The 72,089-nt window shown below is 37.8% G+C and overlaps 1 protein-coding gene across 3 annotated transcripts; it reads left to right on the forward strand.

The window, feature by feature from the left end:
• The first annotated feature begins 28,322 nt into the window (after window positions 1–28,322).
• Window positions 28,323–38,572, forward strand: SLITRK4 (SLIT and NTRK like family member 4). Of its 3 annotated transcripts, none has more exons than XM_045839447.1 (2): window positions 28,323–28,398; window positions 32,979–38,572. In XM_045839447.1, exon 2 carries the CDS (start codon window positions 33,029–33,031, stop codon window positions 35,543–35,545), a length of 2,517 nt encoding a protein of 838 aa, XP_045695403.1. In that variant the 5' UTR covers window positions 28,323–28,398; window positions 32,979–33,028; the 3' UTR covers window positions 35,546–38,572. The 3 variants fall into 3 exon arrangements, with proteins under 3 accessions (XP_045695403.1, XP_045695402.1, XP_045695401.1); XM_045839446.1 differs by lacking the exon at window positions 28,323–28,398 and adding an exon at window positions 29,107–29,227; XM_045839445.1 differs by lacking the exon at window positions 28,323–28,398 and adding an exon at window positions 29,402–29,728.
• The last annotated feature ends 33,517 nt before the right edge of the window (window positions 38,573–72,089 follow it).

Raw genomic sequence — 72,089 nt, forward strand, 5'->3', positions numbered from 1 at the left:
TTTTTTATTTTTTATTTTTCATTTTAGTAAAAAACACACACTAAAACTTTATCCTCTTAACAATTTTTAATTATAAACTCATTGTTGTGTAACAGATAGCTAGAAACTTTTAATCTTGAAAAACAGAAACCCATCAAATAGCTCTCCATTCCTTCTTACCCTAGCTCTGAAAAGCAATCATTTTACTTTTTGTTTCCAAGGTTCTGACTACTCTGGATACACTGTATACATGGGATCACACAGTATTTGTCCTTTTGCAACTGGTTTATATCACTCATCATGATTATCCTCAAGGTTCATCCATGTTGTAGCATGTGACAGGATTTCCTTTTTTTTTAAAGCTGAATATTATTCCATTGTATGCATATAACATACATAAGGTCATTTGAGCTACTTCTACCTCTTGAGTATTGTGAGTAATGTTGTAATGAACATGGGTATGCAAATATACATTTGAGATCTTGATTTCAATTCTTTTGGGTAGATATCCAGATGTGGCATTGTTGGATCATATGGTGATTCTATTTTAATTTTTTGAGGAGCCTTCATATTGTCCAGAGTGTCTGCATCATTTTACATTCCCACCAGTAGTGCACATGGCTTTACTTTTCCCACCATCCTCACTAATATTTGTTATTTTCTGTTTTTTTTTAATAGCAGCCATCCTAATGTGCATGAGGTGACATTTCATTGTAGTTTTGATTTGCATCTGTATAGTGATTATGAAACTTAGCTTTTCACATGCTTGTTGACCATTTCTATATCTTGTTGTTTTGTTGTTGTTGAGTTGTGGGAATTATTTATATATTCTGGAAATTTACCACTAATCAGACACAGGGTTTGGAATTATTTTTTTCTCATTTTATAGGTTGCCTTTTGTTGTTTTCTTTATTGTGCAGAAGTTTTTATGGGGAGGGTTGGGTGGGTGGGCTGGATTGGGAGTAAAAGGGAGAAAACTGTACTTGAACAATGATTAAAAAAAGGAAGTTTTTAAGTGTGAAGAAGTCCCATTTATCTATTTTTCCTTTTGTCACCCAAGCTTTTGGTATCAATATCATGAAGATATTCCCCTTTGTTTTTTAGGAATGTTGTAGTTTTAGGTTTATGTTTATTTCTGTAATTCATGTTGAGTTAATTTTTGTATATGGTATAATGTAAGGGTCTACCTTCACTCTTTTGCATGTGGATATCCACTTTTGAAACATTTGTTGAAGACACTGTCTTTTTCCTATTGTGTGGTCCTAGCATACTTCTTGAAGATTATTTGATTATGTATGTGAGGTTTTCTAGGTTTTCTATTCTGTTCTACTGTTCTAGGTGTCTGTCTTTATGCTAGAACCACACTGTTTTGATTATTGTAGCTTTGTAATATGTTTTTAAATCAGGAACTGTGAGGCCTACAAATTTGTTCTTATTTTTCAAGATTGTTTTGGCAATTCTTTAAGCCCCTTGGGATTCCATGTGAATTTTAGGACGTTTTCTATTTCTTCAAGGGGATCAGAACAATATAATATGAAAACCTGGGTTTGATATATAGCAATGTTTTCTTAATCTCCTGTTTCATCCTAATAAAGGAAGTGGGTTACTTTATGCAATGACTGAACTTTCATTACTCACATTCCTTACTTCAACTTCTCTCTGATCAAAACACATTCATCTCTCATTTTAAAAGATACTCATCACTCAGCATTCATACCGGCATGGGCCTGTTACAGCAACTTAATCACCCATTTGTAGCCATGGAATTTCCTTGCACTAGCTTACATTCTAAATACATGGCCCATTTTATTTTCTATTTATGCCCTTTATTCTGATTAGCTGGCTATTGGTATTCCTCAGGCTGGTCTCTGTATGTTATCTTCTATGCTCCTAGCCAATCACTAATCTCCCACTAACAAAATAACCAATCATGAGCCTGCCAAAACTGCCTTAATGGGGGTTATGCCTCAACAGTCTCAGTGTCATCCTAGGGCACCAGATAAATACTTTTCCTCTGTGGTAGTGTCAGTGTTGGCCCCTACCAAATACAATGTCTGGAAGAGTCACTGCAGCTTAATAAAATAAGACTCACAATTTAAATGTGATAATGTATTTAATGTAACATATTTAAATTGTAATAATGCCTACTGTGGGCGATGAGATCAGTACCTGACAAAGGTCCTGATTGACAATAAAGATTCCCCATAAAAAGGTTGAATACATAGAAGCAGAGAATAGAAGGATAAAAAAGGTGGTAGAAATGTATGTTGCCCAAAAGGTACAAAGTTGCAGTTATGTAGGATGAATAAGCTTAGAGATCTAATATGCAACATGGTTACTATTGTTGATAATCCTGTATTGTATACTGGAAATTCGCCGAGACAAGATTTCCAGTACTCTCATCACACACACAAACACACACACACACACACACACACACACACACAATGATAACTATGTGAGTTGATATGTTAATTAGCTTGACTGTAGTAATAATTTTTCTATATATATGTATAAGTTTATCAAATCTTCAGGTTGTACACCTTAATTATGCACAATTTTATTGTTAATTTAATTTTTAAGATAATAATAGATTCTGAACATCAGAACTGCATCAAATGTTTAAGAATGTAAATAGATTTTAAAGTGAGGCCCCAAATAAAAGAACAGGAGAAATCTCCATAAAAAAAGAGCTAAAGGAAATGGAGGGAAGCATTTTATCAGATACAGAGTTCAAAGCAATGGTTATAAGGATGTCCAACGGCATGAAAAATGACATAGAAACCATAAAAAGGACTCATCAGAAATAAAGAATACAATATCTGAAATGAAGAATGCACTGGAAGGAAGAAACAGTAGATTGGATGAAGCAGAGGACCAAATCAGCAATTTGGAAGACAAGGTAGGAAAAAATACCCAGAATATTTAATTTTTAAGATAATAATAGATTGCAAAAAAAGAAAAAAAATTAAATGAGGATAGTTTAATGGACCTTTGGGACAACATGAAGTGAAACAACATTTTCATCATAGGGGTACCAGGAGAAAAAGGTGAACAAGGGATCAACAACCTATTTGAAGAACTAATGACCAAAAACTTTTCTAACATGGTGAAGGAAAAAGACATGCAAGTCCAGAAAGCACAAAGATATCCAAACAAGGTGAATCAAAAGAGACCCCCACCAAGACACATCATAATTAGAATGGCAAAGGTTAAAGACAAAGAGAAAATCTAAAAAAAAAACAGCAAGGAAAAGACCGTTAGTAACCTAAAAGGGAGCTCCCATAAGACTGTCGGCTGATCTCTCAACAAAATCATTTCAAGCAAGAAGGGATTGGATGAAGTATTCAAAGAGATAAAAAACAGGGACCTACAACCAAGACCCAGGAAGTCTATCATTTAATATTGAGGGAGAAATAAAGAGCTTCCCAGATGAGAAAAAGCTAAGGACGTTTGTTATCACCGAACCAGTATAAAAAGAAGTGCTAAAGGGCCTGCTTAAAAGAAAAGAACAAGAGGAAGAGAGAGAAAGGAAGGGGTGGGGGAGGAGAAGGAGGAGGAAAATAAAGAACATAGCTAAAATAATAAAATGGCAATAAATACACATCCTTCAAAAAGAATAAACTACCTTGTAATAAATTTAACTAAGGATGTAAAAGACCTGTACTCAGAAAATTATGAGACACTGAAGAAATAAACTAAAGAAAATACAAATAAGTGGAAGCATATACTGCATTAATAAATAGGAAGAATTAACATAATTGAAATGTCCATATTACCCAAAGCAATATATAAATTAAATGCAATTTTGGTGGCGATTTAAAATATATTTTATTGATTATGCTATTATAGTTGTCCCATTTTTTTCTCCCCTTTATTCCCCCCCGCCGTGCATCTCCCTTCCCACCAGCATCCCCCCTCCCTTTCATGTCCATGGGTCATACATATAAGTTCTTTGGCTTCTCCATTCCCTATACAATTCTTCACTTCCTCCTGTCTATTTTGTACCTACCAATTATGCTTTTTATTCCCTGTACTTTCCCCCCATTCTCTCCCCTCCCTTTCCTCTCCATTTTGGTGATTTTGTTCCTGTTCTACTCATTTGCTTAGTTTGATTTTGGTTTTGGGTGGTTGTTGTTGTTGTTGTTGTTTTTGGTTCAGTTGTTGATAGTTGTGAGTTTGTTGTCATTTTACTGTTCATAGTTTTGATCATCTTCTTTTTCTTAGATAAATCCCTTTAACATTTCATATAATAAGGGCTTGGTGGTAATGAACTCCTTTAACTTGACCTTATCTGAGAAGCACTTTATCTACCCTTCCATTCTAAATGATAGCTTTGCTGGATAGAGTCATCTTGGATGTAGGTCCTTGCCTTTCATGACTTGGAATACTTCTTTCCAGCCCCTTCTTGCCTGTAAGGTCTCTTTTGAGAAATCAGCTGACAGTCTGATGGGAACTGCTTTGTAGGTAACTGTCTTTTTCTCTTGCTGCTTTTAAGATTCTCTCCTTCCCTTTAATCTTAGGAAATGTAATTATGATGTGCCTTGGTGTGTGCTTCCTTGGGCCCAACTTCTTTGGGACTCTCTGGGCTTCTTGGACTTCCTGGAAGTCTATTTCCTTTTCCAGATTGGGGAAGTTCTCCTCTACTATGTATTCAAGTAAGTTTTCCATTTCTTGCTCTTCTTCTCCTCCTTCTGGCACCTCTATGATTGTCATGTTAGAACATATAAAGTTGTCCCAGAGGTTCCTAAGCCTCTCCTCATTTGTCTGAATTCTTGTTTCTTCATTCTGTTCCAGTTGAATGTTTATTTCTTCCTTATGCTCCAAATTGTTGATTTCAGTCCTGGTTTCCTTCCCTTCCTTTTTGGTTCCCTGAATATTTTGCTTTATTTCCCTTTGCATAGCCTTCACTTTTTCCTCTATTTTGCACCATACTTAGTCATTTCTGTAAGCATCCTGATTACCAGTGGTTTGATCTCTGCATCTAATAAGTTGGTTATCTTTTTGTTGGTTAGTTCTATTTTGGGAGCTTTGATCTGTTCTTTCATTTGGGCCATATTTCTTTGTCTCAGCACACCTGTTATGTTGCAAGGGGCAGAGCTTTAGGTATTCACCAAAGCAGGGCAACCCAGGTCACTGTGTTGTGCACCTATAGGTGGGGGCGAGGTCCAAGAGGGAACAATGCTGCTTGCTTGGCTCTCATCCTGCTTTCACTCACTTCCCCTGCTACTCACAAGCAAATTGGGCCCTTCTGGTGCTGATTCGCAGGTGGGTGGGTTTGTGTACATTCTAGGATCCTGTGGGTCTTTTCAGTGAACTAACTCTCTTGTGAGGCTGGCAGTTCCTCCTGCTGCAGCAACAACCACAGATTTTTACAGCCACAGTTTTTTTAAAGATTTTATTTATTCATTTTTAGACAGAGGGGAAGGGAGAGAGAAAGACAAGGAGAGAAACATCAATGTGTGGTTGCTTCTCATGTGATTCCCAGGGGCCTGGTCCGAAACCCAGGCATGTGTCTTGACTGGGAATCAAACTGGTGACCCTTTGGTTCTCAGGCCAGTGCTCAAACCACTGAGCCACACCAGTCAGGGCTTTACAGGTCAGAGGTTTTGAGGCTTTATTTGTCCGTGCTGGAACCTTGGTTGCACGGTCTGTCTTGCTCCTTAGTTGTTCTTCTCAGTTATCTGCATGCAAATGTGTGACTGCCTGATCCCCCAGCTGTCACTTTGCCACCCAACCTCTCTGTCCCAACTGCCTGTCTCTGCCCCTCCTACCAGTATGAATGAATGTTTCTTCTTTAACTCCTTGCTTGTTACACTTCCACACAGTTCGAAATTCTGGCAGTTCTGGTTATTTTTTGTTTTTAAATTGTTGTTGTCCTTCTTTTGGTTGTGTGAGGAGGCAAACTGTATCTACCTGTGCCTCCATCTTGGCCGGAAGTCAACACAATTCTTGTGAAGAGACCAATGGCATATTTCACAGAACTAGAACAGATATTCTAAAAATTTATATGGAATGACAAAAGACCTCAAATTGCCAAGGCAGTCTTGATTTTGCCACATTACCTGATATCATACAATACTACAAAGCCACAGTAATCAACATAGCATGGTACCAGCATAAACCCAGATGCATAGGTCAATGGAACAGAATAGAAAGCCCAGAAATAAGCCCACACCTTTATAGTCAATTAATATTTGACAAAGGAGGCAATAACATACAATGGAGTAATGATAGTCTATGTAATACATAGTGTTAGGAAAATTGGACAGATCACCTTACACCACATGCAAGAATGAACTCAAAATGGATTAAAGACTTAAATGTTAGGCTCAAAACCATGAAAATCATAAAAGAAAACATAGGCAGTACCATCTCAGACATTTCTCATAACTATATTTTTTTCTTATGTATTGTTCTGGGCAAGGGAGACTAAAGAAAAAATAAACAAATGAGACTATATCAAACAAAAAATTTTGCACAGCAAAGGAAACCACCAACAAAATTAAAAATCAATCCTTGAATGGAGGAACATATTCACCAATGATAAATCTGATAAGGTGTTAATTTCCAAAATTTATAAAGAACTTAGAAAACTCAACACCAAACAAACAAACAAACAATTCAATTAAAAAATGGACCAAGGACCTAAATAGACAGTTCTCCAAAGAGTGCATGCAGATTGTCAATAGACATATAAAAAGATGGTCAACATCACTAATCATAAGAAAAGCGCAAATTATACACACAATGAAATATCACCTCAAACATGTCAGAATGGCTATCATCAATAAATCAACAAACAAGTGCTGGAGAGGATGCAGAGAAAAGGGAACCTTGGTGCACTGTTGGTGGGAATGCAGACAGGTGCAGCCACTGTGGAAAACAGTGTGGAGTTTCCTCAAAATATAAAAAATGGAAATGCCTTAATAGTCAGCTATTTCACTTCAGGGAATTTATCCAAAGAAGCCCAAAGCTCTAATTTGAAACAATGCCTGCTTGAAACAATATATGCAACAATATATGCTCTGTGTTTATTGGAGCGTTATTTACAACAGCCAAGAGTTAGAAGCATCCCAATGCCCATCAGTGGATAAGTGGATAAAAAAAAGTTTGGTACATTTACACAATGGAATACAACTCATCTCTAAAGAAGAAGGAAATGCTATCCTTTGGGACAGGTTGTGTGGACCTGGAGAGCATTATGCTAAATGAAAAAAGACAGGTATCATTTGATTTCACTCATATGTGAAATCTAATGATCAAAATAAACTAACAAGAAAAATAAAGACAGACTCGTAGATGGAGAGCTAGTTGACCGGTGTCAGGGATGGTGTTGGGGTGCTGGATGGAGGGGTGGAAGGACTGTGCAAAAAAGAAAAAAAATAAGATAAAATACTCATGGATACCAAAAACAATGTGGTTGTTGTCAGGGGGAAAGGAGGTGAGGAGAGTTGGAGGTGATGGAAGGAGATTTGACTTGGGGTGGTGAACTCAGCATAAAAGGTACAGATGATGTTTTGTGGAACTGTGCTTCTGAAACCTGTATAATTTTGTTAACCAATGTCATCCCAATAATTCAATAAAAGGAAAGAAAAATAATTTTGAACAACAAATTAAAAAGTTACTGAGATAAAGATCTATGGATTTGAATTTAAAAGTCTCTGAAGTGCATATGTAGACATGTTGTGGTAAGCAGATGCAAGGAAACTAGCATGCCTTGATAAATTATAATGTGGTAGGTGGTTTACATATATGATTCCCCTTAATTATCACCATAGGCCTTTGGTATATTGATAGATGCTATTATTATACTATGCAATATGTGAAGCTATTGAACCCCAAAATAGCCATACAGTGATAAATGAAATGGCCAAGATCAAAACCTGGTTTTGCGTGACTCCAGAATAGTTTCTTTTCCATTACATGATAGCTTTAAGGGAAAAGATATTGTGACACCCATATAGCTGAAAGATGACTGAGGAATTCAATATGTGGAGGTCAAAAATGAAGCTTATGTTGAACTTTTTGAATATTTGTTTCTTTAAGCTATATGCTAAAGGTTTCCAACATCACTTTTATTATAAATATATGCATATATAAATCAACATGAATATACATTTATGGGTCTGTTACTCAAACCACTCTACATTTTTTAAACACTGTATATATTTTGTCACTCTAGCTAAATATTACTTTTTAAGGAGAAGGTCCATGCTTCATACACAGTTGACTTGGTTTTTGCCCTATGTAGAAATGTATGCAAGTCACACTAATCTAATGTTTTTAAGGGGATTGAAAAAAAAGTAAGTGCTTACTATCTATTGTACCCTTCTCAACTTGGGACAGATCTTGGACTCTTACAGTTTCATTAATTCATTGAGAAAACCTTAGCTGACTAGCTGTTATATGCAATTAACTGTGCTAGGTACAATAGGAAGTATATAAAGAAAAATGACCCACACAAAACAAAACTTAAAAAAATACATGACCTCTGGTATTTATACTCTCTGACCTATTGATCTTGCTTGATAATTTCCTAGCTGTCCTAGACTCATCAAATTTATAACAGGTAACTTGTTAGAGAGGTTAAATACTAGTCATTAATTCTCACAAAGGTTATGAGGCTCACACCAGTACCGTGCTCTAAGAGTATAGGAATCTAACTTCAACTCATTTGTGGTTATTATTACTATAAGAACATTTTAATTTCTCAGCAAATTACCAGTGGTAGCAGTTTTACCCTTTAACATTAAGCAGCAGTTAAGAAATTATAGTAGGTACTCTGGCAATCTGTTTTAATACTAATTAGTTAATAAAGTAATTAGCAAAATAAGAAATATATTACTACTATGCTGTATTATAATGTAGCTGAAATTACATATGCAGATAGATGCATAATGTGGAATTTCTAAAAATTCCATTTAGAAAATTTAGCAGTATATTTAAGTATTTGGCATTCACAGGCAAACAGCTGTGATGGAGGAAGCTGTATTTAAATAGTCAAAATTGAAGGTGCCAGCAAATTTCAAACAGAACACGTGAAAATGAACTTTTTATAAACTTTATTTTCCTTCTTGGCATGGATTATCACCACACACCAAAATTGAGGTGTTAGGCTTATTTTACCATCTAAGTATATTTAAAAAGTTATGTGGTGCACTCTTTTTTAAGTGCACAACTGTCTGATAATGTTTACTGAGGTCTTCTTGCACCTGTACCAGAAACTATTAGCATGGGTGGTCATAACATTGTGTACATATTGGATTACACTTTGAACATAGCTTTACCTAAGAACTGAGCATAGTTACTAAAAGATAATATGCTTTTCTACATGTTTATGTATATAAATCTTTGGTCAAAATCTGCTTTTTACTACAAAAAAACTGTAAGACAGACTTTAAGTCCATTATAGCACTGCTATGTCTATACCACTGAAGTGAGAGCTTGCCGATATTAAGTCAACTGTAAAACAAACAACACAGTAAATCTATGAAGACAATTTTCTTTTCTTTTTTGAAAACACATAGTAACAAGTCATAACAGAACAAATATTAATTCAACCAAATCCACTATAGTACGATGAAGCAAATCTCTTCTGCTCACCAACAGATATTAAATTGAAGGAAGCATAGTTACTATTTGCCTTTAAAAAGGATGCATTCATCATTAAAAATTATTGGAAGCCTTTTTTTTTACATGGTCTTCTACAAAAGTATATCACATAGACTGAGTTTTGGAACCTAACAACCTATATCAGGCAATAAAACAAAATTAAAAATACAAAAATGGAATCAAACCATCAAACCAAGACATAGAGAGAGTGAAAGAAACACAAATAAAATGCCATTCAGTGGCATTTTAGCAAAGTACATTATTAGGTAGATTATAAAACATGGGATGAAGTTTTATGACTGAATGGAGCTAGAAGAATAAAAGACTGGCTCTTCTTTAAGCAATCTGGGAAAACTGTAGAAATTGTGGAACTTCAAGAATATGCAATGAGATTAGATAATCTAAAACATTTAATGTACAAGAGCCTAGATAAGGGAAAAACAGAAATAAAGAAAGAAATAAAATCTGCTGCAAATACAATATTTGTGCTTTATTTTTAGAACTGATTATTGTGAAAAAACTTCACTGAATTAAGTTGTAATTTTAAAGTGCCTAAATAAACAGGTAAATACAAATAAATATACAGTAATAAGTCATGGTCTTAACTTTGCTATCTTACATATAACATTTGGTAATTTTTTCAACTGCTGTTGCCTTGATGGCTACCATAAGCTTGAAATAGATGATACAAGAAAAGCACAGACATAAAATAAAAAAACTGTAAGCCAAAAATATGTTTTTAAAATGCTGAAATATAAAGATTCCTCAACCGCTATCTATGACATTTTAATTGCATTCAATATTGTATAATGTTAGCTGATTAAAAATTATTTAAAGAAAAGATGATTAAAGTACTTTGAATTTACCACCAGAAATGTACAGTAATTTGCATGGGATTACAATAGGATTTATTTTAAGGGATGACATAAATCATTTAAAATTCTGATGCTGTGATCACTGTAATTTACTGATAAGTATGAGAAGTTATCTAGGAAACAGTGGTTTAAGCCTGCATTGTCAGATGGCTTCATTTAGTATGGATAGGAGGTAAATACAAGAAGGGATTAAGACAATAGTCCCAGGACAAGTCTCCAATTTGATGGGAGGGATATTAGGTATGATAGACTCAGAAAGATAATGAAGTACTTACACTGTTTTGAGGAAGCACAATTGGTCAAAAAGCTGAAAAGCTCAATTATGGGCTTTGTTGAGGGGATGGCATTTGGGATCCAGCTTGAAGTATTTTCCCAGGACTTCCTGGGCATAGACAGGACTAGGTAAGCCTTCCAGGCAAAGGGAATAATAGAGGCAAATGCTTACAAGTAGAGCAAAAGAAGATTATAGGAAATGCTCAGGTTTGGCCAAAGAGTAAGGAAAGGTTCAGATAGTGAGTAGTAAAACATGAGAACTGGTAAGGTGTGGAATTTGCTTTTTGGAAATAATGGGCCTGAACAGTAACATTTGTTGCATGCCTATATGCTAGGTATTTTTATATATCAATACATTTCATTGGAAATGACTAATTTGCTACTGGATCTCTTCTTCAGCATTCCTCAGAAGTGATTTCTCAGCTAATTGAATCCTGTAAGAAATAGGCAACTTTAACTCTGCTGCAGTAGTCTGTGCCACTTTTGGACATTCTAATCATAAGATTCTGTCTTAATGTGAGTTCAAATATCTTTTTCTCTACCGTGCATTTACTGTGCATATTTCGACCTTCTGCAAATGTACAGAACTTTAGTCTCTTTTCTATAAGATATTCCTCTAAGTGACTCAAGACAGCTAACCACCATCCAATTTTACAGGTAAAACACCATCAACCCTTTCAGTGGTTTCTCATCTGACATGGTTTTCAAATCTAAAGGGTTCTTCCTGGATACTTTCTATATTTAATAATACTCATGAAACATAGTACTCAGAATATAATATACTACTCCTGTTATAGCATGTCCAATAGAGGATAGAACAAATGATCACCTTCTTTATTATAAACACTGCATTTTCATTAATGAATCCTATTTGTACATGCACTACTGACTCACATTATCCTTACACTCAGTTAATTGTTACAAGGAACTCATATATTACAGCTATGGATTATCTTGACGAGATAGTAGAAGCAAGATCTTGAAAAAAATACACCAGCCTCTTGGATCACACGGCCTCCATGTGGCCTTGAGTAAACCACCTCACCCTCTCTGCACCTAAATTCCCTCTCCTATAAAATAGAAATACTACAATTGCCTTCTTCAAAGGTTTTTATGAGGAGTAGGTGGAATTATACTTAAAAACTACCTAAAACAGTGCGTGACACAAGGATATTCCAATGATTATTAATGAGTAAGAGGCAGAGACATATCAAGCCCATAGATGAAAGTTTATTAACCTAGAGCAATAGGTGAAAACAAAAATCACAATTTACTTGAATACAGAACCAATCTTAAAACATAGTTAATTGACTTTTTTCCCCAAGAAAATCATTCATTCAGGGCAAAGGCCAGAAATAGCAAAGAGAGTAAGACTTCCTGTATTTGGAAACTTTCCAGAAGAGATGAAGGTAGGCAGGAAGCTGCTTGCCTTAGGCAAGATCATAAAAGTAAATTTTAGGTGGCAAAAGGGACATATTTAGAGATTGTGAAAATGATCCTAGAAGAGAGAAAAATTTCTACAAACTGAAAATTATAATCAAATTTTCCAAGTTTAATGATGGTGCAAAACTGAATTTACTTTGGGCCAGTGTCTAAACAGTTAAGCTGAACATCCAATGACATCGGTTACAGTGTTGCTGAAATGATTTTGATTTCAGATTACTTCTTAATATCAAATTGGGTTTGGGACAATTTTTTTTGAAGATACAGATACTATACTAATCTAGCAAGAGAGGAAGAAATTATAGAAAAGGGCAATGACTGAAAGATGACTGAGATCTCTATAACTACCATCACATGATTTCCTAAAATTGTAATCTCCACTAGGGTAGGAACTGTTTAGTTCCACTGCTGAAATCCTAGTGCTTAGCATAGTTCCTGGCACAAAGTAAGTGTCCAAAAAATGGTTTGTTGAATGAATAAAACAATGGCATTTTTGTGTGCCACAATTTTTTTCCTTAGTGATTAATAGGAAAACAATTAAGAAGAATATTTGAGGAGGAAAAGAGGGAAACTGCTAAATATTATTCTGCAGCCAGTCTTACAGCGAAGCGGACCCCTAGGGGCTGCAATGTATGGCAGAAATGATAAAGATGAGAGAAACACATGGCAATGTGTGAAACCTGTGTAAAGGAAAAAAAAAAAAAAAGGAATGTTCAGAGAGCTTGTCTGAGCCAAAGGTATTTAACTTGTGGAGGGTCAGTGTAATTCCCCTAAAGCAAGGGTGTCAAACTCTTTTTCACCAGGGGCCACATCAGCCTTGCTGTTGCCTTCCAAGGGCCAAATGTAATTTTAGGACTGTAGAAATGTAAGTATTCCTTAACTAGGGGCAAGGAGCTCTACATTCCCTTGAAAGACAACCATGAGGTTGATGTGGCTCCCAGTGAAAATGAGTTTGATGCTCCTGTCCTGAAGTGATCCATCAGTGAATTGTCAAATCCAGCTGTTGTCCTGTAATCAATAACACATAGCCTTAATTTTTTTTTTACTATACAAATGAAATGTGCACACAATTTTGGAAATCACTACAATTACTTTAAATTTTAATAAAAAAAAGTCTAACCAAAATTAATTCACGCAGGACAATGTGTGCTACCTACCACCTACTGGTATTTCCACTGTGCCATTCTTCAAGATACAGCCAATGTTGCCTCCTATGGCCATAACAAGCAAAAGGTTCTCGAAGGTTAGTATTAGTGACAGTTATAATTTAATAAACTATGATGTTATTGAACAACATGCCAATAAAAGTCACCTGCCACCTAAAATTTTTCCATCTCAGAAGATTAATCCTGATTCCAAGGATAGTTTTGGTTGCTCTTATGTCATGTAAGTAAAAAGGATTATATCTGGAACTGCCTTCTTAGTACTTCCATGGTGTCTCTAAATACTTTTATGATCAACAGAAAAGGTTAATGGAAAATTAATGAAAAAAGGGGAAGGGCAGTGCTGCACACTCAAAGGCTTTGAGAATAAATATTTGGGTCATGATATCATGGGGAAAAATGACTAGTTGAGTCCTGACATAGGGCAAAGGAAACAGAGGAAGGGTTCTGTAATAAGGTAGTTACAATATTATTTACAACTTCATTAATGGAAAAATACTGGAGCAACTATGCTTTCCTTCCTTGCTTGTTGTGTTTGTATATACAGGGTCCAGCAAAAGTAACACCAATGAGTGTGGTTGGTAGGGTATGTGAATGTCTCTCAGGAGATGGACAGCAATTTGAACATTTCTCCTAAAATGTCATATGGTGTGCTCGAGTGTGATATTGTTATGTTACAGAATTATATGCCTATAATTTTGTAATAAAAGATTTGGTATAGATTACCCGCTCATAAAAAGGACATTATTTGTGCCAGGCCACATATATATTATTGCATAGTGCTTATATATTATATATTATAAATATAAAATTTCTATATGTGATATATGAGGTATCTACAGAAGGTATCCAGCCATGTAATATGAAAAATAAAGACATTTATTGAAGAAGATACAAGATACAAGAAACATTGTACATAGGAAAATGACATCTCAGTCCCCTTCAAAGTAGGCACCTTGGGACCTCACACAATTCTGTCAATCACCATCAGCTGCCCCATCGTATTTTCCTGAGTCTCATTGACGGTCTGCAATCCTTTCCCTTACAAAGGTGATTTAGCTTTGGGAAAAGCCAGAATCACAGGGCACCAAATCTGGGCTGTTAGTGGGCTGAGTCACTTGGGTGATTTGATGTTTCGCCAAAAAATTCTGCACGAGATGTGATGCATGGGTGAGCGTGTTGTTGTGATGAAGCTGCCAATCACCAGTTGCCCCTAGCTGCAGCCTTCTGAGTCATTCGAATAGTTTCCACAGAGGAATGCTTAAGCTTCACAGAAAATTTCATCCAGATTCATTCCTCTGCTCGCTCAGTCATTTTGAATGTGACAGTCACATGGTACACATGCTTACTCAATGGCGTCTACCACCCCCACTGACTAGTACAGTGAAGTCATTATTGTTCACGCATGCGCATTCCAGTCCACTCTCCTTGGCTGCCAGGTGACATCGAAGCCGTGCAAACCATTCTCGTTATATTTACAATGGCTGGACTTTTTCCAGACAGACCTTGTATATCACATATGAAAATTTCACCCATACAGCGTTTTCCTTTCCTTCTCTTTTTCCCTTGTTATTTTATATAGAGACTTTGCTGGCAGTTCACTTTGCAAATTAGTCTTTAGATGATATGTTTAGATGGACATAAAAGAGCATTTAGTATCAACTAGAATGGACATTGTGACTGTTGGGACGTTGCTTTGGGGAAAAGGGCAAAGTATCTTTACTTGGAGGAAGGATAGAAATCACAGAGCTTTGTTGTATGAAAATTAAATATGTATAGAAGGATGGATATAGACACTAAGTAACCAAAGTGTGACATCTCAAGTCCAAATACACAGTTCTGTACACTGCTCTGTGATCCTGGCTCTGGGACTCTGCAAAACATATTTTTCCTTTGCTAACTGGCTCCTGGTTAAGCTTTGCCAATTGGAGAGATAGAAGAAGATCACAAGTTCAGAGGAGAGAGAAAGGACCTGACCCTTGCTGATTACTTGCTTATCCTGTCAGTAGTGCCCTAGCAATTGTCTTTTACCCTGGTGGTAGCAGTTGGTTCCAGTTTACAGTTTCTTTCAGCATCTCCAGACCATTTTTCTGTTCTACATGGTGACTATGTTACACTTACCTACCTTAGAGAGTCATAGAAGAACATTTTAGCGCATTAGACTGAGAACCAGGATTTAAAAACTTGTTTATTTTTGTCCATTTTTAGCTTCTATTTTATCATGTAACTTAAGTTAGCTTTCATCTGTTCCTTACATTATAAACTGTGTTATGATGTCTTTTTTTTTGGTTAAGGCTTCTCATTTTTTTTCTTTAATATATTTTATTGGTTATGCTATTAGAGTTGTCCCAATTTTTCCCCTTTGCCCTCCTCTTCCCACTACCACCCTTCCCTCCAAAATCCCCTCTTAGTTCATGTCCATGGGATATGCATATTAGTTCTTTGGCTTCTCCATTTCCTATACTGTTCTTAACTTCCCCCGTCTATTTTGTACCTACCACTTATGCTTCTTATTCCCTGCACCTTTTCCCCCATTCTCCCCCTTCTCCCTCCCAGCTTATAACCTTCCAAATGATCTCCATATCTATGATTCTCATCCTGTTCTGGTTGTTTGCTTAGTGTGTTTTTACTTCTTAGATTCAGTTGTTGATAGTTGGGAGCTGTTGTCATTTTCATGTTCATAGTTTTGACCTTCTTTTTCTTAAATAAGTCCCTTTAACATTTCATGTAATAGCTTAGTGATGATGAATTCCTTTAGCTTTCTTTACCTTCCCTGAGAAGCACTTTATCAGCCCTTCCATTCTACATGATAGCTTTGCTGGATAGAGTAATCTAGGATGTAGGTCCTTGCCTTTCATGACTTTGAATACTTCTTTCCAGTTCCTTGTAGTCTGCAAAGTTTCTTTTGAGAAATCAATTGACAGTCTTATGAGGACGCCTTTGCAGGTAATGGCTTTTCCCTTGCTGCCTTTAAGAGTCTCTCTTTATCTTTAACCTTTGGCATTTTAACTATGATGTGTCTTGGTGTGGCCTTCTTTGGGTCCATCTTCTTTGGGACTCTGTGCTTCCTGGACTTATAAGTCTATTTCCTTTGCAAAATTAGGGAGGTTTTCTTTCAATATTTTTTCGAATAAGTTTTCAATTTCTTGTTTTTCCTTTTCTCCTTCTGGCACCCTTATAATTTGGATGTTCGTACATTTAAAGTTGTCCCAGAAGTTCCTAAGCCTCTCCTCATTTTTTTAAATTCTTGTTTCTTCTTCCTGTTTTGGTTGAATGTTTATTTCTTCCTTCTGTTCTAAATCGTTGATTTGAATTCTGGGTTCCTTCCCTTCACTCTTGGTTCTCTGTATATTTTTCTTTATTTTACTTAGTGTATCCTTCATTTCTTCCTTATTGTGTGGTTCCTTATTCAAGGAGTTTTCTGAGCATCCTGATCACCAGTGTTTTGAACTCTGCATCTGATAGGTCAGCTATCTCCATTTCATTTAGTACTTTTTCTGGGGGTTTGTTCTGTTCTTTCATTTGGACCATATTTCTTTTCTTCCTCAATTTGGCAGTCTCCCTGTGTTTGTTTCTATGTATTATACAGAGCTGCTTTTACTTCCTGTCTTAGTAGTGTGGCCTGTGCAGAGCAGGCACCTATAAATTGTGTGGGGCAGAGCCTTAGGCAATTGCCATGGTGGGGCAGCGCTTCATCACTTGTGACTCTGTGTGGGGGCAGGGAGCTCAGAGAAAGGACAATGCCTCTGCCTGGCTTCTGGACGCCTTCCTGGCACTCACCCAATTTCCGGTCACCTCACCCACCTCCCGTATGTGATTGGTACCTTTCCAGCTGCTGCTCTGGGGTTTATGTACATTCTTAGCCTATGAGGGCCCTTTAAGCAGTGAAAATCCAGAAGTTTCTTCAGCCACCCCAAACTCCACTGGTTTTTAGATTCAGAAGTAATGGAGGTTTTATCTTCCCGGTGCTGGAGCCCTGGGCTGTGCGGTCTGGCCTGGGGCTAAGATCACTTGCTTCCAAGGTATGCCCCCTGATTTTAATCCACCACATGTGAGTGTGGGACCTTCTGTTTTGCTGCCACTACTGCAGCTGCCTCTCTGCACCACACCACGTCTTTGCCCCATCTCTGTGACTCCTCCCCCTCCTAGCCATCTGAATGAATATGGCTTCCTTAAATCCTTGGTTGTTGGACTTCTATACAGCTTGATTTTCTGACAGTTCGTGGTGTCATTTGTTTTTGAGGTCTGATTGTACTTTTTTTTCTTTTCTTTTTTAAAAAAGATTTTATTTATTTTTTGAGAGAGGGGAAAGGAGGGAGAAAGAGGGAGTGAAACATCAGTGTGTGGTTGCTTCTTGTGTGCCCTCTGTTGGGAACCTGGTCCATAAGCCAGGTATGTGACCTGTCTAGGAATCAAACCGGCGACCTTTTGATTCACAGGCTGGTGCTCAGTCCCTTGAACCATACCAGCCAAGGCTGATTGTAATTCTTCCTATGGTTGTGTGAGGAAGCAAAGCATGGCTACCTATGCCTCCATCTTGACTGGAAGTCTATGATATCTTTTTAATAATCTACAAGAGTGTTGTGAGCATTAATAAGAAAATAACTGCAAAGCTTCTTAGCTATGGAAAAAGATAATTTTGAGCTAAGCTTCAATATGGTCAAAGAAATGATTTTCCATATTAAACCTTTGGAAAAATATACAGGCACCAATCCAGATGAATGACTAACAAGCTGAAAATCACTGAAATAATAACACAGCAGCAACAGCAGGGAAAATGTGCTTTTTTCCTTTCCCAAATAGTTTTGTAAAGGAAAAAATTAAACCACAAGTAAATTGAATAGCAAAAGAGGATTTCTGTATAAGATGCTGATCAGCAAATGTTTTGGGATGGTTGCTTTTCTGGATTTCCATCTATCTTTGTTCCTTTTGTAAGACGGGAAGGTAGGTTTGGGGGTTGTTCATACAATAAAACAATGAAACTGAGAAAAGTAAGGCAATCCTGACTAACAAAGTTCTAATGGGATCTCTGCTCAAATTCAAATGCATCAATCATTCCCTCGATAATTGTTTTTTGGTCATGGGCAAAGCCAGAGCACAAATTAAATATTGTGATAGAAAAAAGAATCAGAGCAAACACACAAAAAGGTGTAAAGTCTCTTAATGTCCATGAACAATAATTAGAAGGCATCACTGTCAGGCTGAGGTAGGAGTTTCAAGGCTAAACGGCTCTAAGAAGTAAATATACAGTCTGTTTTGACTTACTCAAACAGTCCAAAAAATATAAAGGAACTCACTTCTCAATCTTGGTAAAATCATTTCAGTAAGATTCCACTCTCTAGAAATATTTTTCAAATGACCCATTTAAATATTGTGGCACATTTGTGTATATCAGTAAAAAAAAAAAGAGTAATAATATAAAACAGGACTAGCTTATATTTACTATTTCATTTCCAGTGGCTCTTATTTTCTGAGAATCAACGGTGTTTTTTTTTTATTGTTGCTGTTTTTTTCTTGATCACTAGATGCATACATATACAGGGCCAGGCAGAAGTAATGCCTGCTTGTGTCTGGTTGGTAGGGTAATAACATGGGTGTAGTAATTTATAGTTGTAATTTGAACATTTCACCTAAAGTGTCATATGAGTGTGATATTGTTATATTACAGAATTACATGCTTATGATTTTGTAATAAAATATTCTGTAATAAAAAGGGACATTATTTGTGCCAGACCCTTTATATACTAAGTAGAGATAATGATTGTTACTATAGTTCACTCTTAGTTCCCTCAAGAAGCCAAGTCCCTAACACATCTATATAGTGTTCACACCTTGAAAACAACATAAGCTCTTTTACTTTTTATGTCACCCTTCTTGAAGCTTTCATAATTTGGGCATCAAATATGAAAAGATTCCTACTGTTTTGGTGTCTTCTTTCATTTGTTTCTTTTGGTTACATTGGCTATTTCAATTTCTGGCCCTTCCAAATGATTTAATTTCTTATTTTATAGAGCATTTCCTGTTAATGTCCTTTCTAAATATGCCTGGCACACGTAAATTTTGACTCTGTCTTCTGGAGGAATACCAAAGTTTTGGACTGTGTCATCTCCAGAAGGACACACAAGTTGTTGACCTTGCCATTTGATGGAAGACAATGTTCTGATTTTCTTAATTTCCTTGAATATGTGCCATGGAAGCCTACCGTTACTGCCTTCAACTACAGTATTTCACAATGTTTAATAAAAGCAAAAAATTTTTGTTAAGTTACAAAATGAGCATCTAGTGATTCAAGGGTGTTTTTATTCAATACAATATAAAATATTGTTTATTATAGCATAGCCTCACCTGTTGTATCAATAAATTCAGAGATCATGGAGGACAGATGCATTGCCTTTCATTTTGGCATTCAAAGCCTGATGTGTAATAGATACTCAATAAAGGTTTAAAATGAACTGCACTTTATGGTTGAGCAGATTATTTGCAGTCAGGCTATGTTAGTTAAACTTCTTATGTCCTTGAATTCATAGAGTTCTTTGAGTCTGAAAGGCAAGGCAGTTTTCTAACCCTAGGACAGAGAGAGTGAAATATGGTATTTTCAATATACATTTTGATGCTTTCAGTGTGCAGCTACCAAATCAACAACTGGGATGGGGATGGGAAGAGGGAGTGGTATTGTTTTCTTTTAGTTTTGGAGATTTTATGTCTATGTTGGTATAAGATGCAACATGGCTCTCTAGGAATTCTTGAGGATTAAGCTTCACATTTTCCAGAAAAGCTGTGAGGGTAAATGTGTATAATAGAATTTACTGTCAGTGCAAGAGAAGGAAAAACGTTTGGTTACCAAAAAAAGTACAGCAGGTTCTTAAATAACGAACATCATTTTGTTTAATGTTGTAATGCTGATGAGAAAAAAAAATCAATTCCCAGCTGGGACCACTCTCAGTGTGGTTTGCGCATTCTTCCCATGGTTGTATGAGTTTTCTTTGGGGACCTTGGTAACCTGCCCCCTCCCAAGGATGTGCATGTGAGGTGAACTAGTGTGTCTTAACAGTGCCAGAATGAGTGTAGGTGCATGTGATGTGCCCTGAAATGAAAGGGCATCCTGTCCAGGGTGGACTACTCTTTGCTCCCTGAACTGGAATAAGCAGGTTGGAAAATAATTATCTTAATTGTTTCTATTAATCTTTTTAAGTGTATGTATAGCTTACATTTATTTCAATGTTTGATATTAGAAGTGTTTTGGGTCTTTATTTAGAAGTTTGGTGATGTATTTGTGACCAGAGATAATGCTTTAGGAACTTAACTCTTTTATATATCAATTAGCCTGTGATAAAATTGATTTTGTTCTATGTTACTTTAAGTCACAGTTTCCAAGAACCCATCGATGATGTTAAATGAGGACTTACTGTATTTAGTTGAAGTGTGCAATGATTTGAATGAGGGGGAAAAAACTACTTGAGAGTTATGTGTAATTTATAAATCATATACATGGCTATGCTAAAATGTCATTTCTCCTTTACCCATTTTTCCCCTCTAGGAAAATCTATTTTTGCCATTAGTCTTAATAAATGATAAAAGCTGAATCTCTAATAAACTGGAGAAAACTTATATAATACTATTTAATAATGAGATGAAATAGAGACCCAAAATATTTACCTTTTGATCTACTTAAATCTACTTAATCAACAATTCTTGCCAGTCCTTTGTTACTATGGAAACAATGTATGGAATTATCTCTTTATAGAATTTCCAACATGTGTACCAAATTTAAATTCTTTTATAGCAAGACATCTCCCCCTCAGAAATTTCTCTTTTATAAAATGCTACAAATTTCTACAAACATTTATTAACAAAATGGAAGTTCTTGTCAATATATGTAATTTCAAATTTAAATGTTAGTGCTAACTTAGAGACATAAATGGCTAACCGACCAACACAAATCTGAATATTCACCAGAATTTAAACTGGACAGTAGTATTTCCTTTACTTCTGACGGGAAGCCTTCTTTACCTATACATGGAGGTATAAGAATGGAAGATCAGGCTCCCAAGACCACTGCCCTCTCACGGGTATGCCCTGTTGCTTGCACATAAGACAGATTTTCAAGAAGTCAGAGTGACTATCAATGAGACCCTTCTACCTTCAAGGCTCAGGAAACTCTCATCTCTTGAAACACAGATAGAGAAGTGAGAGGAGTCATCATTATACAGCCTGTTTGTAATTTTTTTCTCATTGTTCTGAGTACCTGGATCTGATAGATTTGGTTGTTTGCATTCTTTCATCCATAAGGATAATACAATGAAATTTTATACAATAGCTTTAGCTGTAAGAAGCAAAATGACCAACAGCTTTTACTCTGTGAAAAATACATTGGTTAGAGGTCATACCCGGAACATATTTTACAATACAATATTTTTAGTATAGGAAAATACAAATAGAATCCAAATAATATAAGTTAGAGTTCAACATTTCCAAGGATGAATATTGTAAGATAAGTCAATTAGCAGCACCTCTGAAACAAGCCTATACACACTATAACTGTCTGAATAGTTGTTGGATGGTTGAGATTGAGTTAATTTAAGCATAATTTATCACACAAATGTGATCTTAGCTATAATTGATCACATCTTGTCAGATCTGACTTTCTTTTCTCTAAAAACAACATATGCCACTCTTTTGATAAAATAATCTTATGGCTAGAAGAAAGCTAGTTTTTCAAATCATTATGTTTCTAAAAATACCTGTTTTCTGTAGAGAAAATGATAAAATTAGTGCCCCTAAGTCCTTGAACTTTCTTTGCACGTGTTACAAATAAAGCTACAAATAACGATGTACAAACAACACCTACATATACTTTGGTTCCTTTCTTCCCATTTATTTCTCCCTTTTTGCTTTTTTTTTTCAAAAAGATAATCAGTGCTATGCTCCAGAAAATATATTTTTAATATTCTCTCCAGGGCTATTATGAGGAACTTGGTTTAAATAATGATAGTCATCACTTCTTGTGGGTCTGGAGAGCAGAGGATGAGATTCTAAACTAGAATCTCGTCTGGCAAGCAAGATGAAAAAAAAATGATGATCTTTCTAATGGCCAGTTCTTCAGAGGTTGTTCTTGAAATTAATGTTAAAAAAACTGATGAAAATAGAAAAGTAACTAAAAGATACCAGGAAGTATAAGCACCCATGGATTTATTTTAACATACTGTTTTCTAACTTTCAAAATAATTAAAAATAAAGTTTCATCACTTTATTCTACTTGTCATCCTTTGATAGACTATGGTAGGAAAGGAATATATAGTGTAATACTTTTTTTATCTGTGTAGCTTATTTCAGTTATAAATAGGAGATAATAATCCTCTGAACCACAAAGGCAGCATTCTAGATGTTTCATAAACATCTTAGTTAATCTTCATAAAACTCAGGAAGACTGAGTTTGCTATACCCATTTTACAGCTGAGTGAGTCAATCCTCAGCAAAATTAACTGCCCTAAATCATAGAATTACTTAACAGTACAGCAAGAATTTTAACCCAAGTCCATCTGGTTCTGAATTTCATACTCTTTAAAATTCTCATTGGTCATTGGTCTAATTGTATGTTCCTTTCACATCTACAAAACAGTAAAGATTTCAAAAATTCTATAATTGATTTTCTAGATGATTCACTGGAACTTCTACCCTCAGTGAGCTCCCCATTATTTGGTCTATTCAAGCATTGAGTATTCATCTGATGAAGATTTCAGCTTGACTGGGAGTGGTTAAACCATAAGAATTTTAAGGTCTTTTTAAACCCTGAAACATTATGACTACCAAAAATACTATGCACATAAAGATATAGCAGGAATTCTCTGCAATTACAACTTTTCCTATACCATGATGCCTTAGCACAAGACTGAGGACCATTTTCTTATGAAGACCTTATGTGGATAGACATTACTCAATTTGAGTCAGTTTGGGGCAATAGAAGCTTCAATTTTGAACTGGAAAAGAAGATAGTCAATCACAGATACATGACATTGGCTTACACAGATGTTCTGCTTTCCTCTGACTCACTGTTTGGGCCTCAAAGAAGGATAAATTTTATTTTTTGATATAGTAATTGTGATACAGTCACACCATACCTCAGATATTCACATTGGGCCTTTTCTTACTTATGCCCTTGATTTTGACCCACATTTGAATGGTACAAAAATAATCTCTAAAACAAAAATGAGAGGCTGGAAACAAGATCAATTTTGAAGGAAAATTTTAAGTTTAAATTTCTAAGGAAAAAGTATTCTAATAAAAGCATAAAAACATTGGGGAAAAGACCCTCAATATTTTTTTTTGCAAAATGAGAACACATTTACTGGCTAGGGACAGAACTCAGTTCCCAGATAGATATGAGCATGGTAAAAATGGAAAGATTCTCATCAACTTTGTCTTTTGGACAAAGCTCTGGTTGGTGTTATGGAACTTGTAAAGCCCATGGGAATAATTCTTACAGTAGATTGTCTGACTATTAAATCCTTATTTTGTTATTTTATAATCTTTTTTTTTCTGTGAATTTTCTGCTTCTTTCTGGGCCCTAATTTTTGACCGTCAGTGAGAAAGATGAGATTTCTTCAAGTTAGAGAACATCAGGAAGAAATGGGTAAACAGAACAGATACTATTGATCTGCTTCTGTGGCTTGGAAAAAAATGATATTCTAAAGAATATAAGTGGTACTAGTGAACCATATTAACAAGCACTCATTAAAAGCCAAAATTACAAAGATCCTTCAAAATAACATACTTTAAAAAACTTTAATACTCCAGAAAAAAATTCTGAATGGAGTATGCTGTGCAAAATCAACCAGTGCCTGGGGTCCTTAGACCTTAATACATTAACAGCTGACAACTTAGGTTCTGGAAAAAAGGAGAAACAAAAACAAGAACAAAGAATAGGTTACCAGATATAGTATAAAGAGGTAGCCTGGGGAAAATGGAAGGTCACATTAGCTGATATTATCCAATCAGTTAATGAACTAATCTCATCTCTTCCAATTCACTCAGTGCCCTATTGGTTAACAGGTTTTTTTTTTTTGTCTTTAACTCTGGAATAACTGTAGGGATGACCACTACTGCTTTACATGGCTGTATTTGGCAGTAGCAAAGGAAATTGTCTTTAATAAGGGACACTTTAGACATCATCAGAGGTTCAGAATCAACTCAGGTATAAAAATTGAAAGAGCAGAATGGATGAAACAAGCCCACTACTGGCAAAGGGAAAATCAACTGATTTAAGAGACCCTGTTGTGCACAATTAGGTGAACTAATTTTTCTTGTCCTTTATTGGTTTATTCTAGTGTTGAATATTAATACTTTAATATTTGCAAACATTTATATACCAAGTGCTTATCTTTGGTGGAAAAATCCATTATGCTTTCAAAATTTAAAGTGCTTTGATTCCTCTGTGGGCAAGGAAGTGTGCAGTTTTAGGAACACCTCAAAGACTTAGGGTTAAATCTTGACATTCACTTACTCACTGTGTGACCTTGAACAGATCAGTTAACTTCCCTGAACTTTGTGTTTTAAGGGAAATCATCTCTTCCTTGTAATATTGTTCAGAGAACTAAATGAAACAATATTTGGGGGCAACATGGCTAAGAAGCACTCAATAGATAGTACATACTATAGTATGAATTATATTATAGTCTGAAAGCTACCTTTCAGCTTCTAAATTCCATAAAATTTGCAAAAATGAGCAATTATTATGAAATTTCTCAAAGTGTATATGATTTAAAAATGACTACATTGCCAAATAAGCTTGAGAAGTTGTACATGCTCTATCCCTTTTCTCTTGTAAGCCAGAATTCATTTTCAATATAATTGAATTTGCTGAGATTCCCCCAAATAAAAAAAAATCTTTAGCTTCATGAAATCAGGGTCTCCTAAACTCATGTGATCTCAGAAACATCTTTTCTAGAAGATATATTAACATCCTAAGAACTTTTTTGTATTCCATTTAGAGATAGGCCAAGATCATAATTATTTTAAATGCTAAGTATAAATAAATTTTGAAATTAAGATACACGAAATGATCTGTGATACTTGGATGCCAAAATTAAGGCTAATTTGATTTTAAACAGCAGCAAGACAAGGCAGAGTAAATGAGAAATACAATGAAAGTTTTAACTAGGGCCAAGTTTTGTTGGTAGTGCTTGATTGACTAAAACTACCTTTGGAATTAAGGATATCCAGGAGCTTGGTGAAATTCCTGGTGCAGTTGTTTATTTGCCACAGTGTATCAGCATAGTACTATGGTTCCAAGTCTACTTGCAAAGCCAAGATTAAGTACAGTGGAACATGTAGAAATACTGGGACAATTACAAATCCAGCTCACAATATTTGCATTCATATATTTTAGGAAGAACACCAACTTTGTTTTCTTTCAATTTCCATAAATAGTGTTGGATTTTTCTTAACACTTTTACTTATTTATATTTACTTTCTTTTTTAAGCTAGCAATTTCCCTAAATTTACTATTGTTCTATAAGGATATTACATGTAGTTCTAACAGAGAGAAAAGAGACTGCAGGATTAAAGGATTGGGTTTTTAAATTACTTTGAAAGCAAAAGAAACAGAAGGTATGAAAGCTGTTACTTCTATGTTATTTTTATGATTATCCACTTTATCATTTTTAAGCAACAAAATATTTTATATTAAAGCATCATTTTAATGAGTTCAATATTAATCAAGTTCTTAGCACTCTTATTAACTATAATTTATTGAGGTTTTAGGTGCACCTGTTTTCAGATTTCTGTAGCCATACCCATATGAAAAAGAACATTCCACAGTTATTGCAGTCAAACATACTCAACTCTCAACAGTTTCTAAAGTTGAGTAAAGATAAGCATTTAAATCATCTGATATTTACTGTCCAACTCTGGCCTTTTCAGCTATTACAGTACTTGGAGTGTGCATTATAATTTTGGGTAAAATTTTTTTCCTCATCCTATTGAATCTTGTTAACATTTATAGTAAAGGACAAACAATCCACCTATCCTGATAAAATATATTATAGCTCCCTGCAACCTTTGCATTTAGAATAAATGCCAACTTGTTTTAGGTATCCGTTACCACTTTCAAATTGCATTGTAAAATGTAATGCAAATATGAGTTCTTACTTAGCAGGATCTGTCTTGTTCAAGTGTGCAACAGTAGAGGGATTTTTCAACATACTGCAGCTGTTACCTATGGAGGAAACACATTTCACCTTACTAAGACATATGTCATTATGGACAGGTTCCTTAGTGCTTCCTTAAGCAATGCTATTACATAATGAATTTCACTTTGAATACAGCAAATCGTACTATTGCTGCCCACTTGATTTCTGCCTCTAGGTTGGTTTTAAAAGAGAAGAAATTTTTAAGGGCAATGAGAGTGGAAGTGGAGAAAGAGTTCATTTTAAAAGATGCAATATTTACCAAGGTCATAAAGAAATGTGCCTATATATACATATCTAGTTAAATAATACATGTGCATCTCTGTATACATGCTGTGTCCAGAAAATATTTGCAAGAATATAACCTAAAGGCAGCCTCATGAATGACAAAAATGAAAAAAATTAAACTCATGTATGAATAGGTACTACAGGTAATGTAGAAGGTAGGACAGTATCCACAAATAATGTAATAAATCCTTTGCTCATTGGATTTTTTGCCTAGATTTGAGGCCTTTAAACATCAACCAATTATGGTAAATGTTTAACTGTAGGAGTTCAGGCAGACAGCCAAAATCTGGTTTCAAAGCTATTGCTAGTTTTAGCTTAAAGAGTCTTTCATTTTTAAGTAAAAGCATTTCTGGGTACTGGCTATACCCTATAGCTGCTAGAGCTACTGGAATTTGAATAAGTAGATTAGGCAAAGCATAGGTGTTTAAGAAATGGGCCCTGCAGTATTACCTGAAATGTGTGAACGAATAGGGTACCAGGAGTCCTAGGGAAATACTCCCCACGTATAACTTAGCTCTATTTAGCTAAAGCCAGTTTGTTCCGACAGACACCAAGTAAAGAGAAAGAGTTGTTTTTCTTAGCCAAGCACCTACACAAACAGCAAGGTTAGGGGAGAAGCGAGCTAAACCACCCGGCTCAGACTGTCCTTGTTAGGAAAGCAAGGTATTTGAAATACACACACGATAGCCAAACTCCCCCTCCCCATAGTTACATTTGCTTTCTTATCAAGCACACGGACTAAATTGCCAATCTGCATGAAACTGATTTGAACACTATATCCCTTCCTCAGGATATTCCTACCCTCTTGCGGAAGCGCTAACAAATGGGTAGGAGAAAGGGGCCTAGACAATCCACACACGGGATTTGCAGCCTCTGAATGTATATTTGAGATGGCAACTGCTTAAGCCTCTTTGGCACAGACATGACAATGAAGGAGCTACTGAAGTGACTTTTCTTAGTTCATTTTGTCTCATTTTCTATCTTCCCAAGGTATTCCGTGTTTTTTTTCCACAGACCCTTCCGACCAGCCCCAAAGCTTTAAACCTTGCCCCCCTTCCCTAAAGTCTCCCATTCACCACCACCCTATCCAACCAAAGTCCCCTCCCAGTCACAACCAAAGCCCGGAGAAGTGGAACGCACACAATGCCTCCCTTATAGGGCTTGAGCTGGGGACTGGGCATGCTCAGTAGCCAAAGCAGATTTTTTTTTCTTCTTCTTTTGGTAGCAAGTGCGGCATCTCTCCCAGTCCCACACCTCTTTTTCCTCTATCTCTATACCCTCTCCCCACCCCCAGCTCCTTAGTCACCCCGCTTAACCTGTTCGACGCCGAAGGTTCGCAGAGTTCTAAGGTATGGAGAGTTAGCCGTCTCCTAAACCCACGAAATAGTCTCACTTTGGGCTAAAGCTTCACACTTTTGCCTTAAAGCCCCCAGCCCTTTACGCGCAGACAGGTAGGGGGAGTGCGAAAACTACTGGATCCCAGGAAGCTGGCCCCAAAGAAGGCTCCATCCAGGATCGCCCGCTACCGAAGAAGTATTCCCGGAGCCCTCTGTTCGGTGGGGTGACAATTAGCCAAAGGTACTGTACTCGTGATACAAAGCCCAAGTGCGATTGTTGCCTTTGAATGTCATTGTTGTTGACTCACCCCCCTCGATCCTGGAATTATTCAATTCCGCGTAGACTCGACGCCCCAGTCTACCTCCCTCGACCCATCTTCCCCCCAGCTCTCCGATGTTTCTTTGGCTTTGCCTGGGTTCTTGGTTGCTCTCTGAAAGGAACGCCCCGGTTGTGTGTGTGTGTGTGTGTGTGTGTGTGTGTGTGTGTGTGCGTGTGTGTCTTCGTTTTTTAGGGGACTGGGGGAGGAGAAAGGACTCGAGTTTGCGTGTATGTGATGGGGGGATGGAGGTTGGCGCCCTCGCATTAGGGAACCACTGTCTCTGTGCATGAGGAAAGGGGTCGCTCCTCCCTAGGGGATGTTTTAGGAATAAAGAGGGGGCGGATGCTGAAAGGAAAGTGAGCTGCCTTTCCCTATGTGTGGGTAGAAATCAAGTGGGGGTGTCTGAGTGGGGGACGGGGGAGCTCAGGAATGTGCGGGGGTCGAGGTGCTTGAGTGTCAGGAGGGAAGGCTACGTGTATGCTGAAGGGGGGCGGGGGCGGGGATTGAGCAAGTGTATGTAAAGGTGCAGCCCGTGTGCGAGAGGCTGGGTGCGCGCGCGGTGTCTCGCGCGGTGTCTGGCCCGGTGCGCGCGCGCCTCTGCCCGGCTGCTGGCTTGCCCGGGCTGCCTGGTGGGTTTGACGGGCGAGCGAGCGCGGAGGAGCTGGAGATGGGATCACGTAGTGAACATCGCTGAAACTGCAGCACGGACCGCGGCGCCGCACGCTCTATAAGAGCCACCAGGCTCCGAAGGTGGGTAAATTTACAGTGGGGGCTGAGAGAACTGCACTAACACGCGCTCCCTCTTCTCCCCTCAGCTCGGTAGCTAGTGTGTGTGCGCGCGCGCGCGTGTTTGTGCGCACGCGCGCGCGCTCGTGCGCTGAGGGGGGCAGGTAGCTTATTATTTTTAGTTTGGGTCGTGTTGGTTTGGGGCTGGCAGAGTGGCCAAAGCGGCCGTACTGGCGACTCCGCCTCCGCTCCCGCTTGCTTGCCCGCGGCGTGGTCGCAAGTCCCTGAGGACCTAAAGAATCTGGTGTTCTGAGCTTCGCTGCCCCCCAGGAAGGCAGGGGCGGCGGGGAAAGTGCCCTAGTCTAGGGCGGCTCGGACTGTCGGGGCCGCTGCACTGGGCTTTGTTTTCTGTGTGCCCCGTCGCAGACACTCTAGGCGGACGTGGATCTGAGGCTCTGGGCAGTGGCCCGCGAGCTGGTCGGAGATTTCTGGCACCCAGCGAGAAAGGGGATACGAGAGAAGCCGGTGGGTAACTCTAAAAGCCCTGCAAAGCTGGGCAAGCGCTGGTAGCGCGACTTTGCAAGATGCCCAAATGTTGAGCTGATATCTGGCTTGGTGAGAGCAGCGTTTTGTGGCTGGCCAGGGTGAGGTGGGGGGGGGGGGGCGAGGGAGGCGGCGGTGCGGGCAAGGGGGAGCCTGGGCCGACGCTCTCAGCCAAGGAACGACAGGGTCACTATTCATGTGAAAATCGGGCCAGTGACACCCCAGTGGCCATCGCCCTCGTGGCCTGAGCTGACCATATCTTCCCCCTCAATCACTGCACGTCCGGGTCTAGAGAGGCGGACGGAAACTCCAGCAGCTGCCCCTTGTGGGACGGGAGCGCGCAAAGAAATGTGTGCGCATCGGGTCTGAAGGCCCCCAAGACATCCGGAGCGGTCCCCACCTCCGCTGCCGGGCCCACGAGGCCGCCGCTCGGGCTCGGACCCGGGAGGGGGCTGGTGCCGGCTCCCGGCACCAGGATGCGGCAAAACATTGCGGTACGCGCCATCGCCAGCGGCCCCTTCAGCCGCGTCGCTGCCGGCCCGAGGTAGCGCACAGGGGGCGGCAGTGAGCGCGTCTCTCCATGGAACCCCCCCCCCCCCACTCCGTGCCTTAGGCGGGCAGACAGAGGTTTCCCAGGCCAGGGGTGCCACCTCGGCCCACCCTCCCGGGCTGTTTGCTCCCCGCATACCAGCTCTCTTCACACGAGTGCGGAGCGCCAGGCGCGGCACTCAGGTAGTTCCTGGATTTGTGGTAAAGCTAGGTTTGTGCAATCATGGCCAGCCTTGGGAGCTGAGCGTCTTGCGGGGCAGAGAGAGAGAGAGAGAGAGGGAGAGGGAGAGGGAGAGGGAGAGGGAGAGGGAGAGGGAGAGGGAGAGGGAGAGAGAGAGAGAGAGAGAGAGAGAGAGAGAGAGAGCGAGCGCGAGAGCCAAGCCACTCTTGGCAGCCTAAGAGATAGCTCTTGGTACCTAACTCATACTTTGTGTTTTCTTTTTCTTTGCTGCCTTCCCACACCACCGTTAAAACGGGCATGTTTTAGTGGTGCCATGTGAATGTGAAGTTTTTTTCCCCTTACATGTAATGCCCCCTTCCCCTCATGCTAGCTGCCTTCTCCTAGCTCTTAATTTCTTCCCCTCTCTACTTCTCCATGGTCTCTTGCCCTTTCAATCTCTCTTCCCTTCTCTCTTTAGGCGGATGACTACCCAGTTCCCTTGCTTGGCCCTCCAGCTGTCTTGGCTTCCTCTGTTTCATAGAGCTGCATTGGGGAACTTCCTAGCACTTCCTTGCGCTTCCCCTGCCCCCTACTTAAAGTAGAAATTGGGAGAAGGAAGGTAGCGCCTTGTGCATTTGAGATCTGTTCATGCTCCTTGTTCTTATTTTTGTACTGAATTCAGGTTTTTGTTTTGTTTTGTTTTTAATTTGGTTACTTTTTGGTTTCTTGGGGCGGGGGGGTGGTGGTAGGTACAAGAAATGACTCAACCGAACTAGAATTTCTGTTGAAAACCACATCTATAGCAATGAAAAAAGATCAAGTAAAATTTTGATTTTACAATGAAAGTTGGTTTGAATGATGTCATACTTAAGAATTATGACTTCTTTTTGCACTGCCAATCAAGCTGTCACAGTGAATAGGGGGAATGCAGGTCTATATGGCAGCCAAGGAGAATCTTGGCGGTGCTTCCTGTATGCTGAACCGCACTACTTAAAATGCAAATCTTCCTGGGTCGTGGCTAATGAATTGTCTACCTTGAGACATGTTCAGTTTACCACTGGCTGATTCCTCATGGGTAAAATAAACAAAGGAGTTTCTGTGTGACACTTCTGTCTTTGTATCATTCCCTCATTGTGTATTCCTGGGTGATTTATTTAATTAATATTTGGTGGTAACCATAATGAAATTGCAGCCAGCTTCCCATTCAAGATGGAAAAGACTCACGTGGTTAAAATAGCATCAATAAAAATCCACAATGCTTGTTGTTCCTTTTAATCTTTTCTATGATGCATTGCATATATTTGTGTATGCATGCAGTATTTAAGGATTGGCTAAAACAGGTTAATTTGCTAAGCATTAAACTCCACTAGAGTGATTCTTGATTTGTTTATAGAGAGAGACATGGGGTGGTAATATTGGGAAGGGGATGTTTGGAAAATGATTTTAGGACACACATTTGCTATAATATCTGTATTTGGTGCTGCAGATACAGCCACTCAACAATTGTAGTGTGTGAATTCTTCCTCAGCATTGGCAGTCTGTGGTCAAAGTGAAGCAGATAAGCATTTGAGCTAAGTGTCAGTCAGTCGGAGCTGGGTTCAAAATGGCACACAAAGTAATGGAAGAGGGCCACGTAGGTAGGAGATCCAGTTCTTGGGGGAGGGAAAGCCGTTTGGGCATCAGGTAAGCAACGTAGGAGCAAGGAGTTTTCTCTCCTGTATTCAGGAACCCAAAGATGAAAGGCTTTTCCCCCTGTTTGGAAGAGGACTGACAGGAAACTAGATATGGTTTATTTATCTGAATCCAAAACTCGGCCTTCCTTACTCAGTTATTTTTCTAGAACCTCACAGGATAATCTGTGTGTGAGTTGTTTTTTTTTTTTTTTTTGAGGTAGTAGTGTACAGGAGTGAACTGATTTGTGGCAATGTGCTTCCCAATGGACTGAAGCTCAGACATATCTTTTCTGAGGGGCTCCTTCCACCTTGGCCTTTCGACTGTCCCCTTTATAGCAGCTAGATCATCTCATTGACATACTCCATTGAACGCAGAGATCTAATATCTCTTCTGTTCAGCTTCTTATCAAGCTGAAGGCTAGAGAGTAGAAATCTACTAATTGAAATGCCTTTGTGGTGCTAACTACAGGCTGACTGTGATGGGCTGGGATCAGTCATTAAAGTTCCAAATAGGAAGCTTAAGGTCTATGTTTGTTCAAGGTCACAGTTTGGTGGTCCATGTAGAGAAAATATTTCAGATTTTTAAGGTATAAGCATGATCAACAGTCTTTTTTCCTGTTGTTTGTCATGTGTTCTGCACCTGTAAATGTTGTATAAACTACAGGTGTGGAAATTAAATGTATGCCATTTTTATTGGTTATTGTTTGAGTAAGTGAGAATGTTTACAGCTTTTGGTGCCTTAAAAATACAAAGCTAATAATTACAGCCAGATTTTCAGTTACTGTACTTATAAGCACAAATAACTTTTCAAGTAAGTATCATTGAAAAATGTTTTCTTTTTATTTTTTAGATTATTTCTCTTTATTCAGAAGCATAACGTTGTTTGCTGATTGCAAGAAGATGTTTCTTTGGCTCTTTCTGATCTTGTCAGCCCTGATTTCATCGACAAATGCAGATTCTGACATATCGGTGGAAATTTGCAATGTGTGCTCCTGTGTGTCAGTGGAGAATGTGCTGTATGTGAACTGTGAGAAGGTTTCAGTCTACAGACCAAACCAACTGAAACCACCTTGGTCAAATTTTTATCACCTCAATTTCCAAAACAATTTTTTAAATATCCTCTATCCAAATACATTCTTGAATTTTTCACATGCAGTATCCCTGCAGTTGGGAAATAATAAACTGCAGAACATTGAGGGAGGAGCCTTTCTTGGCCTCAGTGCATTAAAGCAGTTGCACTTGAACAACAATGAATTAAAGATTCTCCGAGCTGACACTTTCCTTGGCATAGAGAACTTGGAGTATCTCCAGGCTGACTACAATTTAATCAAGTATATTGAACGAGGAGCCTTCAATAAGCTCCACAAACTGAAAGTTCTCATTCTTAATGACAATCTGATTTCATTCCTTCCTGATAATATATTCCGATTTGCATCTTTGACCCATCTGGATATACGAGGGAACAGAATTCAGAAGCTCCCCTATATTGGAGTTCTGGAACACATAGGCCGCGTTGTTGAATTGCAACTGGAAGATAACCCTTGGAACTGTAGCTGTGATTTGTTGCCTTTAAAAGCTTGGCTGGAGAATATGCCATATAACATTTACATAGGAGAAGCTATCTGTGAAACTCCCAGTGACTTATATGGAAGGCTTTTAAAAGAAACCAACAAACAAGAATTATGCCCCATGGGCACAGGCAGTGATTTTGATGTACGGATCCTGCCTCCATCTCAGCTGGAAAATGGCTACACTACTCCCAATGGTCACACTACTCAAACATCCTTACACAGATTAGTGACCAAACCACCGAAAACTACAAATCCTTCCAAGATCTCTGGAATCGTGGCAGGCAAAGCCCTCTCCAATCGCAATCTCAGTCAGATTGTATCTTACCAAACAAGGGTGCCTCCTCTTACACCTTGCCCTGCGCCTTGCTTTTGTAAAACACATCCTTCAGATTTGGGACTGAGTGTCAACTGCCAAGAGAAAAATATACAATCCATGTCTGAACTGATACCAAGACCCATAAATGCCAAGAAGTTGCATGTCAATGGCAACAGCATCAAAGATATGGATATCTCAGACTTCAGCGAGTTTGAAGGACTGGATTTGCTCCATTTAGGCAGCAATCAGATTACAGTGATAAAGGGAGATGTATTCCACAATCTCACTAATTTACGCAGGCTGTATCTCAATGGCAATCAGATTGAGAGACTCTATCCCGAAATATTTTCAGGCCTTCATAACCTGCAGTATCTCTATTTGGAGTACAATTTGATTAAAGAAATCTTAGCGGGCACCTTTGACTCGATGCCAAATTTGCAGTTACTGTACTTAAACAACAATCTCTTAAAGAGCCTGCCCGTTTACATTTTTTCTGGAGCACCCCTTGCGAGACTGAACCTGAGGAACAACAAATTCATGTACCTACCTGTCAGTGGGGTCCTCGATCAACTACAATCTCTTACACAGATTGACTTGGAGGGCAACCCGTGGGACTGTACTTGTGACTTGGTGGCATTAAAACTGTGGCTGGAGAAGTTGAACGATGGGATTATTGTGAAAGAACTAAAATGTGAAACACCTGTTCAGTTTGCTAACATTGAACTGAAGTCCCTCAAAAATGAAATCTTATGTCCAAAACTCTTAAACAAGCCATCTGCACCATTCACGAGCCCTGCACCTGCCATTACCTTCACCACCCCGCTGGGTCCTATTCGAAGTCCTCCTGGTGGGCCAGTGCCTCTGTCGATTTTAATCTTAAGTATCTTAGTGGTCCTCATTTTAACTGTGTTTGTTGCTTTTTGCCTTCTTGTTTTTGTGCTGCGACGAAACAAGAAACCCACGGCAAAACACGAAGGTTTGGGGAATCCAGAGTGTGGCTCCATGCAGCTGCAGCTGAGGAAGCATGACCACAAATCCAATAAAAAAGATGGGCTGAGCACAGAAGCTTTCATTCCACAAACCATAGAACAGATGAGCAAGAGCCACACATGTGGCTTGAAAGAGTCAGAAACTGGGTTCATGTTTTCAGATCCCCCAGGACAGAAAGTGGTCATGAGAAATGTTGCTGACAAGGAGAAAGACTTACTACATGTAGATAGCAGAAAGAGATTGAGCACAATTGATGAGCTGGATGAATTATTCCCGAGCAGGGATTCCAATGTGTTTATTCAGAATTTTCTAGAAAGCAAAAAGGAGTACAATAGCATAGGTGTCAGTGGCTTTGAGATCCGTTATCCAGAAAAACAACAAGACAAAAAAAACAAGAAGTCATTGATAGGTGGCAACCACAGTAAAATTGTGGTAGAGCAAAGGAAGAGCAGCGAGTATTTTGAACTGAAAGCAAAACTCCAGAGTTCCCCCGATTACCTTCAGGTCCTTGAGGAGCAGACGGCTTTGAACAAGATCTAGGTCATGTGATCTTCATGCAGAGGACATTTATTTAATGATGAAAGTGCCTTTTGTTGACTTCTAACTTCCAAATACTATATTATCAATAGGCATAGAGGCAGGTGTTTCCAAGGTGTCTCATTAACTGCAGCTGCAAAGATGTGTCCAGAAGAGAATTTCCTTAATAGATTTTACTACATAAAACCTATACTGTGGAGTCCTGTGGGGATACTGCAAACTCTATTGCCAAAGGGATGCTTTATATACATAACACACTGAATTTAACCTCAAGAGGCAAATGTGTTTTGTACCCCAATACAAAACCTTTGTCTCTTTGTGCTTTGTAAAGCAAAGTCAAGAAAACTGTACCAGTGTTCGCACCTCAGCTGGGTCCTTCATCTTGCACGTAGATTAAGTTGGTGGAACTGGAGTAATCCTTTTGATTTGTGGAATTGTAACAACTCTGTGTAAAGATTATCTGAAAAGTAAAAAAAAAGCATGCAAAGAGAGAACATTCGATAGTATTTGTAAATTGGTAACCTTTATGGCCTGCATCTTGAAACTGCTGGATTTATAATGTTAAATTGTGCAAATATTTGTTTAAAATATACCATGCATCACATAACTATAAAATAAATTTGAACACTTTAAGCATTACCTGTCTATAATACATAAAACCTAAAAGAGAAAAAAATCAATGTGAGTTACATAGCGTTTGTGGTGATCTGAATAAATACGTGATGTTTATCAGAATTAAACATGGCTCAAATTAAACTAACATTAGAGTTTGTTCTCAGTTATGTGAAATACCCACAATCCTTAAAGGTTGTCCAAAATTAGCAAAGTGCTTACCATGTGAGCGCACCCAAAGCTATTTTTGTAACATAATTCATATTTATGAAGTACTTTGTATACTAAATAGGAAAATATGTACTCCTTAATATGTATTTAATATGCCTGACTTGTTTTCCTGATCACAGGGAATTTATCAATAAGTATAAATTTAGGCAGAAAAAATATACCAAACTGAAACTGAAGTTTATGTGTACAGAAATATTCTGGACATTGTGATCAGGTATAATTTAAAAACAAAACAAAAAAACCAAAAAACAAACAAAAATATTTAAAAAAACAGTTCTGTGCTATTCTTGAGAATTCAGCATATTATCTTCAGATTTGTTACCAACTGTGCATTTTAAAATAGGTCCCTTAGTTTTATAGTATCGTGTCTGGGGCAGTTGTTATTTGCCATCAGTTGTCTTGCTTTTCAGGATTCTAGGAGCTTAACTAAAATAGTTTTCATGACAAATATTTTAAAAAGTAATGAGTAAGGTTAATAGTTATATCTCGCATCAGTATCCTGTTCTTTCATCATCCTGACTACTATCAGATAATCAAGGAGAACATTAAACATCATGGTAACCTCAGCTATCAAAGCCACTCTGTAAAATGCTTTCATTGGTCTCAGATGAGTTCATAGTCTGCAAGTACAAATGATATGCCACTGTGTTTGCTTGTGCTGTTAACTTCGGAGTGAAACTTGGTCAAAGGAAGGAGATACTTTATAATGGGAGATACATGAAGATTTTTAGGAGCTCCTGATTAGCAAAGTGACATCCCCAAACACGTCGCCTTCTTGGCCTACCTGTGTGTGTATATTTTTGGAGCTCCATCTTTTATAACTATTGTATTCATCAGTAAGATGACCAAGAAGGTAAACAACATAGACATTCTTCATGAATTTCAAGTGGCAGATGTTTTAGTACAGTTTCCAAAATGATATTATGGTTAGAGTTGTGATATTAGTCCCTTTATTGATTACTAAATTCAGGGTTTTCTATGTTTGTTCCAAGATTAAAAAAAAACCTTGGAATTCTTGCAGGTGTGTGTGTGTGCATACATATCAATAATTTGAAGATTTTTTTTAAATAGCAAAAAAAATTGTCTGCATATGTGTGCCGGTGCTCCTAAAACTTTAATGTGTAATTTTAATTTTCATGACAAAATCTGTGAAAACTTTATATGAATATTTAAAAGATACAAATACTTGCTTTCTGATCTTGAAAGAAAGGACACGAAGATGTGTGCCCAACAGCTTGTTTTCATCTACAATTTCATAAGGACGTTTAATATACCATTACCCTGCTTGCATGCATTCGTGGATTAAAGGGCTCCTAATGCATACTGACAGGATAAATATGGAAAGGCTTCACAGAAAGTGTTTTAGCTTATCCTGTCAATAATGTATGGATGGATTGAAAAATCTTAAGTAGACACTTATGGAAGGAACTGGAAAGCTCCATCCATGATCTGGGATCATAGGTCATTGGGATGATGCCTTTTATTCATTGTGGTGATGCTTTGAAGATGTTTCAAGGTTTCTGCAGTGGTCAATGGCAAGAGTGCCTGCCACTATCTCAAAGCTTGCTGTAGCATATTGGCTATCTCAAACTTTTCTGCTGAAAGGTATAAATGTTCACCTTTTTTAAAACAAAAAAAAGTAATTTAAATATATGTGGTTATTTGGAAGATCTAATTGTAAGTGAATTACAGTAACACATCCTTGGTTAAGGCTGATATATTTTTCTTAACTGAAGTCATTGTGCCTACATTATACAGTGTATACTATTTTGCATCTGTCTCTCATTAGTTCTACTTGTATATTTTATGATAACATAGTTAGGCATAAGTTTTTAGTTGAGTACAAGAGCAGTTAAAATACTGTATCTACATTTTGTTGGCTTCAGCTATAACCTTGATGTTAGTTTAACCCCTTGAGGAATGATATATATGTCAGTACAGCATTTTTGGCAGAATTTGATTCAAATCTAGAGAATTCAAGAAGTGCTCATTTCTAATGTGGTCTGACACATCATGGGCTTCTTGGCACTGTATCATGTGCTTGGACTCTGTTAGAATGGTTGCAAAGAAAATAGAGTGTATGAATTCAGTGAAGGGGTTGAGATAATATATTATGTTCATGTAATATAAATCAAGTTTTAAATTATTTTTTTATGAAATCAATAAAGATGATTCAATTCTTTAAAAGTAAATCTTTGTGTAATTTTATGAGAAAGCAGCTATTAAAATACAGTGATTGAAGTATATAAGGCAATTTATATTCTATATTTAGTTTTCCATTCTGCATAACAAACTGAATAAATATATTAATTAGAAAATCATTTAAGACCAGCTTTCTTTTGTTGCTTTTAAAAACCATTTAATTATTTTAAGCCATAAGGATGCATACATTATACAGGGCATGGCCTCATGAGTAACATCAACAGGTATTGTGGAAATAACAGAACACATCTAGAAATGTATGGCAGTAATATTAATTTACAATATCTTTTGCATGATTTGTACATTGACATTGTATGAAATGAGCACAGTGAGTTATTTTTTTTGTTATTGTTGTCGCATCCAAAGAGCCGGGGAGAAATATATTAAGAATGTATTTATAATCACTATTTTGAAATAAAGAAAATACATTGTATTGTTTTTACCCTGATTTGATTATTAGTATTTTAGGTTAGCTTATAAGACAAAAATCAAGTAATGCTATAAAAGATAATGTAAATCACAGAAAGGAACTGTTTTAATGACTTTTGTTTGTTTTAATAACATCAAATTATTAGAGAAAATTTATTAAATGCCATTTTATGAAAGTATTAATAAAATTGTTTGCTACAATGGTATTTCTGAAGCTATAGTTTGTTAAATATATTTATTTATCTTTCCATTATTTTTCAGAAGAAATAAAGCAGTAACCAAACCGATCTTTTCACCTAGATTTGAGGGTAAGACATAGACCTTTAGAATACTGTTTGTATTCAACTTAATTGCTAACTCTATGTTAAGAGATGCTTTCTTTTCAAACATCTTTGCAATCTGTGTTCCTTTCCACTGACAGCTTCTTTAGAGAAAAGTCAGGTAGTGCCAAGATCAACATACTTTGATTCTTGCTCATTGCCATTAATCAGTTGGAATCTGACATAACTGTAGGCAAGCTAGTATAATAGTCAGTCTTAACTAGCTATTGAAATACCTTTAGCAAAACTTCAAGACCCCTGTAATCATGGCCAACTTGACTAGTTACTGATTACCTACCCATTGATGGGGTGGAGTGTGGTTTTTATTTGTTTATTTTCCAAAATGACCAAACCATCAATGTATTGTTTTTCTAGGGTTATTATGGTTGAGAATAATGAGCCAATTGCATTATGGTTCATTTGAGGGTAGCAAGGACTATAAACAGACTGCATTAAGCAATGAAGTGGATTTAAGGCATGTTTCCTTATGGGAAGATATAGAAAGAGAGAGGGAAACAAAGAGAACATAAATTAAGATTGTGTGGCCTTAGGTCTATACCTAGCTGTGCTGAAGATATAAACAGTATAGGTAGCTTATACAAATACTTTTGGATTAAATGTTTTATGTATCACAGTATATACACTACGTGATTGTGTGCCTTTTTTTAGTTCTTTATGAGTAGTGAGCACAGAGCACTGGGTCCAGCCACTCAGTTATGTAGACAAGTGGCATCAAATGAAAGCTTGGCTTCCTTTCCAGTGCTCATTAAATTAGTCACCATGGTCAGATGGACTAAACTAAAATATCCTGTTTGTGGCCTCACTTACTGGGAATTACTGATGACATACATCAAGTTCACCTGATAATTGTTAACCCTAAACTTCATATTTACTGGGGAGTTGTCCTTTGTTAAATTAAAAGCAAATTAGAGGTTAAATGAATTTTAATAGCTTATTGTGTGGAAAGCTATCCTTAATCTAATTTTGAATTTCATTTTGTTTCAGTTCCCACTGGTTGACAAGATTGCATTTTAGAAGGGGAAATCAAGGAAAGCAAACTGAACTGCCTATCTTATATGAAACACTAAGACTTTTTAATTTTTAAAGGTTCTTTTTAGCCTGTTGTTTTTATGTCTAGAGAGGGAAAATGAAGTGGGGCTCTGAGACAACTACTTGAACACTTTGAGCCAAATAATTGCTATTGAGAATAAAACAATTCAAATTTTTTATTAAATCATAATGACTAGATCTGCTGACTCTGGAATCCAGAACCAGGAAAGAATTACTCAGACCTCCACCTCAGTTTGCTTTTGTAGACATACTGGATAAATAGAAATTCTTATGATTTTTAATAATACATCAAAATGATAAATTACTTGTTTAAAAAGCTCATGAATAAGGCCTTCAGAGAAATGATATGAATATGTAATGAAAAAATATAAAATATCACTTTTAAATTAGCTGTAGGAAGGAAATAGTCTTCTAAAGTTCTTCAACAACATATTTCTCTTATTTGGCACCTCATAAAGTAGATAATTTTACATGCTGCTGGTTTGCAGCCTAAGGAGGCCATGTTGTACAGCCGATACTGCTCATGGAAGCCTTTGAAAATCACAGTAAGCTCTGTTCTCCCTATGAAAAATTGCAATGTATATTTCAATCATTGTTCCATGTAAACTGAACAATTGTGGTAAAATTCTGGAGTTGATATCAGTACTTTTAATGCTGTTTTCACTAATAAAAGTCTTTTCTTATAGGTCATATTTGTAGCCATTCAGTGTGTTTATTAGTGTGAAATTAGTGAAGCTCAACATCAAAAAGAAATGTAAACAATGTTTTTAGCTCATGTAATTGTTTATTGGTTTACATGATAGGCCAGGTCTACCTACCTACCTATACATACACACACACAGGAATGCACAGAAAATGAATTATGCACAAAGGGAATTATTTAGTTGATGTAAACAAAATGTTTCTGACTTGACTACCTAGATTTTTCAAATAAAAGCAGGTATTTGGGGCCCAAAATGATGTTTCTGCTGGTTGCTGCACTTTTTTAAAAGTATATTTTATTGATTACGCCATTACACCTGTCTCACTTTTTACTCCTTTGCCCTTCTCTGTCCTTTACCCTCTCTCCTACCAGCATTCACCACCCCCCTTAATTCATGTCCATGGGTCATACATATAAGTTCTTTGGCTTTTCCATTTCTCATACTATTCTTAACCTCTCCGTTGTCTATTTTGTTTCTACCAATTATGCTTCTTAATCCCTCTACCTTCCCCTGCCATTCTCCTCTTTCTCCCTCCAGGTTGATAACCCTCCAGATGATCCCCATATCTATCATTCTGTTCCTGTTTGGTTGCTGCAGTTTAGATCGAAACCTGGCTACTGTTTGATGTACAGTAGAAAGTAGACCCAGTTCATCTCCCAGGACTCCCTTGGGTGTCAGTAATGTCTATTGCCTTGAGATTTAATTTTTATTTCTCTTATGTATTAACTTTACCATCATTATCATTATTATCCTCAACCTATAAGCTCAGTTAATATGTATGGGGTGTGCAATTCCTAGATAAACCATGATACAAATCAACATGGCTACTATCCTTCTCAAATATTATTCACAGAATCATGGAGGGATATCAAGATCCAAAATAAAGAACCCCAGGGTCAGATTTTGATTAGAAATTATTAAGCCCTGGCTGGCATCGCTCAGTGGATTGAGCGCGGGCTGTGAACCAAAGTGTCGCAGGTTCGATTCCCAGTCAGGGTACATGCCTGGGTTGAAAAAAAAAAAAGAAATTATTAGAACATGGTCCTGGCTGGTGTGGCTCAGTGGATTGAGCACAGGCCTGCAAACCAAAGGGTTGCCATTTCGATTCCCAGTCAGAGCACATGCCTGGGTTGCGGGGCAGGTCCCCAGTTGGGGGCATGTGGGAGGCAACCACACAGTGATGTTTCTGTCCCTCTCTTTCTCCTCCCCTTCCCCTCTCTCTAAAAAACAAATAAACAAAATCTTAAAAAAAACTTTAAAAAACAACAAAAAAGAAATTATTAGAACGTGCATGTTAAAAAAGAGAAGAGGAGATAGTAGACTAAAAATTACTAACTAAACAGCTCTGTACCTAAGTTAAGATTGGGGAGGATTTGGGGAGGATAAAGGCAAAAGATTATTAAGGGAAAAAAAAGTGTTTGCTTATCAGACAAAACTCAGAATCTGATTACTAAATAAGAATCATGGTAAAATATGTCAAATCTTAGACTTCTCTTTTCTTATTCTCTGCTTTGGTTTTTTTTTCAAATATAGCTTATGAAATCCAGGCTATATCAACACAATGCTAGTAATTCATGTATTTTCAAAGAATTCAGTGGTTAATTAAAGTAACTAGTTACCTTTTGAGCCCCCATGGAATTTTTTCCTGGGATGACTGACATCATGGATTGACTGATTGTTAAGGCCTCCTGATACCGTTCTATCTATAAAAAAACAATAAGAAGTATTTGTGTTTAATGAGAACAAGAGGTGAGACATACATTTTATAAATAATGAATTTTGATAGGGAGCAAAATAAATCGATACAAACATTTGGGTTTCTAATGTCATGGTAAAAAGCAGCTAGACCTTTTGGGTTGTTTTCAGGAATTGAATTCCAATAAAAATTACCAAGTGCATATTTCAGAAACCATTTCCTGCAACAACCCCTGGGAAGCCACATCTCTGCCATGGGACCCCTTGTTCCATAGCAGGATGTTGTCACATTTGCCAAGTCCTCCCTGCTGGAAATTCTTCTCTTCTGCTGGTATGAACAGCCGACATCATCTATGGCACAGGCTAGCTTAAGTAGATTTTTTTTCACTGTTGTGTGATTCTTCATGGAAGTACACACAAAAAAATCTAAGATTCTATGTCCAAGCATATATTTGAGATATATTTCTGAAGCATAAAGTGAGTTATAATGTTATCACAACTAAAGAACATTTCAGTTGTATATATATTCTACATTACTATATTTGTTTTTATTTACTGGTTATCTTCCCATGCACAACAACTACTAGTTGTTTTATTCACAGCTCTCCTTCAAAGCAGAAGGTAATCTCCACCTTGGAAACTCAGTTACTTATAGAAAGAATCTTGATGCTGCTATCTGTTCATTTCCTTCTGTAACTTCTAGAAATATAGGAAATTTAATAGTGACTTATTTAAAAGGAAGTCCTACTGACACAAAAATAATTATAAGAAGATAAAGTGAGTTATCAGAGAAAAAGTCAACTTAGGAAAATCTTTCTTGTGTTTTAGATTCCACTACATTGGAATTGTAGTTCAATGCTTTATCTTCTCAGCTGGACTCAAAGAAACCAGTTTTCACTCTGGAATCCCTGCAATGACTAAAGAACTGTGCTATTGTTGACATGTGGGCAGGCTTGCCATGTGTTGCCATAAAACATGACTATTATTTTCTCCTTGCACTCTTTCAGACAATACTCATTTGCTCAGGTTTGATACAGCTGCTGAAATGCTGCTGTATCATGTGTCAGTCTCAAAATATACAAAGCATTTTTTTCTATATGAACCTTAGCTGTTACATAGAAATGTGCATTGGAAACTGGGTAAAATTATCAGAATTAAAAAGAAACCTAGTGTTCTTAGAGAAACAAAGTGAAGTGTTGTATTAAAATCACCTCATGGTAGATCTCCTTTTTTGAACTTGTTGACTTTTTGTAGATTTCAATATGTGCATTGTAAAGGAAGTTTCACTCCAGTTCATAGATATTTGCATTCTCTGCACAGTCATCTTGGTTGCCTAGACTGTGCTGTGGCCTAGAATGTAAGCATTAACTGGGTTATTTAATCCCCCATGCTTATCTGATTTCAGTTGCTCATTTGAATACAATCACATTGGAGAAGACCAGTTTCTAACATACTTTTCTTACTGTAGCCAAGTGAGGCTGAACTAAATGGTCTTTATTCTATTATGTTTAAGGGCCATCACAGGAAGATGGCTGTATATATACTCATTGAATTTCCAAATCAGATCATTTGGTCCCAATTCCTTTTCTAGTGAAAGAGCAACCAGGGTTAGAAAGGGAAGGTGACTTGCCCAAGGTCAAGTAACATATTATGGCAAAACTGGTCTAGGACCTGATGCTCCTAACTCACAGGATGATGCTATTTCCATTACACTGCTCTTTTTGGAAGTTACAGAGGAGAGAATGAGAATCTGTTGGTGAGACTTCAGGGAGACATTCCAATGTAGCATAAGGACATTTTCCATAAGGTTATATAGCAGCTCATAACTAGTATGAGCCAGATACACTACAGGGTTCTTTATCCATGGAAGTGTCCAAATTGAGAATGGTTCTGACAAGGAGGATAGATATTATTCAAGAAAATTTATTTGAATGTAAGCTTGGAACAGATCTTGGAGGACACTTCTAACTCTAAGCTCCTGTGTTTCTCTGGGGTATGCATCAAAGTAATTTATCAAGCAAGTCAAAACTATCAAATACGGATTTTGTCCCAAATATTTAAATATTTACTCTATAGTAGTTTAGTAACTAATAGATGATATATACTAGATATTGGAATAACAAATCAATAATCCCAAATACCAGTTATATATTAAGCATCATTTTAGAAGAAACACAAAGTTCCCTCCAATTTTTAGTGTTTTCAATTTGTGTCAGCATTCCAAAGAACATAGTTTCTAATGTTTAATTTTATACAAAGAAAAAAAGAACCTCCTTTGTACATTGCACTGAAGATGGCACTGTAGTAACAACCTCACAATAGAAATGATAAGGCATGTTTATATTTAATATTTTAATCCTACATTTCAATTTTGAGGTTATTTCTTGAGATTGGTGAAAGGAACACAAAGGTTAGTTTATTGTTACATCATCTTCTGTAATTGGAGTTGATTCTATTTTTTATTTGCCCTCAATTAGATAGAATTGAAATTTATTCCAAAAATTTTTACTTCAAGTTGTAGCTAAACAGACTATATTAAGAATGGAAACTACAGATTATCTGAACTATAAAAAATGCTCTCAGAAATTCTTATTTGAATCACATTCCATACAGACAGTTTTCGGGGAGAAAAGGCAAGGGGAAAATAAACACTTCAGACCTCAAGTGTTTTGAGTTTATTTTAGGTCTTGCTAGTTTTTTAAAATTCTGAACACATCCAAGATCTCTCTGAAATGCAATTTGAAGTTTGTCTTCATTCAATACATTAACTAGGACCACCTCAAAAGTGACTACTGTGCATTCACCGACCCATTTAATCACGAAGAGTATTCCTTCAGGTATTACTTAGTAACTCATTCAAAATTAGCAGTTTTACACTTTAGAATAATACTTCACTTGTAAATAGTAACAGTGTTAAATGTATAAATAACCTCTGCCTAATTAATTTTATGTTTAAGTAGATAAGAATAGAAAAGAATAAAAATATTTACTTTGACTGGTGTCTGACATGTTAAAATGTCCATTAGAGTGAGGCATATTGACCCCCTGGCCTTCCCTCTCTCTTTATCCAGCTGTCCCCTGAAGCCACCACTTCACCCCACCTGCTACTCATGCAGCCCCACAACTGCTCACTCCAACATCCTCTTTTATGGCAGTTGCCATTACCTCCAGGAATAACTAACACCCCACACCCCATTGAAATGCTGATTCTGCTTAATGTTTTGCTTCCTCCCTGATTTGCATTCAGATGCCAAATTCAGAGGCAGCTAATTCACATGCACATTAGCATGTCAGTACTCTCAAAGGTATTTGCATGTTTAAGAGAGGATATCTGACTTCTGGCCAAGATGGAGGTATAGGTAGATATCCTATGCCTCCTTGTACAAAAAAAAAGAAGGACAACAACCAATTAAAAAACAAGAACAAAAAAACACACACAACAAAACTGACAGAAAATTGAACTGTTTGGAAGTCCAACAACCAAGGAGTTGAAGGAGAAACATTCATCCAGACCGGTAAGAGGAGTGGAGCTGGGGAGCTGGGGTGGAGAGGATGCACTGCAAGGCGGCCACTGGAGGACTGGAGCAGGCAGTGGCTGGCAGAGTGGGTGATTCTACATTTGCATGCAGATAAACTGGGAGGAACACCTGGGGAGCAAGACAGACGGCACAACCCAGGGTTCCAAAATGGGAAAATTAAGCCTATAAATATCCGACTGATAAAATCTGTGGGGGCTGAGGTGGCAGAAGAAACTCCCTGCATCACAGGAGAGTTTGTTGGAGACATCCACAGGGTCCTAGAATGTACATAAACTATCCACCTGGGAATCAGCACCAGAAGGGACCAATTTGCTTGTGGGTAGTGGGGAAGTGACTGAAAGCCAGCAGAGAGCTCAGAAAGCAGCATCATTCCATCTCTGACACTTCCCCCAAAGACAGAGCCACAATGCAGTGAAGTGGGTTGCCCCACCCTGGCAAATACCTAAGACTCCACCCCTTACAATATAGTGGGTGCACCAAGACAAAGAAATATGGCCCAAATGAAATAATAGATCAAAGCTCCAGGAAAAATACAACTAGCAATGAAGAGATAGCCAACCTATCAGATGCAGAGTTCAAAACACTGGTAATCAGGATGCTGACAGAAATGGTTGAATATGGTTGCTAAATAGAGGAAGAAGTGCAGGCTATGAAAAGTTAAATAGAAGAAAATGGACAGGGAACCAACAGTGATGGGAAGGAAACAGGGACTCAAGTCAACAGTTTGGACCAGAAGGAAAAAATAAACATTCAACCAGAACAGAATAAAGAAATAAGAATTCAAAAAAATGAGAATATGCTTAGGGTACTCGGAGACAACTTTATATACTGCAACATCCGAATCATAGGGGTGCCAGAAGGAGAAGAGAAGAGCAAGAAACAGAGAACTAATTTGAAAAAATAATGGAGAACTTCCCCAATCTGGCGAAGGAAATAGACTTCCAAGAAGTCCAGGAAGCTCAGAGAGTCCCAAAGAAGTTGAACCAAGGAAGCACACACCAAGGCACATCATAATTAAATTACCCAAGATTAAAGATAAGGAGAAAATCTTTTTTTTTTAATTTGATTTTAATCATTGTTCAAGTACAGATTTCTCCCTTTTACTCCCATTCCAGGCCACCCACCCAACCTTCCCCACTTCCCTCTCATTACCACCCTCCCCCCAGCTTTTGTCCATGTGTCCTTTAAATTTGTTCCTGTAAATCCTTCCCATTCTCCCCTGAAATTTCCTCTTCTCTTCCCTGTGGTCACTGTCAGCCTGTCCTCTATTTCAGTGTCTTTGGTTATATTTTGCTTGTTTCTTTGTTTTGTTGTTTAGGTTCCTGTTAAAGGTGAGATCATATGGTATTCGTCTTTCACTGCCTGCCTTGTTTCACTTAGCATAATGCTTTCCAGCTCCATCCAAGCTGTTGCAAAGGGTAGGAGCTCCTTCTTCCTTTCTGCTGCATAGAATTCCATTGTGTAAATGTACCACAGTTTTTTGATCCATTCATTTACTGATGGGCATCTAGGTTGCTTCCAGCACCTACCTATTGTAAATTGTGCTGCTATGAACATCGGGGTGCAAAGGTTCTTTTGTATTGGTGTTTCAGGGTTCTTAGGATAGAGTCCCAGCAGTGAAATTGCAGGGTCAAAAGGTAGATCCATTTTCAGTTTTCTAAGGAAGTTCCATACTGCTTTCCATAGTGGTTGTACCAGTCTGCAGTCCCACCAACAGTGCACTAGGGATCCCTTTTCTCCACAACCTCTCCAACACTTGTTGTTTGTTGCTTTGTTTATGATGGCCATTCTGTCTGATGTGAAGTGGTATCTCATTGTGATTTTAATTTGCATCTCTCTGATGGCTAGCGATATTGAACATCATTTCATGTATCTTTGGATACTCTGTATGTCCTCCTTGGAGAAGTGTCTGTTCAAGTCCTTGGCCCATTTTTTAATTGGGTTGCTTGTCTTCTTAGAGTGGAGTCGTATAAGTTCCGTATATATTTTGGAGATTCAACCCTTGTCTGCGGTATCATTGGCAAATATGTTTTCCCAAACAGTTGGTTCTCTTCTAATTTTGATAGTTTTCTTTAGCTGTGCAGAAGCTTTTTATTTTGATGAGGTCCCATTTGTTTATTCTTTCCTTTATGTCCCTTGCTCTAGGAGACATGTCAGTAAAAAAGTTTCTACGTGAAATATCTGAGATTTTCCTACCTACGTTCTACTCTAGGACTTCAATGGTGTCACGGTTTATATTTAAGTCTTTTATCCACCTTGAATTTATTTTTGTATATGGTGTAAGTTGGTGCTCGAGTTTCATTTTTTTTTTTGCATGCAGCTGTCCAGCTCGCCCAACACCATTTGTTGAAGAGGCTATTTTTATTCCATTTTATGTTGCTGCTTCCTTTGTCAAATATTAATTGACCATAGAGACTTGGGTTTATTTCTGGGCTCTCTGTTCTGTTCCATTGGTCCATGGGCCTGTTTTTATGCCAGTACCAGGCTGTTTTGATTACAGTGGCCTTGTAGTATAGTTTAGTGTCAGGTATTGTGATCCCTCCTACTTTACTCTTCTTTCTCAAAAATTGCAGCAGCTATTCAGGGTCGTTTATGGTTCCATATAAATTTTTTGAAGTGTTTGTTCTATGTCTCATGAAATAAGCCATTGGTACTTTAATGGCTATTGCATTGAATGTGTAAATTGCTTTGGGTAGTATGGACATTTTGATGATATTAATTCTTCCAATCCATGAACACGGTATATGTTTCCATTTGTTTGTGTCTTCCTTGATTTCTTTCCTCAGTGTTATGTAGTTTTCTGAATACAGGTCTTTTACCTCTTTGGTTAGGTTTATCCCTAGGTATTTTTTTTTCTTTTTGCTATTTTTTTTTCTTTTTGAAAATCCCATTTCAAATGGGATTTTTTCCTTGATCTCTGCTTCTGCTGTTTCATTGTTGGTGTACAGAAATGCCTTTGATTCTGGATATTGCCTTTGTATCCTGCTGTTTTGCCAAATTCATTTATTAGGTCAAGCAGTTTTTTTGTGGAGTCTATAGGATTTTCTGTGTACACTGTCATGTCATCTGCAAACAGTGACAGTTTTGTTTCCTCCTTTCCTTTTTGGATGCCTTTTATTTCTTTTTCTTGTCTGATTGCTGTGGCTAAAACTCCCAGTACTATATTGAATAGAAGTGGTGAAAGTAGACAGCCTTGTCTTGTTCGTGATCTTAGTGGAAAAGATTTTAGTTTTTGGCCATTGAGTCTGATGTTGGCAGAAGGTCTCTCACATATGGCCTTTATTATGTTGAGGAATGCTCCCTCTATTCCCACTTTGCTGAGTGTTTTTATCATGAATGGGTGCTGTACCTTATCAAATGCTTTTTTCTGCATCAATTGACATGGTCATGTGGTTTTTGTCTTTGCTTTTGTTTATGTGATGTATTACATTTACGGACTTGCGAATATTGAACCATCCTTGCATCCCTGGAATGAATCCCACTTGGTCATGGTGTATGATCTTTTTTTATGTATTGTTGGATGCGGTTTGCCAGTATTTTGTTGAGGATTTTAGCGTCAATGTTCCTCAGTGATATTGGCCTGAAGTTTTCTTTTCTTTGTTGTGTCTTTATCTGGTTTTGGAATTAGGATGATGTTGGCCTCATAAAAAGAGTTTGGGAGATTCCCATCTTTTTTGGATTTTTTGGAATAGTCTGTGAAGGATAGGGGTTAGCTCTTCCTTAAATGCTTTGTGGAATTCTCCTGTGAAACCATCTGGTCCAGGGCTTTTGTGTGTTGGGAGTTTTTTGATTACTGCTTCAATTTCTTTTGTTGTTATTGGTCTGTTCAGGCTTTCTGCTTCTTTTTCATTGAGTTTTGGAAGATTATATTTTTCTAGAAATTTGTCCATTTCACCTAGGTTTTCAAATTTCTTGGCATACAGCTGTTTGTAGTAATTTCTTACAATCCCTTGTATTTCTGTGGTATCTGTTGTAATCTCTCCTCTTTCATTTCTGATTGTGTTTATTTGGGTCTTCTCTCTTTTTTTCTTGATGAGTCTGCTTAAAGGCTTGTCGATTTTGTTTATCTTTTCAAAGAACCAGCTCTTGGATTCATTGATCCTTAGAATTGTGCTTTTAGTCTCTATGTCATTTAATTCTGCTCTGATCTTGGTTATTTCCTTCCTTCTGCTTGCTCTGGGCTGTCTTTGTTGTTGTTCCTCGAGTTCTTGTAGACGTAGGGTTAGGTTGTTTGAAGAGTTTCTAACTTTTTTAGGTGGGCCGATATCTCTATGAACTTCCCTCTCAGGACTGCCTTGGCTTTGTCCCATAAGTTTTGGGTTGTTGTGAGTTCATTTTCATTAGTTTCCAGAAACCTTTTGATTTCTTCCCTAATATCATTCCTGACCCATTCATTGTTTAATAGCATGCTATTTCATCTCCATGATTTTGAGTGTTTTGGGTTTGTTTTCCTTGGGGTTGGTTTCTAGCTTCAGTCCCTTGTGATCCGAGAAAATGCTTGGTATGATTTCCATTTTTTTTTAAATTCTTGAGGCTTGTTTTGTGTCCTATCATGTGGTCCGTCTTTGAGAATGTTCCGTGTACATTTGAAAAGAATGTATATTTAGCTTCTTTTGGATGGAGGGCTCTGTGTATATCAGTAAAGTCCATTTCCTCAAGGGTATTGTTCAATGCCACAATATCTTTGTTGATATTTTGTTTAGAAGATCTGTCCATTTTTGATAGTGGGGTGTTAAAATCTCCCACTATAATTGTGTTGTTGTCCATATCTTTCTTGAAGTCCTCTAAGATTTTCTTTATGTATTTGGGTGCCCCTATGTTGGGTGCATATATATTTACAATATGTATGTCTTCTTGATGGATTCTTCCCTTGAGTATTATGAAGTGACCTTCTGGGTCTCTCTTTATGGACCTTTTTTGGAAGTCTATTTTGTCTGATATGAGTATTGCTACCCTGGCTTTTTTTTCCTGTCCATTTGCTTGGAAGATTTGTTTCCAGCCCTTCACTTTCAGCCTCTGTAGGTCTTTTATCCTGAGGTGGGTCTCTTGTAGACAGCAGATATGTGGGTCATTTTTTCTTATCCAATCAGCTATTCTATGTCTTTTGATTGGAGCATTCAATCCATTTACATTTAAGGTTATTATTGATAGGTTCTTATTCATTACCTTTGATGTACATGTGTTCCTGTCTCTCTCTCTCTTTTCCTTTCTTTCCTTAAAGCAGTCCCTTTAGCACCTCTTGCAGAGCTGGTTTGGTGGAGGTGTATTCTTTTAGACTTCTTTTGTCTGGGAAGCTTCTTATTTGGCCTTCTATCTTGATCGAGAGCCTTGCTGGATAAAGTAGCCTTGGTTGCAGACCTGTGGTTCTCATTACGTGGAATATTTCTTGCCATTCCCTTCTGGCTTGGAGCATTTCCATTGAGGAGTCAGCTGTTAGCCTTATTGGAGCTCCCTTATATGTTACTTCCTGTGTTTCCCTTGCTGTCTTTAATATTCTTTTTGTCTTGAAATTTTGCCATTTTAATTATGATGTGTCTTGAGGTGGGCCTTTTTGGGTTCCTCTTGTTTGGGACTCTCTGTGTTTCCTGGATTTGTGTGACTTTTTCTCTCATCAAATTAGGGAAGTTTTCCACCATTACTTTTTCAACTAAGTTTTTGATACCTTGTTGTTCTTCTTCTCCTTCTGGTATCCCTATTACATGGATATTACTACATTTCATATTTTCTTGCATTTCTCTTAATCCCTCTTCATTCTTTCTGAGCCTCTTTTCCTTTTCCTGCTCTTTCTGGATGTTGTTTTCTACTTTGTCCTCTAGCTCCCTGATCCGATCTTCTGCTTCATCGATCCTGCCTTTCATTCCTTCTACTGTGTTCTTCAGTTCAGAAATTGTATTCTTCATTTCCTCTTGGCCCTTGTTGATAGTTTCTATTTCCTTTTTCATGTTGATGTAGTTTGCAGTGAGTTTGTTTTAGCTTCCCTTTAGTTTCTAGTAGCTCATTGTGAGCTCATTGAGCTTCCTGACGATCATTGCTTTGAACTCAATATCTGATAGTTGAATTGCCTCTATTTCATTTAGCATTTTTTTTCTGAAGCTTCCTCCTTTCCTTTCATTTGAGGATTGTTTCTTTGTCTTCCCATTGTTTGTGAGACTCTTCTTGTTAGCCCCTGTTTCTTAAATTGATCTGCTCTGGTTCCCTGGGTTTATGGTGTGAACTTCTTTAGTAGAATAGCAATGAGTTTCAGTGGTGCAGCTTCCTTGATCTCCCAAGCTCACTGGTCTTGGGCTGTCGTTTAAGTTGGCTTTGTGTTTGCCTTTGGGTTTTGATTTTTGTTGAGTCTTTCTTTGGTGGTTCCTTCCTACCAGCTGGTTAACTGAGGGTCACTCTGTCCACTACCTCCTGTATTTTGTTGTGCTAGTGAGGGGAGGTTGTGTTGAAGCTCATTCTTCCGTGTGTATAAGGTTTAAAGAATTCTCTCTTGCTCTTGTTCAGTTGTTTGTATTGGGTACTGTCTCTACTGTTTAGTTGTATTTCCAGATAGGTCCTGGATTGAGGTGTGTGTGGTTACCACTCCCTACTTCACCCTCTTCTGTTGTTATCTGTTAGTGGTTCCTTTGTTGTTGGGTTTCCTCTTCCAGTGGGTATCCTGGTGTTCACTGCCTCCACCTATTCTTTTTTGTCATCAGTTGGAGGGGGAAGGTGAAATGGTTTAAGACAGCAACAGAGAATTCTATGATATTTACAGTAGCAGCAAGTAGGGGAGAGACAGGCGATCCTTTGACTATGTATAGTGTTAACCGTGATCTTCCACCCAGCTATCTGATTTTTAGAAAGGATGGAAAGAAGATAAGACTCTTGTTGGGGAATGAAGAGTTTTGAGTTGGATCTATAAGGCAGGGAAGTTGTGGGAGGTCAGATTCTGAGGTAAGGTGAGAGTAAAGAATAGTAAATACGTGTAGTGTATGAGGGAATAGAGCTAACCACTACGGTGGTAGAGTTCAGGAAACTTTGAAATGGGCTAAGATCTGAGAGGGGTGTTGTGAAGTAATTACAATTGCTTGGAACAGCAGTTATTTACAATAATATTATGACAACAATCATATGACAGAATCTATGAGATCTAGGTAAGAAGAATAGGGAGTACAGGACCTCGAGTAGTGTGCTAATGGGACACAGGTGAGTTAAAGGATAGTAGATTAGTAATACACTATGGAAAGAGCTATCAGGGGAAAGCTGTCAGGTCATACAATATATCCAGCCTAGCAAAGCAGACTATACAAAAAGAAGAGGGATACAAAAATACTATTAAGAAAAGATGTAGGAATACTGGAAAAATAATAATAATACAAATATGCAATAACTTGCAGTTCTCTGTAATAGCAGAGTGAAATGTGTCTCACTGTCCCATCTGTTGTGATGCCCCTTCTTTGGGTTCAACTTTGGTCTTTTCACAGATCCAGGATTTTGTCTCACTTGTAGGTATTTAGAAAAAAATTAAAAATGTAAAAATAGAAAAGGCAGATGAAGGAAGGAAGAAGAGATAAAATTGGAGCAAAGGAAGGAGGAAGGAATAAAACAAGAAATCAGGAAAGAGAGGAAAAAAATCAAAATAGAATAAAAACAATAAAAATTAAAAAATTAAAAATTGTTAAAAAATAGAATCAAATAAAAAAGTCTCTTGGTTTCAAGGTGGCCAAACCGGTTTTTCTGCTTTTGCTGGCTGTGGCAGGCTGAGGGGTGATTGATATGGCTTTTCTTCCTCAATCAGGGAAGCTAACGTGGCTCCTCAGCCTTGTGCCCTGGGTGTGGGAATCAGGTCTTTCCCCTGGGTTACTGCTGTGTGCTGAGGTGTGGGGATGCTCTCCCTGCATGCGCGCCCACGCCCCACAGCTGGGTGGCAGGGAGGCTGGAGTGACTGATCACTTTAGGAGAATTTCCCAAACAGGGAAATTCTGTCTATTCACTCCTTCCTCTTGAGAAATTCCCCCTGTTCAAGCCTGCCTCTCCGCACAATGGACTGGCTTCTCCCGCAGCCCCTCTCCAGCCAGACCCGTGACTGTGTGGGTCAGGGCCTGCTGCTCGACCTAGCCCCTCTGGTGTCCACAGCCTCCAAAGGTGCTCACAGCCCCTGTGTGTTTGCTAGCACCTGGATTCCTCCTAGTACCACTCAGACCTTGTTTGGCTGGGGAGGGAGCGGTTGTCCCGGCTCTCTCCCAAGGACTCTGTGGCAAACCCAGCAGCGGGCCCTGGGCCTGGGGCTGCAGCCCCCAGACCACACGCTGGTCCCCAAGACCCTACCTTGTTACAGCACTCTTCTTAGCGTCCGGTTTTTCAGTTCTGCCACAATCCTTAGTCCCCGATTTTCACATATGCTGAAGTATGTTGGTTGCTTGCTTCTCTACTCCATAGATCGGTCAGGATTTTCTCCCCTGAGCAGAGGGAAGCCGAATCTGCTCCTTCCTACACTGACACCATCTTAGCTCCCCAGGAGAAAATCTTAAAAGCAGCAAGAGAAAAAGAGACAGTTACCTACAAAGGAGTTCCCATCAGAATGTCAGCTGATTTCTCAAAAGTAACCTTACAGAAAACAAGGGACTAGAAAGAAGTATTCCAAGTCATGAAAGGCAAGGACCTACATCCAAGATTGCTCTATAGCAAAGCTACCATTTAGAATGGGAGGGCAGATAAAATGTTTCCCAGATGAGGTCAAGTTGAAGGAGTCCATCATCACCAAGCCCTTATTATATTAAATGTTAAAGGGACTTACCTAAGAAAAAGAAGACGATCAATAATACAAACAGTAAAATGACAGCAAACTCACAACTATCAACAACTGAATCTAAAACAAAACAAAAACAAAAATGAACTAAGCAAATAACTAGAACAGGAACAGAATCACAGAAATGGAGATCACATGAAGGGTTATGAGTGTGGAGTGGGTGGGGGATGATGGAGGAAGAGGTACAGGGAATAAGAAGCATAAACGGTAGGTACAAAATAGACAGGGGAAGGTTAAAGATGGCATAGGAAATTGGGAAGGCAAAGAACTTATATGTTTGACCCATGGACATGAACTAAGGAGAGGGGTAATGCTGGTGGGAGGGAGATTGCAGGGAAGAGAGAGATAAAGCGGGGAAATGGACAACTGTAATAGCATAATCAATAAAATATATTTAAAAGAAAAAAGAGAGGATATTCAGGAGTAGAGGAGGAGACTATGTTAGTAGAACAAATGAGGGCATTTCAGGTGTATGATAAGCAGTGAACTAGGAGGCCTCTCTTGGTATCCTTTAGTCATACCATGTGTAAAGCTGGTGTGGGTCTCACGATAGGTCCCCTAAGTGGCTTTCCTTAATTCAGGTTTGTGCACATTGGAGTGAGGAAAAGGGGCAAAGGAGTTAACTAAGTTTCACCTGTGGAAATCACATTTAAATTAAAGCCTTGAAGAGTGAGTTCAAGTTAGTTGTTAAAGAATGGGGCTGGGGAGGGCATATGAATGTAAGGAAAGAACGTGGGGTAAAATTCCAAAACACAATTAGCTCATTATGTGCTGCTGGTGAGGTAGGCAGTCCCTAGACCAAGGGTTGGCTTACTTGCTCTGCAAAGGGACAGATAGTAAACACTTGGGGCTTTGTGGGCCATACAGTCTTTGTCACAACTAGTCGATTTTGACATTATAGTGTGAAAGTAGCCATAGATAATACGTAAACCAACGGACTTGGCTGTTTTGATAAAACTTTATTAACGAAAGGGGTGGTGAATTGAATTTGGGCCATTGGCCATCAGTGCCACCAACCCTTAGGCTAGATTGTGTAGTGCCTGATAGGATTCTGACTTCCACGTGCTTTGGGAAGTCAATGAGGGTTTTAAAAATCAGTAGTGTGACATGATTAAGTGTATTTAAGACAGGCTTCTGACTGTTATATTGCAGATGAACTGGAGGGAGAGAAGAGCAGAGTATAAATGGGGGAAACCAGTAAGGAAGTTCTTGTGGTAGTATTGAAAAAAATGAGGGTGATTTAAGTTTTAAACATGAAGGAAGTGTATAAATATGAGCTATATTTTAAATGTATACTCTGAAGGTTTTGTCAATAGACTGGATATGAGGGTCAAGGGTGACATGAAGTCAATGAGGATTCTCAGATTTCTCTGCCTTGAGCCACTGGGCTGATGAAGATACCCTGAGATGAGGAACTCTGTCAGAGAGGTGGCTGTGCAGAGTACACATCAAGAAAGTAAAAGTTCCTGCCCTGGCTGCTGTGGCTCACTGGACTGAGTGCCAGCCTGCGAAACAAAGGGTTGCCAGTTCAATTGCCAATCTAGGATGCATGCTTGAGTTTGTGGGCCAGGTCCCTGGTTAGGGGGTCATGCAAGAGGCAACCACACATTGATATTTCTCTTCCGCTCTTTCTCTCTCCCTTCCCCTCTCTAAAAATAAAAAAAATAAAATCTTTTTTTTTAGAAAAGAAAGTAAAAGTTCCATTTTGGATATGTTAAATTGTAAATGTCTGGAAGTCTTCATGTCTGATAGATAGCTGACTTTGTTTAATAACAGCTCTGAGGAGCAGTTTAGTCCAGAGAAAGAATTGAAAATCATCATTATTGACACTGCAGGTCATGGAAGCAGATCCCAGACTGAGAAAGCAAGGCCCAGCAATAAGTGCAGGTATTTCTGAGCTTTGTTTTTCAGTATTATCTCTGTACCATCTGTATCAAAATCACTTGGAGTACTTGCTAAAATCCAGACTCTCAGGCTCCTTCTGAATCAGAATATCTGTGGGTGGGGCCCAAGAATGTGCATTTTATAGTTTCCCAGTATATTCTCATTTAAATTAAATTATGAGAATCTCTGTTGTTGAAGCAACTTGGAAGAGAGGACACCTGCACAAAAGAGACATCATAATCAAACAGCTAGAGGGGAAACCAGAAGGCCATGGGGTTTTGGGAGTAATGAGAAAAGGGTGCTACGAAAAGGATGGAGGTCAATTGTGTCCAGTGTTGCTAAAAGACATCAGTGCTATCTCACTAGGCTTTTCTGGCACCATTGTAGTTGGATTGCATTTAAGAGAGATGTCAGAACAGCTGTGGGACTGCATGCCCTAACAGAAGACAGAATCACAGACAGACTCTCCACAGATGAAGATGATCTAAGAAATGAAACAAGAGTCAGAACCAGGATACTGGACAATTGAAAGCAAAAGATCAGTGCAAGGAAGACTTCAGGAGTCCAGAGGAGAGACATGGAAACAGCTAAGCCAACAGCAGGGCCATATCAAGGGCACACAGTCAAAGTGAGTATCTAGACCAGAGGGCATCAGGGTAGGCTATGATGAAAGATCACCAAACACCAGCATCGTTTTCTGGGAATCAATTTTTTTAAATTTTAATTGTTGTTCAAGTACAGTTTTCTGCCTTTTATCCCTATCCCAGCCCACTTCCCCAGCCCTCCCCACCTCCCTCCCGTTTCCAACCCCCTTGTTATTGTCCATGTGTCCTTTATACTTGTTCCTGCAAACCCTTCCCCTTTTCCCCTGAAATTCCCTCCCCTCTCCCCTCTGGTCACTGTCAGCCTGTTCTCAATTTCAGTGTCATTGGTTATATTTTGCTTGTTTGTTTGTTTTGTTGATTAGATTCCTGTTAAAGGTGAGATCATATGGTATCTGTCTTTCACCACTTGGTTTATTTCACAAACACCAGCATTTTCTCAGAAGCTTTGTGCCCAGTGGTATTGCCCCCAAAAGATGAGTCTTGGAGAATTCCCCAGACCTTGCAGTTACTACTATTGTCCCCAAATTACAGATGAAGAAATGGAGGCAACAGGAGATTTCAAAAACTTGCCCAAGGTTATATACTATTAAGTATCAGAGCTGGAAAACAGACCCAGGCATTCTAGCTATACATCCCAGACTTCTCTCTATGCTGCACGGCTCCTACAATATATAAACTGTTTACTATGTGTGGTCTACATACCCGGCATGGCTGGACCTCTGGTTGTCTTCTTTAGTCTTCATGTAATTGTTACCCTCTCTCCCTTAAAATTCTATGTGGCATACTGAACTAAATGACTGCAATTATGTGAATGTGCTATGCACTCTTATCCTCAGGCTTTTGAACATACAGCTGCATTCCTCTGCCTAAACCACCATTTGTTCCTCTCTTTGCCACATTGACTTCTATTCTCATCTTATATCAGCACTACTTCCCTCTGGAAGCCCTTCCTATACATCTACATAGTACCCTCTGCTAACCCCTGTATTAGCACTTGTACCTTGTATTAAAATTGCATATTTTCTCATGTCTCTCCAATTAAAATAAGAGTGTGGGATCCAAATTCTATTAATCTTATATTCCCAATGCATAGCATAGTACCTGGTACATAGTAGATGTTGAACAGATATTTATTAAGTCAATAAATACAATAACTGGTATGACAGTAGATGAAGTCTGAGAGAGGTAGTTTGGAGTAAAATTGTTAAGGGATTTTGGTTCCATGTGAAGATATTTTGCATTTTGTTCTGTGAGCAATGAGGAGCCATTGAAAAGTTTTGAGAAGGGGGAGATATATGTGAACTTTCTATTTTAGGAAGAAGAGTCTGATACTCTGTGGGGATTGGAGAGGTAATTTTGAAGGTAAGAGGATAACAAGGTGTTACTAATGTAATTATAAAACTAGGGATTCAGTCAGTTTTTGCTACATAAAAGAATTACCTCGAAAGGGGCAAAAGAAACTGGGACAACTATAATAGCATAATCAATAAAATGTACTTAAAAAAAAGAAATAAGTCCCTGGGCCTTGGAGACACTGCCACCACCGCAGATCTCTCTGTGCCCAGCCATGGTCAACCCCACTATATTCTTTGACATAGCTGCCCATGGTGAGTCCTTGGACCACATCTCCTTTGAGGTTTTGGCAGACAAAGTTCCAAAGACAGCAGAAAACTTTTGTGTTCTGAGCACTGGAGAAAAAGAATTTGCTTATAAAGGTTCCTACTTTCACAGAAATATTCTGGGATTGATGTGCCAGGGTGGTGACTTCACACACCACAATGGCACAGGTGGCAAGTCCATCTATGGGAAGAAATTTGATGAGAATTTCAACCTGAGGCATACAGGTCCCCTGGCATCTTGTCTGTGGCAAATGCTGGACCCAACATATATGGTTCCCGGTTTTTCATCTTCTCTACCAAGACTCAGTGGTTGGATGGCATGGATGTTGTAACAGCCATGGAATGCAGTGGGTCCATGAATGGCAACACCAGCAAGATCACCATTACTGACTGTGGACAACTTTCATAAATCTGACTTGTGTTTTATCTTAAAAAAAGAAAGAAAGAATTCTCTGACACTTTTGTGTTTCCTGAAATGACTTAATAAAGAACCACTCTTCCCCATATGACTTAGCTCAGTCTCATAAATGAGCCCCTCCCCTTGATACCTATGACAAGGCCAGACATAGATCTTCCAAATTTCTATCCTTTATCTCATAAATGATTAGCTGAAATGTTTATCCCTGCTGAAAAATCAGAACAAAATTCCCACTAACTGTAACTGACTGAATTTGTCAGCTTTCTCTTCCCAGGCCTCTGAATTTTGACCCACTTTCAGCCTGAACTAGCATACAGACTCTCTTTAAAGCCTCAGTTTGAGGGCAAAACATTCTATGACCTTCTATCCCATCATGCCACCCTTGCTTATACCACTCCCTCATACTCAGTTCTATCTATCCTTGTTTATCTTTTCTTGTAAAAGAAAAGTCCTTTCATGCCTGACTATGGAGACACTTGCAGATCTCATGATCAAAGTCTTCACCCTATTGCAATAGCTTCCCTTTATTTCAACTTCCCTTTCCGCCTACATACAATAATTTTTCCAGTAAATTTCCTTACCTAAATTCAGATTTATTGTTTTATTTGACATGCTCCACTAGATTTTGCTTTTCTTAAGAACAGGACTATGTATGACTCAGCACAGTACCCACAGCACCTAGCACCTGTCTCACCCAGGTACACATATATGAGGGGGGACACAAAAACCTAGAATGCATTTATAAAAAATTGGGTATTTATTCTTACATATTTAAACTTCAGTCACCTTCAGAGTACTCTCCATTTGATGCAATAAACCCATCAAGACATGTTTTTCCACTGCTCAAAACAGTTTTTGCACTGGTTGATTTTGATGTCATTCAGTGCTTCTATTGTTTTTTTTTTTTTTTTGTCACATCTCTTCCATATTGGCAAGACGTTTCTGTTTGAGGACTTTTTTTCACCTGGGGAAACAAACAAACAAAAAAGTCATTCCGATTGTCGATTGTTGGGTGAATAGGAAGGGTGGGGCATGGGGGTCATGCCTTTTTTGGTCAAAAGCTGCCGAACATTCAGTGTGCTGTGGGCTGGTGCACTTGTAAATTACCTGTCATGAAATGCACAAACATGTTCAAAGAGTCTTCAAAAAAAATTAGTGAAGCTGAACACAGATTCTCACACCAGCTAGTGCACTGATACAGATGGGTTCCTAGAACATTCACCTAGCGGGTGGAAGCCTGTACTCAAAGGGACCCGGCCTCCAGAAGATAATTCTGGTTTTCGTTGGTCTCCCCTCATATATTAGCTGAATGAACAGAAGAATGAATATATACTACATGCCAAGTGCTGAAAGAAAAGGAAAATAAAACATATCTCTTCCTTCAAAGATCCTTCAGGTCAGATAGTTCATTCCAGCAATGTTTCTTTTAATGCAGAAGTTTGGTATTTAGGCGAAAATTTCACTGTGTATTTGTAGCACCGAATTAGGAAAAATCATGCACTCATGTGTATTTCTGGTGATTTATCTCCAATCTGTATAACAAGGTACTGAAGTCAATGTGTTTTTCTCAATCAAGTGCATGACTGTATTTTCTCTTAGCTCAGCAAAGCCCTTGAGAGAGTTTGGAATTATTGTTTTTTAAAACCTTGAAAGCTGGGCAGGCAGTGCATTACTCCTTCTTCTGTTGGTGGGTGTACTCTGCTGAACACAAATGAAGCTTTTGTTGCTGGACTTTGTGTTGTTCAAATTCTTCCCAGGCATCTCAAGGATGAAAGAATTGAGTGTTGCAGATTTTCATAAACAGCTCTCAACTATTCCATTCAAGGTCAAGTCTGCACCCTTGTCGCAATTTCTACATGGTGTCTTCATGTTTCCCAGTTTGCCCTAGCTCCTGGTTTCAGGTGATAGGCTGTTGTTTCATTCTTTCTTTGCCTACCTTTATGTTTTTTTCTTTTACTTTGTAAGGGAAAATCAGTTTTCATTTTCTTTTTCGTGCATGTCTGCTCTGCTGTTTGAGGAAGGAGGGTCTTGATGAGCTGTCACATATCTGTGAACAGAGCTCATATTTGGAAGTGTTGACCCTGTTGTTTGTCAGCAGAGTGGTTGCTCTACTTGGTTACACTTGGATCTCAATAACTAGAAATCCAGGAATCAAATATCAACATAGTAAAGAAGAACCGACTTTCGCTAACTTGAATCTGAGTTTCCATTCTGGCCTCCAATGGTAACAAAAATAAAACTGGCCAAAAATGCCACTTTTATTAAGCCTCACAGTGTACCCCTGCACCTCTTCCATGGTGCTTCTTCTGTTCATAAAGTGGAGCTGATTTTTTGCCATTAGCAGTAGATTTGGGAAGGAGGGGTCTGTCCACAAGGATGCAGTCTCATCCATGTAAAGTGGTAATACCTGGTTTAGGATCTCGGAACATAATGACAAGGAAGGGAGGGCTCTGGAAATATTTGGTGAAGCTCCATAGTTTCACTACTCTGAACTTCTAGATTTCTAGATTTATTTTCTTTTCATTTTTCTATTTTGGAATGGAGGAAGGAGAAATAGTTGCTATGCTCTTTGTCATGCAAATTTAAAGAACTGCTAAATTTTCAACAAAAACTTTAAAAAGCATTCCATCATTTGTCATGGTATGTTCAGCTGTGCTTGTCCTTCCTTCTTACTTTCTTGTATAAGTACACTTGCTCGTCACTAGTGCCTGGACTCAAAATTATTTTTATTGTCACAATGATCTCCTACAAAACAGCCCAGGATAGGGCTGCAAACTTTTTGCAGCAGGTAGAAAGATGACACTTGATGGCATTTTCCAGCATTAAACATCATTATCCACTTATACAGCAAAAATTGAGACATTTCATGGGGCACTGAATTTAGTTTTTCTCACAGGGGAAAGGTTAGAAAAGGGGAGTGAATTAGTTTGGAAAGAGACGGACTATAAGTGAGTTGAATTACACAAAGTAAAAGGACTCCATCATAAAACAGTTGAATAAAAATTGTAAGAAAACCATGGAACTAATTCTTCCTTCTCTCCTTTTTTCTATGTCTACTCTCAACATATAATATATATACCAAAGTACACTTCAGACTCTTCTTTGTGATCTAATATGCTCAGTCACTGTTGCTTGTTTATTTGGGTTTTCTTTTAGCTTTCACTATCGGATACATGCAGTCTTTCTCCACCCAGAGCTGCTGTCATTTACGCAATGGAGTTATTTCCTATGTGGGCTTAGAAGACAAAAGTATAACACTTAAAATGTCAAGTGTGGCTAATGTCTTTTCCATCTGGTGAAGTATCTTTTTTCTTTGCTATCTTTCCATAGAAGTACTGCAAAAAAACATGGGTGATTAAATACACTAAACTATCCAACTCAAGAAAATTCCAGCATATCAAACAGGCTAATAGCTTCTTGGCAAATTCCCATGCCTGAGTAAAATAAGCAATTTTATCAGCACTGGTAGTTCAAGGTAGAAAAGAATGTCAGCACCTTTAGAAAAGTCTAGTCTATTGGAATACTTTGCAGAGGCTATATAGCTCTGGAACCAAGGATTCTATAAATTCAGTGACACTAGAAGCAAAAATGGCCCTATATTGCACAGCAGATCTTTAGAATTTAATTCATCTTGCATAACTGAAACTTTACACATGTTGAATAACAACTCCCTTCTTTGCCACAGCCCCTGACAATCACCATTCTCCTCTCTGCTTCTATGAGTTTCACTGTTTTAGATGCCTTATGTGAAAGGAATCATGCAATTTGTCTTCTGTGACTGGCCTATTTTACCTACCCTAATGTTCTGAAGATTCATCTAGGTTACAGCACTTGATGGGATTTCCTTCTTTTTTAAGGCTGAATATTATTTCATTGTATGTATATACCACATTTTCTTTCTGTCCATTCACGGACATTGAGGTTGCATCCACCTCTTGTGTATTGTGAATAATGCTGCAGTGAACACGGGAGTGAAAATATTCTTCAATATCCTGACTTCAATTCATTTGGGTAAATACTCAGAAGCAGGAGTGCTGTATCATATGGTAGTTCTAGTTTCAATTTTATGAGGTACCTGAATACATTTTCCAAAGCAGTTACACCATTACGCATTCCCACCAACAGTGTACAGGATTCCATTTTCTCCACATCCTCACCAACACTTGTTGTCTTAAGTTTTCTAAATAATAGTCAACAGGTGTGAGGTAATATCTCATTGTAGTTTTGATTTGCATTTCCTTGATGAGGATTGACATTAATAATCTTTTTCTATACTTGTTGGCCATTTGAATGTCTTTTTTTGAGAAATGTCTATTCAAGTCCCTTTCCTGTTTTTTAATCATGTTTCTAGTTTTATTACTATTGAGTTGTAAGAAGTCCTGATATATTTTGGAACTTGACCCCTTATCATACATATTGTTTGTAAATATTTCTCCCATTTGATAAGTTGCATTTTTAGTCTGTTGATTGTATTCTTTGCTTTACAGAAAGTCTTTAGTTTGATGTAGTCCCACTTGTCTATTTTTGCTTTTGTTGCCCATGTCTTTGGTGGGCAACAAAAGCAAAAATAGACATGTCATATTCATGAAATCATTGCCAATGCTAATGTCATAAAGTTTTCCACTCTTTTTTCTCCTAGGAGGTTTATAGTTTCAGGTCTTACCTTTAAGACTTTAGTCCATTTTGAGTTGATTTTTGTTTATAGTATAGGATAACAATCTATTTTCATTCATTTGCATGTGAATATTCAGTTTTCCCAACACAAGTCTTGGTACCCTTGTCAAAGATCAGTTGATTACATATGCATGGATTTGTCTGAGCTTTTCATTCTGTGTCATCAGACTGTATGTCTGTCTTTATGCCGTATCATACTGTCTTAATTATTGTAGCATTGTAATATATTTTGAAATAAGGACTTGTGATGCTTCTAGGTTTGTTCTTCTTTCTCAAGATTATTTTGGCTATGTGGGGGTATTTTGTGATGTCATATGAATTTTAGGATTGTTTTTTCTATTTGTGCAAGAAGTACCATTGGCATGTTTTTAAAAATTACAGATTACATTCAGCATTATCTTGTATTAGTTTCAGGTATACAGCACAATGACACACTTCACAAAGTGCTCTCTCCAATATTTCCAGCACCCATCTTGCACCATAGCTAATTATTACAATATTATTGACTGTATTCCTTATGCTGTACTTTATATTCCTGTGACTATTTTGTAACTAGCAATTTGTATTTCTTAGTCACTTTACTTTTTTTCACCCAGCACCTCAACCTCCTTTCCTTCTGGTCACCATCAATCCGTTCTTTGTGTCTATGAGTCTGTTTAAGTTTTGTTTGTTTGCTTTGTTTTGTTCTTTAGATTCCACATATAAGTGAAATTATATACCATTTACATTTTGATAGAGATTGCATTGAATCCGTAGATCACTTTGGGCAGTATGGACATTTTAACAGTATTATGTCTTCCAATTGATGAACACAGGATGGCTTGACATTTATTTGTGTGTTTTTAAATTTCTTTCATCAATATTTTCAGTGCACATGTCTTTTACCTTTTTAGTTGTTTATTCTTAAGTATTTTATTCCTAAGTATTTTTGATGCTGCTGTAAATGTAATTGTTTTCCTAATTTCCTTTTTCAGATAGTTCATTGTTAGTGTATGCAATACTATAGGTTTTTGTGTGTTGGTGTTTTATCCTGAAACTTTACTGAATTTATTAGTTCAGTTTTATGGTGGAATCTTTAGCATTTTTTTATGTAGATCATGTCATCTGAAAACAAAGACATTTTTTCTTCCTCCTTTCCTACTTAGATGCCTTTTATATCTTTTTAATGACTAATTGCTCTGGCAAAACTTCCAATACTATGTTAAATAGAAGGGGCACTGGAAAGAGTGGGCATTCTTGCCTTGTTCTTTATCTTAGAGGAAAAACTTTCTGCTTTTCACTGTTGAGTACTATGTTAGCTGAGGCTTATCATATATGGTATTATTATGTTGTGGTAATTTCCTTCTATTCCTAGTTTATTGAGAGTTTTTATCATGAAAGGGCATTGAATTCATTCAAATATTTGTTTTCTACATCTATTATGATAATCATGTGATTTTTCTTCTTCATTCTGTTAATGTGGTGTATCACATTAATTTATTTTCATATGTTAAACGATCTTTGCATCCCTGGAATAAATCCCACTTGGTCACGGTGTAAATGATCCTTTTAATTTGCTGCTGAATTTTGCCTGCTCGTATTATGATGGCATTTTAAACAAAAGGTTTATTTAATTTAAAATATACACAATGTTTAAAAATAAAAAAATAACAATGAAATTGATGTCTCCCTTATCTCTGACTCACAAAATCTCTGAGGGTAAGCAATAAGAGGGATAAGAAAGTTGAAAGAAAACACAAACAAATAGACATGGATTGTTGTTCTTACTCATTTGTTAATTAGCTCCTTGACTTCAGTGGGTCCCTTAGCCTCTTTCAATCTTAGTTTCCCAATCTATTGAAAGATGAATGTATTATGTATTTTATTAAATCTTTACCCTAAAAAGCTAGTTGCTTTTGTAATTATCACTTAATGTAAAGTAACTCATGCAAAAGATAAGGACAAAACAAACAAACAAAAACAAAGGGATATATATGACCTACAGCAAGGTTTCCTTTTATCTGGAGCCTCAGCTATCCCATTCCCCATAGTCAACTGCAGCTAACATTTTCTTTCTTAAAAGCATATTTTATTGATTATGCTATTACAGTTGTCCTAATTTTCCTCCTTTGCCCCCTCCACCCAGCACTCTCTAATTCCCTATATCAATCCCCACCTTTAGTTCATGTCCATGGGTCATGCATATATTTTGGCTTCTCTATTATCTATAGTATTCTTAACATCCTGTCTATTCTGTACCTACCATTTATGCTTCTTATTCCCTGTACCTCTTCCCCCATCATCCCCCACCCACTCCACACTCATAACCCTTCATGTGATCTCCATTTCTGTTCCTGTTCTAGTTGTTTGCTTAGTTCATTTTTGTTTTGTTTTTGTTTTGTTTTAGGTTCAGTTGTTGATAGTTGTGAGTTTGTTGTCATTTTACTGTTTGTATTATTGATCATCTTCTTTTTCTTAGGTAAGTCCCTTTAACATTTTATATAATAAGGGCTTGGTGATGATGGACTCCTTCAACTTGACCTTATCTGAGAAACACTTTATCTGCCCTCCCATTCTAAATGGTAGCTTTGCTATAGAGCAATCTTGGATGTAGGTCCTTGCCTTTCATGACTTGGAATACTTCTTTCTAGTCCCTTGTTTTCTGTAAGGTTACTTTTGAGAAATCAGCTGATAGCCTTATGGGAACTCCTTTGTAGGTAACTGTCTCTTTTTCTTTTGCTGCTTTGAAGATTCTCTCATTAAGTTACCTTGGGTAACTTAATTATGATGTGTCTTGGTGTGTTCCTCCTTGGGTCCAATTTCTTGGGGACCCTTGAGCTTCCTGGACTTCCTGGAAGTCTATTTACTTTTCCAGATTGGGGAAGTTCTCTTTTATTATATTTCCAAATAAGTTTTCCATTTCTTGCTCTTCTCTTCTCCTTCTGTAACCCCTATGATTCAGATGTTGGAGTGCTAAATTGTCCCAGAGGTATGGAAGCCTCTCCTCATTTTTTGAATTCTTGTTCCTTCATGCTGTTCTGGTCGAATGTTTATTTCTTCCTTTTGTTCCAAATCATTGTTTTGAGTCCTGGTTTCATTCCCTTCACTGTTGGTTCCCTTTGTATTTGGCTTTATTTCACTTTGCATAGCCTGCACTTCTTCCTCTATTTTGCAACCACACTCAATCATTTCTGTGAGCATCCTGATTGCCAGTGTTTTGAATGCTGCATCTGATAGGGTGTCTCTCTCACAGTTGCTTAGTTATTTTTCTGGAGTTTTGATCTGTTCTTTCACTTGGACCATTTTTCTTTGTCTCAGCACATCTGTTACATTGTAAGGGACAGAACCTTAGGTATTTGCCAGGGCAAGGCAACCCAGGTCATTGTGTTGTAGTGCTGTATGTGTGGGAGGGGTGTGAGAGGGAACAATGCTGCTTGCTCAGCTCTTGCCTGGCTTTCAGTCACTTCTCCTGCTGCCCACAAGCAAATTGGACCTTTCTGATGCTGATTTCCAGGTGGGTGGGTTTGTGTATGTTTTAGGACCCTGTGGGTCTCTCTAATGAACTCTCCTGTGAGACTGGGGGGTTTCTCCTGCCACCACAATCCCCACAGGTTTTTACAGCCAGAGGTTTTGAGGCTTTAGTTTCCCATATTGGAACCCTGGGTTGTGTTGTCTATCTTTCTCCCCAGGTATTCCTCCCAGTTTATCTGCATGCAAATGTGGGTCTGCCTGGTCCATCAGCCACTTCCTTGCCCTGTGTTGTCTTTTTCCCAGCTGCCCATCTCCACCCCTCCTAACAGTCTTGATGATTGTTTCTTCTTTAACTCCTTAGTTGTTAGACATCCATATAGTTTAATTTTCTTGCAGTTATGTTTTTTTGTTTGTTTGTTTTTAAATTGGTCGTTGTCCTTCTTTTGGTTCTGTGAGGAAGCAAAGCATATCTACCTACACCTCTATCTTGGCCAGAGGTCCTATTACAAAATTTTTTATTTCAAAATTGTCAGCATGTAAGTCTGTAACATAACAATATCACACTCAAGCACACCATATGACATTTTAGTTGACATGTTGAAATTAAAAGTATAAATTATTACACTCATATTATTTCTCTACCAATCACACTGAAGCAAGCTTTACCTCTGCTGGATATATACAGAGTCCAGCAGACCCTCTCTCTATATACATATGTGTGTGTGTGTGTGTGTGTGTGTGTGTGTGTGTATATGTATGTATATATATATTTTTTCTCCTTATTCTATGTTCTTATTCTAAACTCTGGGGTTTTTTGTATGAATTCCTATTTGTCACAGAGACTTTGGAGTTATTTCTTTCTGTAGCAAAACTCACTTCACCTTGGCTGATACAGCTATGAGTAGAGGAGTCAGAGTTTAACCTAGTCTATTTTGCTTCCAGAATCTGTACTCTTTTAATTGTAATACAAGGGTTCCCAGATGACCAGTATACATTCCATAGTAATGACAGATAGTATCTCATTATCTCATTAGTTCATTTAGGGAAGTATTTGATAACCACTTTTGGGAGCTCTTATAGATGGGATTGATAAGTCAAATAGCAGAATCATCTCTTCCAACTCTAGTATTCTATGATTTTTTGATTTTGTAACAGGCTATAAAACCCGAGTGAAAAATTAGAGTGTGTGTATTCTTTATTTTCCTCTTTTTTAAGCCTAAGGCATATCCACTCTATATGGATCCTTTTCTGTTGCATCTCAATTGGTCTGTATAAAACATAAAGATTCTTCTTTTTTTCCTAACAGCAATGAAGTTTGGCACTAAGTCACAAAGTCATTGTGACTTAGGAAAAGAAAACATTTGCATTTCAGTTCATTCTTTTCTTGTGCATAATACATTCTTAGGTTATTTATGATTGGTGGGGTTTATACCTTCTTATAGGTTCTCCAAGGTTGGTGCTATCCCAAAATATCATTTCTACATTTTATGTCAAAATGGTGACATGGAATAATTTTTGACTTGGGATCTCCTCATCACTATAATCACATTGTGCTGTCATTGAAGCAGATATTATCTTAAGTGAGACCTTGTTGGAGCTAACATGTGCTGAAAATCAATAAAAATATTTATTATATTCTTATGTTCTTATGATTTAAATATTCTTATATATTTTAACGATTTTATTTATTTACTTTAGAGAAGGGAAGGGAGAGAAAAGAGGGAGAGAAACATTGATGTCTGGTTGCCTCTCATGCCCCCTACTGGGGATCTGGCCTGCAACCCAGGCATGTGCCCTGACTGGGAATCAAACATGCGACCCTTTGGTTCACAGGCCAGCACTCAATCAACTGAGTCACACCAGGCAGGGCCAGATTGTCTTTTAATGTAATTAAGGTCATCAGGTACTATATGTGTGTTTAGGAATGTAGTTATGCATCAATCTAAGTATGTTCTATGTTTTTGTTGGTAAAGATGCTCTGAAAAAAAAAACAAATTGCATGGTTAAGTTGTAAATACCTGCTCCCCACAGTTTCAAAGGGATAGATTAGTACATGAGTGTAAAAAGTATTGAAAAGACCTGTTAAAAAGACACCTCTTTAGCTTTCCCAAATGTATTCACTAAAAGAACCTTTTTTGTTTAGTTTAGTTTTAAACAATGCCTATTCAGACAGACCAAGGAACAAATCTGGCAATTATTATATTAAAGAAAAAGTAATCTCTAAACATATTAAGTTCAAGTGTATATAAATGTGGAAAAAGTGGTAGGCTCAGCATGGAAATTCTTTGTTTTCCATTTGTATTACTTTGAACAACCTACTGATCCTTTCTTCTGAGCCTCAGTTTCCTCTTCTATAAAATGGAAATAAAAACATTGACTGAAATAAGGTATGCTATTCCTAGGAAAGCAGTAGATCTTAGTGGTTAAAGGCATAGATTCTGGAGCCACAGGCCCTTGGATTTTAATCCTGGCTCCACTGCTATTTATGTGTGTAATGTTGAGCAAGTTGCTTAAACTTACTTTTCTGTCTGTTTTCTCATTTGTAAAATAGGAGAATTATAGCACTTAACAAAAAGGTTTGCTGTGAATATTAAATGGCATTAAAGTACTTCAAGTGAGCACTCCACTAAACATAAGCTATTATATTTTAGTTTAACCAAATCCATGAGTCGATGTGATTGCACAATAAATGAAAGTTAAATTTTAAGCAGATTAAGCATGTTAGCAAAAGGGCTGGAGTCTGTACAAAATTTAGGGGTGGGGGAAGTAGAGGGAGAATCCAAGGCAGGATTATTCCATATTTACTCAGTAAACTTGTAGCTGGTCACTTTGATCAATGTCCACAAAAATTATTTTCTCCCAGCACATCAGTTGGGCACAGTTGAAGGGTTTAAAAAAAAATCTCCAGCTATTTACCTTTTGCCTAACTCTGCATTTACAAAATAATTCTCTCTTAGACTTCCCAAGAAACATTCCTGTAGGGGAGAGACATAGGTTAGGATAACTTCCTCTTCAAAACTTCTACTAGTTCCTAAGGTATGTTTTAATATTTATAGTTACATAATTCCAAAAGAGATGTACTATGAAGAAACTCATAGTAAAAGTACATCCTCAAAGGATGGCTTAAGTAAATCTCAGGAGGAGTTCAAAAACCAAGGAGAGATGGGAGCCGGGAGATAATTGTAGTGGGAAAAGGAGAAGATATCATTTTTTGTAATTGTGCACTAATTTTAGCTCTGAAGTCATTAAGATCTGAATTCCACTTACTTTTCAAACCTAGTCACTCCAATCCAAATTTTAATCACCATTGTTACACCTTTAGAATTATACTGGCCATTCATTTCTTTCAAATCTTTAATGGTATCCTTTGTTCCTTAAAGTCCAGTGTTTAAATCTTTAAATCCCCAATCATTGCTGGTAATTCTAAAATGAACTATTATGCATTCTATGGTTTACATACATGACCACACACACACAATTACCCCCCTCTGTATATGCTACTGGACCTGATCTCCTCCTTCCTAGATCAGCGTGTCTGATTGTTGTTACTCTTGATCGTCTCAGCTCTCCCCAGCCCACTATACTTCAAAGCAGCATTTGATATAGTTGACTACTCCATTGTTTCCTGTCTTGGCTTCTGAATAAATATCTTCCTGATTTTCCTTTCTACCTCATTAATAGCTTTTCAGTCTATGTTAATTCCCTCTTCCCTTCTAGATCTCTATGTATTGGGGTTCCTCAGCATTCTGTTCTAGGATAATCATTCCCCACCTCTCTAAGAGTAAAACCCAAAGTACTAATTCTGACCTGCAAGATCCTACATGATTTACACTCTCCACTCTCTTTCTGACCAGGTTGTCCTATTTCTATCCTTTTTACATCAATGATATTTGAAATATTAATTACCACTTATTTCCTCCACTTTCTCTTTTCCCATTTTGTCTTGAATTCAGTATAATCATGCTTTTATTCAAACCCCACCACTCTACTCCACTCCACTAACAGCTGTTGTCAAGTTCACAAGTGACTTCCCAGTTGCCAAATATAAAGATTAGTGTTCAGTTATCCCCTTAACTGACCTGTCCACGACATTTGAAAAGTTGATTGCTCCCTCCTTGATTCTAATTTTTGTTGTTTCTCCTACCTTACTGGCCTCTCTTGCTGTTTGCTTAGATTTTCTCTATCCTGCTGACAACTAAACATTATGATGTCCCAAGGACTAGTCAAGGATTTATTTTTATTCTCTTTGGTGAAGGTAGTTCTATCCAGTAAATCTCATCAATATACTGATGACTTCTACATTTTTACCTCTTTC

This window comes from Phyllostomus hastatus, unplaced genomic scaffold, assembly GCF_019186645.2.
Source record: "Phyllostomus hastatus isolate PE091 unplaced genomic scaffold, TTU_PhHast_1.1 phas_contig_30, whole genome shotgun sequence".
Taxonomy (NCBI): domain Eukaryota; kingdom Metazoa; phylum Chordata; class Mammalia; order Chiroptera; family Phyllostomidae; genus Phyllostomus; species Phyllostomus hastatus.

Coding starts and splice junctions, on each gene's coding strand:
- SLITRK4 (XM_045839447.1), top strand. CDS start 33,029: ATGTTTCTTTGGCTCTTTCTGATCTTGTCAGCCCTGATTTCATCGACA.